The 72089-nt window shown below is 35.2% G+C and overlaps 2 protein-coding genes across 5 annotated transcripts; one reads left to right on the top strand and one right to left on the bottom strand.

Annotated features, from left to right (window-relative positions):
- The first annotated feature begins 14544 nt into the window (after positions 1-14544).
- GUF1 (GUF1 GTPase homolog (S. cerevisiae)) lies at positions 14545-37630 on the top strand. Of its 2 annotated transcripts, XM_011927350.1 has the most exons (18): positions 14545-14928; positions 16569-16680; positions 16817-16965; positions 17241-17321; positions 18459-18536; positions 19357-19440; positions 22082-22146; positions 22630-22833; positions 24131-24270; positions 25415-25538; positions 25976-26108; positions 26826-26969; positions 27791-27924; positions 31092-31193; positions 32301-32420; positions 34053-34089; positions 35224-35364; positions 35916-37630. In XM_011927350.1, exons 1-17 carry the CDS (start codon positions 14782-14784, stop codon positions 35359-35361), a joined length of 1992 nt encoding a protein of 663 aa, XP_011782740.1. In that variant the 5' UTR covers positions 14545-14781; the 3' UTR covers positions 35362-35364; positions 35916-37630. The 2 variants fall into 2 exon arrangements, with proteins under 2 accessions (XP_011782740.1, XP_011782739.1); XM_011927349.1 differs by having other exon boundaries at positions 35224-37389.
- A 1188-nt stretch (positions 37631-38818) lies between these two features.
- GNPDA2 (glucosamine-6-phosphate deaminase 2) lies at positions 38819-63509 on the bottom strand. Of its 3 annotated transcripts, XM_011927351.1 has the most exons (7): positions 63354-63509; positions 58932-59093; positions 55132-55233; positions 53932-54114; positions 47799-47983; positions 44459-44633; positions 38819-39801 (listed from the first exon to the last, which is right to left on the bottom strand). In XM_011927351.1, the coding sequence occupies exons 2-7, from the start codon at positions 59053-59055 to the stop codon at positions 39740-39742; spliced, it is 831 nt and encodes a 276-aa protein (XP_011782741.1). In that variant the 5' UTR covers positions 59056-59093; positions 63354-63509; the 3' UTR covers positions 38819-39739. The 3 variants fall into 3 exon arrangements, with proteins under 3 accessions (XP_011782741.1, XP_011782742.1, XP_011782743.1); XM_011927352.1 differs by lacking the exon at positions 55132-55233; XM_011927353.1 differs by lacking the exon at positions 58932-59093.
- Positions 63510-72089: the final 8580 nt, after the last annotated feature.

Below are 72089 nucleotides of genomic sequence, written 5' to 3'. Positions count from 1 at the left end.
TGGACTCGGAAAGCGGAACATCACACACCGGGGCCTATTATGTGGAGAGCGGAGGGGGGAGGGGGGAGGGATTGCATTGGGAGTTATACCTGATGTAAATGATGAGTTGATGGGTGCTGACAAGTTGATGTGTGCAGCACACCAACATGGCACAAGTATACGTATGTAACAAACCTGAACGTTATGCACATGTACCCTAGAACTTAAAGTATAATAATAATAAAAAAAAGAAATTTACATGAAATAGTCTAAAGTAAAAATTGTACAGAAAAAAATTAGGTACAGTAAGAGACTAATAATAAAACAGAACAATTATAACGATACACTGTAATAGCAGTTATGTAAATGTGGTCTCTCTTTCCCTCAAAATATCTTATTGTACTGTAATCAAATCTTTTAGTTGATTTGATAACCACGAAGGGTGCTTAAGTGACTAATGGGCAAAGAGCATACATGGTGTGGATACTTTGGACAAAGGGATGATTCATGTCCTGGGCAGAGTGGAGCAGAAGAAGGACAGAACAAGACAGGGCAAGATGTCATCATGCTACTCAGAATGACACTCAACTTACAACTTATGAATTGTTTATTTCTGTAATTTTCCATTTAATGCTTTTGGAACACAGTTGACCACAGGTAACTGAAACTGTATGCTTGCTATGGTTTGGATATTTGATCCCTCAAACCTTATTTGAAATGTGATCGCAATGTTGGAGGTGGGGCCTACTGGGAAGTGTTTGAGTTCTGGGGTGGATCTCTCATGAACTGCTTAGTGCTATCCTTACAGTAATAAGTTCTTAATCTATTAATTCCTGTGAGAACTGATTGTGAAAAAGAGCCTGGCACCTTCCTCCCCACTCTCTCTTGCTTCCTCTCTTGCCATATGATCTACACACACCAGTTCCTCTTTGCCTTCTGCCATGAACAAAAGCACCCTGAAGTTCTCATCTGACATACATGCTGGTGCTGTGCTACTTGCAGAGCATGCAGAACGGTGAGCCAAATAAAACTATTTTCTTTATAAATTACCCAACCTCAGCTATTCCTTCATAGAGACACAAATGGACTACAACACTTGGAAAGAGAAACCACGTGTAAGAGGGAACTACTATACGTTATTCTTTTTCCTTGAAGTGGTTTTGGATATTCTCGAACTCATCTCCTGTAGATTTTAGGTTTTAAGTGATTAATGTAGTTGCTCTAATTGCTAAAATTCACATGGGTGTTTTGGCATCTGATAATAAAGGAAAGACCAGAACCACTATTGTGACCATCAAAGTGAGCACAGAGTTTATTGATTTACCAGGCAAGAGAACACACACCAGAGAAGAAATTCGAGTAGTTTTCTGAGGGAAAAACTTTAGGGAGCACTATGCAATAGGGATGTGGTGAGAGTTTGTGATGGTTATGCTAATGAATACTTGATGTTTGTGTTCTGGATAGGACTGCCAGTCCATAAGTCCGCCCAAGGTTAGTTAAAACAAGCCCCGTTGTTCACCTGTTAAGAAAGAGTGAAGTTCACACTTTCATTGTAATTTTAGCATGTGAGGTTTTGTCTCTTTTTTGTTGTTACCTGTGTACAGAATCTATAATCTTTTTTTCTGTGTGTGTGTGTGTGTGTGTCTTTTTTCTCCTTGGCTAATTCTTGGTAGGAATCTTCCTGGAGGAAAAGCTGGGGCCAGTCATGGCAGGAGAGGTGTGGAATCTGCCATGTGAGGCCTGCTGTTTGCCTCCAACTTCCTTTTGCTTGCCCCTGTCCTCTGCCCCTTTGCCTGTCCTCAGGCCGCTAGAAGGACAGCTCATTCCTCATGGGCGATCACTCCGCACCTACAGGGTACAGCTTGAGGGAGATTTGAGGGTGGGCTGGGGACTCCTTGTCCTGGGTTCACAGCTGTCCCTACCCGGCCTCCCTCAACACCACCGCTGCCGCCTCCCACACAGGGCTGCTGCTTTCTGCGCAGCCACTGTGCCGCCTCCCACAAATTGTCATGGAAAGAGTGGAGAATGGAGGAGAACCTGTCCTTGGCAGCCCAGGAGGGCGACTGTGTAATGTCACCCACAAGTGAGGCTAGAGCAATGGAGCAGGCCACCAGTAGCAGCACCTGCTGCGTGAATGTGCAGCAAGAAACCCAGGCCAGGTTCCGGGGTTGGGGGAACCTGCTTGGAGCTGTCTGCCCCACACCTCGAGCTTCCGGCAAGGAGCAAGGCTTGCGAGAAATTCAGAAGGATTTGAACCGAGCAGCCAATCTTTTCAGCACCTAAACTCTGCCTGGAGATGCAGCGGGCTGTGTCATCCAGGGCCTCTGATTTGTTGTATTATAGTGTATTTCGCTGTGGAAAATGTCACTTTTACTCACCTTGATGCCCACTCACCTGGTCCTGTTGTTTTTACTCCATCTCCTCTCCCGTGCGCCCTTTGATTTCTCGTTTCTGAGAAGAGTACAACGTTCACTATTGTAGAGTAACCCCTGTGACTCAATATTACCACAGTGCGATGTCATTTTGTGCTGTTTTGAGCAATTAAAAGTTTTTGAAATTAAAAAAAAAAGAGTCTTCAATTGTGTTCAGTAATGGTCCAATATCCTGGAGTCACTCAAAGTTTACATTCATTTATTAGCCATGGTTTGTGAATGTTCAATGTTCATGATTGCTTAAAAGCTTCAGCTGGTTAGAACTAGTTGGAGTGAAACACACATCATATAGTCCAATTATATCATAGGCAATCACTGCTTTAAGTTGAAAATCTTTCTTTTAGATATCTCATTGTTGCCATAACTTACCATCTACTATAATTATATACAAGGCTTACATTCTATTCTGGTGATTCACTTCAGAGTTTAACTGCATTCATATATTCTTCATAGCAACTAGCACGGTTCCTGAGATGCAATAAATGTTCAATAAAGGTTTGGTGAATTAATGAATGCCCAAACGAGACTTTTTTTAACCTCACTTTTTTGTTACCTTAACAAAATTAATGTGTATCTATTTATAATAAAATCTCTGTGTAAGAGGTTTTCTTAATATTTTATCAGTGTAATATACTTGAAAGTATCACATAACATAGCAAAACCCCATCAATATGTTTGCTCTTTTCATAGTCATTTAGAACTAGCAGTTTATTAAAAATAAGATATACGTATAAATCTATTTCTCTTCTGATTAACGAATAAATTGATTAAATGATAAATGAAATATACAGTATGTTCACAGCAGACATTCGAAAAATGAGACTAATAAGACATATACTCTCAAACTCATGCGGCAGAATTGATTTTCAGGACTATTTTAAATATATTTATCAAATGATGTAAAATGTATCAAATGATGTAATGATCTTTATGACTTACATGAGCTTGTTTTAATTGGGTGTGTATACACACACACACACACATATACATATTGTGGAACTAAAAACAGTGATAAATCACAGCAATTAATAAAACTGATAAATTAAATTGCTTACTATATATTAAAGACAAATATTTGTATTAAAAACATGTATTTCAAATTATATTATTATGTATATATGTTTGATTGTTTTTGGCTGGGGAAATCAGAAGTTTTGGGTTACAAACAGTTTCTGGCATTGTTTTATTGCCTAAGTATGTTATGTAGCTTTAAATATACCAAAACTAGCTTAAAACATTTTTTTCTTTCTATTGCATCAATGTTTCCATATAAAAATCTATTTCTGAGCATGTTTTTAGGCTGTGGATATCGAACTGTGGTTTTCATAGAATAATATTAATAGTTTTACTGACAGTCCTTATTGGAAAGGTTGTTTTCTAACTGTGATAGGCAGCTTCTGATGTGGTCACCAATAATCCCAGCATCCTGATATTCACGCTCTTGTTTTATCCCCTCCCCTTGAGCATAGTCTTGATTACTTGATTCTAACCAATAAAATACGGAAAAGATAATGGAATGTCATTTCTGTGATTAAGTGAAAAATATTATGACTTCTATATTGCTAGCAGACTCTATTGCCTTTTTGGCTTGCAAACTTTGATGAGGCAAGCTAAAGTATGGGTGAGACCCAGGGGGCATGGAAATCAGGGAGGCCTCACTTTCTACCCATCCCATTTCTCATGGATGGGTAGAAAAAGAGGTCCTCAGTCCATCAGACCACAAGATCTGAATACAGCCCCAAATCACTGAATGAGCATGGAAAAGGATCCTTTCTCAGTTATGTCTTCATATGAGACTGTTGATCTTTGTATGATATCTCAATTGCAGCCTTGTGATAGGTTGCATAGCAGAGAACCCAGTTCAGCCATGCCCAGTTTCCTGACCCAAAGAAACTATAAGATAAAAAATGTGTGCTGTTCTGTAGTAGTAGATAACTAATACAATAACTTGTCAGTAAAACGACAAACTTAAATATGTCTTCACATCAAAATCTTTTAAAATACTAATTAAACATATAAGAACTTATCCTCACATATATCATTAATACGGTGCAATTTTCATTTTCTAAGAAAACTGGATAATTTACCTTACATGACAAACCTGTAGCCATTCTTACATCTTCTCTTGATGTATTATGCTCATGCTATTTCTCCCTAAATCATCTATTATGACAAAGAAGGTAAATGGGAGACATTACATTCGTAGAACAAAACTTAACATGGTACCAGAGGGCCTCCAGCTCATCTTTTTCCAAGGGGAAAACATCATCAAATTTTTCCCCTAAGAGAGCCATCAAGTTTTGTCACAGAGATTTCCCTAATAATAGCTTCCTGTAAACTTGTAGGCTAGCATGTATTTCTGTTACAACATAAGTTCTCTTCTTCCCGCTCTGTGACCTATGGCAATTTACTTAATTTCTCTGCATGTCAGTTTTCGAAGCATAAAATTATATTTCTGGACTATATGGTATATAAGGACACCCCCATACCTGCTGAAATATTTCAAATACTGTAAGTGTACCTAAAAATATTTATATTTTTAACATGGCCACAGCAGAAGCTTCTGATGGGGAAACATTATCTGTGTTGCAAAGCTGCTTGATATATTGCCTAAATGTGCCAAAAATTTCTGCTAAGACATTTTATTGCAAACTCGAATCTACTGGATTTCGTAGGGATTCTTTTGAATAAATCCTTTTAGGCCTAAAAAAGAGTTCTCTTTTTTTCATATTCCTAGTGCAAGATTAAAAGCGTTATTTCTCATATTCTTTAACATGTGACAATTCCCTTCTTTGTGAGCACAAATAAATATTAAATTCCACAACTGCCACAGAGAAACAAGCACAAAAGGAAATGATGTTTTTCTAAGATAATTCACTTTCAAATGAATGAATACTACTGTGAGGTGCTTAATAAATCTAAAACTAGTGACAAAATATGAGGAATTTTTAGAGAAAAAAATGATCAGTACTATGCAAAAAATGACTCACATAAGAATACAAAATGTCAGAGAAGAAAAAAATAACACAGGTAAGAAATAGACGCTAAAGTAATATTTTAAAAAGACAAAGTCACAGGAAAATTAATTTCCTTAAGGAATAAAGATCTATTTTCCTTGGCATTGTGCACTTAAAAATGTACTCTTCTGGGTTGCTTAAGAATCCTTTAATCCTTGTGATGGACATATATGGCTACTCAATATCCAATCCACTTTCTCATTTCCTGTCAGCACCCAGTTTTCCTTTTGGGGAACACCCTGCTGACATTGTATAAGAGTCGTGGGGCTCAGATCAGAATTTCTTCCATAGTGCTACTAATAGATCCAGATCAACACCTCAAAAAAGGATTATTTCACTAATTGTGAAAACTGGTGCTCTCTCCCTGTATCTGAATAAGCAAAAAACAGTGTTTCAATTGCTTCTGACTCATTTTTTAAGGATGTAAGACAAGAATAAACCAAATTATGGAGGAAGGCAGAACCAATAGACTATCAGAGAAACAGACCTGTGGTTCTGATAAATCCAACGCTAAAAGAGACTTGGCAGTGATAAAAGCCAATAGAACTTATTTAGACCAGGTTAAGCTGTGTAATTGCAACTTAAAGTTTACAATACACCTTCCTGTAAAAACATAGTTAACAACCAAAGCATCTTCCCCCGCCGCAAGAGATAAGAGTGTCTCACTCCATTGCCTAGGCTAGAGTGCAGTGCCACAGTCATAGTTCACTGCAGCTCTGAACTCCTGGTCTCCAGTGATCCTCTTGCCTCTGCCTTCCAAATCACTGGGATTACAGGCCTCATGAGCCACTGCACTCCCCAAACTCCAAAGTGCCTTTAATTGATGCCTTTTATTTAGCTATTGTTGTGTATGTTGGGTCGGGATATTTTTCAATTTAAACACTCCTAATCTTATCCTTCCTAGTATTTTAAGGGGATAAAAATCACACATTAACACTATATTTTATTTTTAACAGTGAAATCTATCAAAACTCTTAATAACGTGCTCCTAAACAAAATACCGTTGCTCCACGACGTAGGTTTCTGAAGAAGACATACCTTTGAAAGATGTATGTGTGAATATGTGTGTTCCCAAATATAGGACAGTACAAAGGCCGCGACCATTGCCTGGGGATTGCCTTGGAATTTGTGAAAGTTATCGGACTGGTGAAAAAACAGCCAAGCCTTTTCTGTGTATATACTTTGGTGCATGAGTAGCATATCATTTCTCCAGGTCAAAGACATTAAGCTAAGGCATCAAACAAGTTTCTGTGCACCCTAAAGAGCAAAAGGAAGGATGCCAGAGACAAGTCATTTTCAGTTATTACTAACTTCCAGAATCAATAAGATTCACTGAAGAATTGGAGAACAATAAACTTTGCTTTTGAGATTTTTGTTTTAGAATAATATAACAACAAGCTTAGAAAGTAGTTGAATTGGTCTTCATCTGACAAGAATGACACAAGTCTCTACAGTGCAAAACTAAACAAAATATTCCCTCTCCCTGCCCTGCTTAATTTTTTTAACCAATAGATGATAATGGAGGCATAATGGAAACCAGCAATCAGTTGATATACTTCAAGTGTGAAATGCAAAACTTTTCTTTACTCTGGATTTGTAATAGGCAATTGCTTCTTTCATATTCTATATTAAGGCAGGATAAATTTACCATCCAGTCAAACACATTTCTTCTCTAGTCACAGTATCATTGTCCCCATGTAGGTTGACATCATTTATATCTTGAAACTAATTTATTCCCTGCCTCCACGCAGCTGTCAAAATGACCTAAATGAGACATAAAATTGCCACGCTACTCCCCTGTGTAAAATCTTTCTAACCTTGCAGGGGCTACAATTACTAGCAACATAAAATCCAAGCTCCTCCTTCCCTGGTCTGGTTCCTAATTCCTTTTTCAACTTCACCTCTTGCCAAACTCTAAATTCCTGCAACATATAGAGGCATATATCATGCCTCTGTTCACGTAGGATCTTCCATCTGGAACCTCACACCTCACTTTCATCTCAGCCTGGTTGAATTTGACTTATCCTTTAGCCCCCAAGTTAGGGGCATAACTCTGTAGTCAAGGGAATAGCTTTCAAATCTGCCAGAGTGGTGTTTGAATGCCCCCTCACTACATATGATCCGTATGAACTCAGTCAAGTTATTCAACCGGCCCAAGCTCAACTGCCCTATCTGTAAAACAGGGGCAATAATACTTATTTATAAGGTTGCTTTGAAGATTAATTGAGATATTTACAAAGTGTGTAGAAGAGTACCTGACACACAGCAAGTTCATTATTAATGTGTATAACTAAGTATTATTGTCACCTGCCATGGAAAGACTTTCCTGATACCACCACTCTGGCTGTAGAAGAGATCTCTTCTCCATTCCTTTATAATATTTTATTGAAAATTATATCAAAGCAATTATAACATTGTAACATTATTATCTTTTATAAAATGGTTTTTTAAATTTATTGTAAATTTTCTCAGTAATACCACCACACTTATTTCATTTTTGCATGCCCATGGCTTAATACAGTGTCTGACACGTAGTAAACATCCAGCTAATATTTGTTCAGTGATTAATATATGATACGGTTTGGCTCTGTGTCCCCAGCCAAATCTCATCTTGCGGTGTAATTCCCATAATACCCATGTGTAAAGAGAGAGACCAGGTGGAGGTGACTGAATCATGGAGGCGGTTTCCCTGTGCCATTCTCATGATAGTGAGTGAGTTCTCACGAGATCTTATGGTTTTATAAGGGGCCCTTCCCCTTTCACTCTTTCACTCAGTACTTCTCCTTCCTTGTGAAGAAGGTGCTTTGCTTTTCCCTTTGCCTTCTTCCATGACTGTAAGTTGTCTGAGGTCTCCCCAGCCATGCTGAACTGTGAGTCAGTTAAATTTCTTTCCTTTATAAATTACCCAATCTCAGCAGTTCTTTATAGCAGTATGAAAATGGGCTAACATACTTATCAATGAATGCAGATTTCTCAGAATAAAATAAATATATGTACGTAAGTTGTTACAGATAGCCATTGCTACACACACCCACACACACACACAACACATCAAAATTTACTGAATTTAAGCAAGGAGACATTTATCTTTTTCAGGAACCTGCAATTTGGGCTATGCTGATGGGGAAAGCTCTTCCCTGCTCTCCTTGGCAAAATCTGTGGCAGCTCAGAAACTAAATGCTGGAATCATGCGAAGGCTTGCTGAGTCCATACGTCTGGTGGTTGTTGCAGGGTGTCACCTTAGCAAAATGCATATAATTAAGGTCACTTGTTAGTTGACTTTAAAATAGGGAGATGATATGAGTGCCTTAATCTAATCACATGAATCTTTTTAAAACAGAAAATTTTCTCTGGCTGGTGGCTGGCGGCAGAAGAAGAAGTGAGATATCTGAAGCTCAGTGGGGATTTGATGTACCATGGCTAGCTTTAAGACGGAGAGGGCCACATGCCAAAGAATGTGAGTAGCCGCCAGGAGAGCTGCCCCCTGATGACAGCCAACTAGGAAATGTGTATCTCAGTGCTACATGGAACTGAATTCTGCCAGCAGCCTGAATGAACTCAGAAGTAGATATTACCCTAGAGGTTCCATGTAAAAGTGCGGGCTGACTAGATCCCGGATTTCAGCCTTGTGAAATACTAAGCTGAACGATGCTGTACTTACGCCCTATATAACTGTGAACTAATGAATCTGTATTGCTTGAGGTGCTACATTTGTGGTAATTAGTTCCACAGCAATAGAAAACGAAAATAATAGAGTTTCTGGGGAAAGTATTCAGACAAGAAATACTGCTATGGCCATTTTAGAACTACCACGTAAGTATCTATTCAGAGTATTTGGGTTTGTAATGTTTCTGCTTGAAAATAAATACTTTAAAAGTTATTATCATTAAAAGAGTCTTTGAACTTAAGGCTAATTTTAACGTAATTTTTACAAATTACCATAAATTATGATACAAGAGTCTCAGTCTGATTCATTTTTGAGGCTCTGAAAGAGGAAGTTCATCCAGATTCTTAACTAGGATCAAGATTTAGACAGAAGGCTACCTCTGGGCCTGCCTGGAGGTCAGCTCTTAGATGCTGTTGTGGTTAAACTCTGTCCCCACAAGAAAGATATGCTGAAGTCTTAATGCCCAGTACCTCAGAATGTGACCTTATATGAAAATGGGGTCTTTACAGAGATAACCATATTAAAATGAGGTCATTAGGTTGGGCCCTCATTTAATATAAAAAGGTGTTTTATAAAAAGGGAAATTCCGAACACAGAGAGAGACAGGCACAGACAGAAGACTACATTAAGAGACACAGGGAGAACACCATATGGCAGAGATTGGTGTGATGCAGCTACAAGCCAAGAAGTGCCATAGACTGCCAGGAAACAAGCAGAAGCTAGTAGGGGGGAATAGAACAGATTCTCCATCTTGGTTCCCAGTAAAAATCAACTTTGCCAATTGAACTTCTAGCCTCCAGAACTGTAAGATAATGATTTCCATTGTTTAAGCCACTCAGTTTCCGGAAGCCCTAGAGAACTAATACAGATGGCAAAAGGGAGTGGGCTGCTTCAGCAAGAAATACCTAAAAAAGTATAAGTTGTTTTGAACTTAAGAAATGTGCAAAGACTGAGTTTTGAGGTAAATGGCAGAAAAAAACTAGATTGCCTTGAAGAGATTGTTGGCAAAAAGTATGGATGTTAAAGGAGAGTCTGTGGAGAGTTCATAAAGAGGAAAGCTGGAGAGAAAGCTTCTATCATCTTAGATCATACATCATCACGAACAATGTTGCTAGAAATATGAATGTTAAAGATGGTGGGGTATCAGACAAAAATGAGGATCATTTTATTGGAAACTGGAGAATAGGTGATCTATGTTAATGGAAACTGAAGAAAAGCTGACAGAGAATTTGGTTGAATTGTGTTCTGTAAAGTGGAAAGAACGTATCCATGATGAACTTTTTATATTTAGTTGAGGATAATTTTAAACAAAGTATCCAAGGTGCAGCCTGGTTTCTCCTTGTTGTTTACAGTAAAATACGAGAGGTAAAAGATAAACTGAAGAAGGAATCCTGCCTGAGTTTTCCTGCAGATTTTGAATTTCCCGCAGATTTTGGACTCAAGAGAACAATATCAACTCTTATCTGAATTTCTAGGCTGCCATCCTGGTCTACAAATTTCTTACTTGCTAGCTTCCACAATCGTGTGAGTCAACTATTTAAAATTTTAAATATGGTCTCTTTCTCTGTCTCCACATGCAAGTGCATGCCATGCATGGCTATAAATATATAGACATATATATATACATTGTGTGTGTGTGTGTGTGTGTGTATAGCCAGTATATATAACTAGCATGTCAGACAGTGTGTGAAGCACCTTGAAAAATAATGTGAGAAGCCATTGTATCCAATATTTCTAGCTCAGATAGATTGGAGAATAACATTGCTGTTAGAAGGTTTTTAATATTCAATATCTCATAGGTAGTTATAAGTGGAGTTTAGGGAAAATGATTCAGGTCTAGAGTTCTGGAAACCATCTGTAAACAATTTTTTTTTAAAACTGTGGTACTAGATAACTTTTTGAAGTCAGAGGGTAGGAAATAAAGTGGTTGAGAAAAGAAGAGAGAATAACTCAATACACTTGAGGGTACCCTTTTGTGAAACATGCCTTGAGGAAACAGAATAGCCTATAGCGATTTGTTCTCACATTTTTCAAAAATTACCTCTAAGCATCTGTATTAGTCAATGTTCTCCAGAAAAACAGATGACGACCCCAGTCTCTTTAAGTTTCAGTCTGGGAAAGCTCAAAGATGCCAAAAGAATCTGTTTGTTCCAGCCAACACCTTATTTTGGTGCTAATTTTTTACAATTCTTCCCTAATGCTGACTAATCTCCCTTTTAAATCAAAAGAAATCAAAGGCTAAATGAATCACATTTTTTATTCATTATGTTGATACTGTTAGTTTTTAACGGGTCATTATGCTGTTTCGATTTATATTAATCATATACAGTTTTCTATTTTAAAATTCATTTACATATAAAAGGTAGGTTAATTTTAAAAAAATTAAGTATATAAGAGAAACAGGAAGATTGATAAAATACTCTTCCTGACTAAACTATAGCCAGGTTCCTCTGATCCCTTTTACTGGCAAAGCCTCCACTTTGGCCTATAAAAACTACAGACTCTCAGCACAACTGATTTCATCCACATCCTCCCCTCTCTCACCCCTACACACATATCAAAAGACTTGAACAAACGCTAATATAGTTTCTAACAGCTCAAGGTTGCATTCTTAAGATGAAATTTGGAGTTATCCTGGACTTATCCCTCTCTCTACATCAAATTAATCTTGTTAATTTTGTCTCCAAAATGCCTACTAATTATCTCTTCATTCTCTGCCACTGATTCACCCAGGACTGTACTGTATCTTACCTAGATTATTAAAATAAAATACTCTCTTTTCCTTTTGGTTCTCATGACCTTACTTGATTTCTTTTCAATCCATTTTATACACCATTGTTAGAGAAAGCCCCCTAGAGCAAAAAACTCTGTTACTTCCTTCCTTACAATGGTTTCTACATAGATTAATGGTGAAATGCTAACTAGTAAGTCCCTGTTCAAAGCCCTTCACAAAGTGACACAAACTCTTCTTTCTGTGATTCCTCCTCTACCCCACACACTTTCTATTTTTGATATGAAAATATTTGTAAAGATCCAATTTTTATGCTCCAAATTTGAAAAAATATAAAAGTCTAAAAAACTCAGAATTTAAAAATGGCCTCAAAAATGAACTGAAAGATGTATTTTATACCGCAGACACACGGTGGCACCATTTTAGCAGCCTAACAGCAATACTAGAGAACCTTTGTTAATATTGTGTGATTATGCACTAAAATTGTGCAAGCGCTTTAAATGGCTAATGTGATACTACTTTAATCATTTATTAATGGTATTGTTAGTGCTAAAAATGCTCCACAATATCATTAACTTTGAAAAAGAATTTAGAGGTGATAGTTATTTATAGATTGTTTTTATTACTCCTTTGTTATGGGCTGAATTGTGTCAACACTTCCATGTTCATATGTTGATGTTCAAACCCCCAGTATCTCAGAATGTGACTGTATTTAAAGATAGGGTCTTTAATGAGAAAATTAATTTAAAATTATTAGGATTGGTCCAAATCAAAGACGACTCAAAAATGAAAGATGTAGTTTATACTGTAGACACATGGTGGCACCATTTCAGCAGCCTAACAGCAATACTAGAGAACCTTTTTAAATATTGTGTGATTATGCTCTAAAGAAAGTATATAATTTTCTAATAAGAAAAATATCAGAAATGTCAGCCTTATAAGATACTGCGGTTTTCTAAAGTGTAGGACAAACAGCTGTGGAGGCACCAAGATAGATTTAGGTGAGATATAGACATGGTATCAAGGACACTGTGTCATTCAGATAAAGCTTTTCTTTCACTTATTTCTGGTAAGAAAATTAGGAAACAGATATGTATAGAGGGAAGACCCTGTAAGAAAACAGAAGGTACTGATCTACAAGCCAAACAGAGAGGTCTCAGAAGAAACCAGCTGTGCTGATTGATCTCAAACTCTCAAGCCTCCAAAATTGTGAGAAAATAAATGTCTATTGTTTAAACCACCAAGTCAGTCTGTGGTATTTTGTCATGGAAGCCCTAGTAAACTCATATTCCCTTCAATATATTTACAAATATAGAAACCATATAACAGCTGTGGATTAATGTACTATATAGGAGTGCAATCTCCATATTATATATTTATTCTTACAGAGAAACTGAGTCTTGATTTATGAGTTTATAAATTATTTGAACTCTTCAGAAATCCTTGCCTCAAATAAAATGCCACTGTCCTGAATGTTGGCCGTGTTCTCTACTGACTATTAACCCAATATATTGTGTGTTTTTCCTCATTGGTATCCTTGCTCAGCTGAGCCGAGTTTAATGGAGTGGTTAAGGGTGCAGGCTCTAGAGACAGACTGTGTGGACTCACAGCCCCAGTCCATCACTAACTGTGACTCTAGGCAGTTATTTAAAAAGCGTGGGCCACATTTTTCTTGGAAATCTATAAAACAGATATTAAAAGTGCCAGCAATAGAGGGCTCTGTGAAGATCAAAAGAATTGACACAAAGTATGTAGAATAGTACTGGAAACTGAGAAAAATGTGTTATGCTGTTGATTATTCCTCTGCTTAAGTTTCATTCATCTCCTTGGGTAAAAACAAAAAACTGCCTATCCTTCAAAGCCCAGAAACGTTTCTTCTCAAGTTGAATAATAAACTTATGCTGTCAAAGATATTGCAAGACATGAGCTTTAGTTTCCAAAAAATTGGCTTCAAATAATTTTTGCATTGATCTATGATGTAATTTTAGACATTTTGCTTAATTTGTTTGAGTTTCCAGAGCTGGTATATAACCTGACACAGTGGAGCTCAGCATTTTTCCAATAAATATGTTTTTCCGTTTGGAGGTTGGGAAATACTATAATATCAGCCTTATAAGATACTGCGGTTTTCTGAAGTGTGGGACAAATACCTGTGGAGGCACCAAGATAGATTTAGGTGAGATATAGACATGGTATCAAGGACACTGTGTCATTCAGATGAAGTTTTTCTTTCACTATTACAATCAATGTTACCGCCCGTTTCCTTTCAGATGCACTTCAAGATTAGCTCAGTCACTGACAACATGGGGAATATATTTCAACCTCAGATTTTAAAAGTGCCATTATTATTTAGGCATTAGGTAGAAGGCTAAGTCTCAACGTTGTGCTAATAGTAGCATCGTTTATCCCTGGACTAAGACCTCCGCTCCTGGTAGGGGAATCAGACTACCTGGGCGGCACTCCAGGCTCCACAGCTCCCCACCTGTGAGCTCCTGGGCAAGTCACTTGGTCCGGATTTCCTGACGTAGTATGGGGGAACTGACAGTACACACAACACAGGGCATTAGTGAGAAACACACAATGCAAAGGAATTGGCACAGCACTCAACAGACAATATAAGCTAATATATACTCTGCCTACACACTGCGTTTTCGGGTTAATTGAAAGCCACCACTCACGTGACCACTCCCCTGCCCGGCGACAAGACGCGCTGATGTCACGACGTCGTGCGGCGTGCAGACGTCAGCAAGCCGCGCCGCGCCGCGCCGCGCCGCGCCTTCGGGTTGCTTTTGGAGCTGGTACTTGGGCAGAGCTATTCGGGATTTATTGTCTTCGCTTCACAGGGTCTGTTTGAGTCATGTCCACCGGACCCTACCCGGGGTATCTTTGAAAACAAACGGGCTATGTTGCTGTTGCTTGTCGGTACCCTCTCCTGACGCCTCCGTCGCCCGGGTCATGTGGACCCTCGTGGGTCGGGGCTGGGGGTGCGCACGCACTCTCGCGCGGTGGGCCACTGGGGCCGCGCTTGGGCCCGCGCCAACCTTTGGGGCTGCTCCAGAGTCCTGGCCTACCTGCAGGCTCTACGGCTCCGCGGAATTCAAGGTGACTGCCCCCTGGAATCTGATATAGCCACGTTTTAAAACATTGGAGTACCCCATGCGATCTTGGAAATGTGTAGGACTTTCTGGGACTAGCTCTGAATCCTTTTTACAGGGAGGCAGAGCAGAGTGTGAGCACTGCTCAGGTTCCCCACCCTCCACTGTTCGCTAATCTGACCTTGGGCAAGTCTCTACTTCGTAGGTTTTCTCATTTGCAATGTCAAATGTTGATTTGTTTACGCGAGCCACTGGTCGACGTGCTTGGCGGGTATTCATCTATTTAATTCTCCTAAAAAGTCTCCTGAGAAAGTTGCTAGTAAATATTAATATAACGTCCATTTTCCTGCAAATTAACTAGCTATGTGGCCTGGGCAAGTTACTTCTTTGTCACTGTCCTGCTTCATTTTTTGAATGCGGAACTAATCAAACATCCAGTGACTAATTGGTGAGATTTGTGTGATGTGAGGAGTGGACTTTTTTAGACTAATACCTAGAATGCAGGAAGTGCTCGATCTGTCTTTGTAGTTTTATTATTTCATTCTACCTCAGCCAGAGCAAACCTGGGTACTTTTCACTCTGGTGGGAGAGGGTGAGAGGTTCAACAACTCTGATAATTGTGAATGGATACAGTTTAGGCAGAAAAGTGAGGTGACTGAAGGCAGGCTATAAGTAGGCAGAAAGACGAAACCTTATAATTAATCAACTTTGGCCCTAATATGCCTGTGATTTCAAAAATGGATTTATATTGCAATTCACAGTTTTAAAGTTGGTGCAATTCTCTACCTTTTGAACTGAAGGGAAAGAAAATCTACAGGGCAGACATCAGAATTATTCTTTTTTTGGTGGGGGGGGCAGATTTCAGCTATAATTGTGCTTTTATTATCTGTCTTATATGGGGCTGTTATAAAAAAACTTAAAGCTCGTGAATTTTATATTTCATTTTAATTTTATGATTTTGATGATTGTGAAATATAGAGTTGATTGGAAAGAAATGTTTTGAGTACAAAAAACTGGTATATTTTGCTTGATAACAATCTCCAGCAGTTTGTGATGTGTTTTAGTAAAAACGTTAAAGATGTGTACATGTAAAACCAGGAGTTCCATTTAAAAATATTTTTAAGTTTTAAGTTGTTGGATGTCATCTATTTTTCTTTCTCACCAGAGAAGCTGCAAAGTAGCAAAGTGGTATCTAAAATAAAGTTTTGAGGCTCAGTTAGAAACACAGATGTTTAAATAAATCTGATTCCTGGTTAAATGTGTGATAGGAGCAGAAAATTTCTTTCAGCTTTTTTGTAGCTCCGTTGCCTCAAAAGTTACTGGACAAGGTACTCTCAGGTCTTTAAAAGTTCTAAGTATCTTAAGTTCATTCACGATAATAAATTCAGTTCCTGGTTGGCCCGAAAAATGATGTAGAAATGTTAAGGGATTATTATTTAGCTGTATAGTTACCTTTGACTATTAAACTGATGTTCCTTGTAATATGAACTTAACCGTATATGTCTTTATTCTTAGAAGAATAACATAAACAATATAAATGCTAGAAATGATATTGTTCAACGATTAAAAGAATATTCTTTGAATTGTTATACTTGTTTGATAGTATGCAAAATTTATACTCTTAAATGTGATATTTCCCCTTTCTAGGAAAAACTTGACATGTCTAGGTTTCCTGTTGAAAATATTAGAAATTTCAGTATCGTTGCACATGTGGATCATGGCAAAAGTACTTTAGCTGACAGGCTCCTAGAACTTACAGGTATTTCATTTATATTACATACTTAACTGATGGCTGCGAGTTATTGAGAATTACTTTTACTCTTAAATTTTAATTTTATACGTAATATTCTCTTTTTTTTAAAAGCCCAGAGAAATATCAGTGTTTCTGTTTATAGGGACAATTGATAAAACAAAGAATAATAAGCAGGTTCTTGATAAATTGCAAGTGGAACGAGAAAGAGGAATCACTGTTAAAGCACAGACAGCATCTCTTTTTCACAATTGTGAAGGAAGGCAGTACCTTTTAAATCTCATTGATACACCGGTAAGTTTAATATTAATTTTGCATGTATTATTAAAGTCAACATTGTGTCAGTAGTGCAGATAGATCCTTGTTTAATTTTTGAACTGAATATTAAACATCTGCCTTTGCTTTTTGTTTTCTCAGTGTTCTTGTGTTAGTGTCAGTTGTTTCAAAAGTGTAGGGTACAAAAAAGAAACAAGTATTTAACAACTTTTATCAAGTCAATAAATTTGACATAATGCCCTTTCCTAAAAAACTACCTCAGATTTACAGGTATCAATGTTTTTGTTTCTCAGGGCCATGTTGATTTTAGTTATGAAGTATCCAGGTCACTTTCTGCTTGCCAGGGTGTTTTACTTGTGGTTGATGCAAATGAGGTAGGCATTTTTCATTTTGTATGATGTGACATGTGATATGACATGACTATTTGGTTGTTTCAAGAGTTTTTCTTTAAAATGTGTTTTGGAAATAGAATTTTTGTGTTTGAAAAATAGATTTATTACTTATTGAAAATCATATGGTTTCGTCCTATTAACTTGAAATATTATTACACTAAAGCATTCTCTGGAATTAACTAGTTTTTAAATTGGAATTGTTCAAAAGATTGTTGTATTTTCTTTGAAGTGTGACATCATGTTATCAATGCATCTTACCAAAAAAACCCCACCAACTTTCGCATTTCTTAATCTGAGGTTTCTATATCCATTTTTTAGCAGATCTTGAGAATAAATCATTAGTTTCAGATCATTTTAGGTGATTTTAAGGCAATAATTTGGGAAGTATTAGGTTTTTAAAAAATCAGTAACATTACTAAGCTCTTTTGTGGTGTAAACCATAAAGACATTCAGCAGATGACCATATAAGAGCTGTGAATATACTACAGTAAGCTTTTGATACATGTTTCTCACAAACTCTTCATTCAAAACCCAGCTTTTTTTAGTGGTGGTGGTGGTGATGGTGTTAGTGTTAAGCCTTTCCTGATCCCATCAAGGAAAGTCAGTCTTGACCTTATATAGGCAGTACTGGGCTTTATAAACCGCTTTGATGACTGTATTCTTTACTAAGCTTTGAGGTCCTTGAGAGTCCATGTTACATCTTTTGTTTCTCCAATGCCTGATGTATTTCCTGGCACAGAAAAGGCCCTCCAATAAATGCTTTCTGAACTGAAAGGAATTATTACAGAGAATGATTCAGATGCATGGAAAAATAGCTATCATAGTTGATTTGCCCTGTACCTTTCCTTAAAGGCTTCTTGTCTTAAACTTAGTAGACTGTCTGTTGGCTCACTCTACTTGGTGTGGTTATTGCTTTACCATCAGCGATTTTCATTTTGATCCCAAAGACATAAGTTGGAGAGAAAAGTATGAACGGTAGCTACGTGGCATTTTGTTTAATTTTATTATTAGCATGATGCAAAATCTCTTGATGAAGATGTGTGGAATGGTCTTAAATTACAAGTTTTGTGATAGATAATAGAATGGTCATCTCAGTGTCTTGTGTCTTGATATTTTCAGGGTATTCAAGCCCAAACTGTAGCAAACTTCTTTCTTGCCTTTGAAGCACAGCTATCGGTAATTCCAGTTATAAATAAGGTAATTAGAATGAGACAACAGTGTTGTTATTTCACTTTCTAAAAGTACAATTAGTGTTTAAATGTCAGTTGTACTATTAATTATATGAGGGATCTCCAGCTATTTATTAAATATATTGGTGGGATTTATCTCTTTGAATTGTATGTAACAGATGTGCAACTTAAACTCACCCTTGCACAGAGTTGAGAAGATAGTTCCCCTGAATTATCTTGCAGTAACTGAGGGCCATTTCTGTAGGGATGGGATGCAGGGCAGATGAAACATGTTTGTCCGATTAAACCATACATAGGAAAAGAAGAGAAGTTTATAATCTAGGAAGAAACAGTACAGCACATGAAGCATGACAATTTAGTGCTAAACTGAGCTCTGTCTATAAACTTCCATTTCATATTTTAAAATTAATTTAGAATCTTAATTTTAAAACCTGCATTGCTTTAAATTATATTTATTGATAATGGAGTTAAGTTTAAAAGAAGGCCATAGGTAGGACAGCTTGTTGTCAGACTTAATGTTATATTTAACTTTTAAAATCAGTTCACATACTGCTTAATTGATAAATTACTACTGATCTCTTCTGCTGCCCTGGGTAGCTAACTGCTTAAGGTTTTTTTGCATGCTCTGCTACCTAACTTCTCTTTTTCAGTCATGGTTATTAAATTGTACTGCTAATATATAGATTATTTTACTGCTTTTGAAAAAATATCATAGAGGGGTCAGTTAGGTTGAAGTGAGTAAGCTTTTAACTACCTCCGAATACTGTTAATACGTAATACATGTTATCCTTATTATACTAACACATAATGGATTTTTTTTTTTAAAGATAGATCTGAAGAATGCTGATCCTGAAAGGGTTGAAAACCAAATTGAGAAAGTGTTTGATATTCCAAGTGATGAATGTATTAAGGTAAAATACTTTCCTAAAAAGCTTATACTTTGAAAAAAGTCGCAGGAAATTAGGCTAAGTGAAATTTCATGGTATTTGATAACCTGACATTATATGCTATTTGAGTTTTGCAAATTTCTTTTACTATTAATTTCCTTTGATCCTTACCAAAAGTCCCTTTTATATTGTTGGGACATACAGAAATTATTGTGATGCTGTAGTTAAAGGAACTGAGGCGCAAAGGTTTTAATCACTTTCCTAAGATCATGGGTTTAGTTAGCCAATGTGCCAGGACTAAAACACAGTCCTTCTGAAACTCCCTGCGGTATTTCTTATGTGTCATTTTGCCCAGTGGAAATACTGTCTTTTAAGAGCAGGTTCAAACTAATTTCAAGGCATTTGTGTGTATCATTCTTGGAACTGACAAAAACCTATTTTATAAAAAGCTATAGTAGTGCTAGGAAACAATGGATTTTATTTATATCAAAGTTGCTACCATTATAAATTTGAATTTTTGTTTACCTTTCAAATGATGATTTGCTTGTTAAACAGCCACTGCCAAACTGCTATGCGACATGGTAGTGTAAAGTATGTCAGCGCAGCACTGTAATGTTTTTCTTTCAACCTCATTTAATTTTCAAAAGAGCAAGTTATACATGGTTTTATATTTTAGATTGTGTTATATTGAAATGCAATTAACTATTCTGATTTTAATCTTAATAAAATTCATTCACATTCTTATTTGGTATATGCCAGCTAAGAGTATGGCAGTGAACAAGACAGACAAGACCCCTTCCTTTCTGCAGACAGTCAATAAATAAGTACAAAGAAGTAACCATAGGAATTATTGACTAGGATAGAGTTTGTCGAGGAAATTCATTTGACAAATTGTTATTATTCTAGGTGAAATACCATAATGAACAGTGAAAAGTCTTTTTTTTTAGAGAGATGTTATGACATGAAATAGCTTAGCAAAAGCGTCTCTGATAAACTGAAACATGGAGGAATGAATAATTTTCAGAAAAGCATTCCAAGAAGAGAAAAGAGCATGTGTAAAGGACTTAAATTAGAAAAGATTTGACATGTTTACTGATCAGAAAGGTAGATTGGATGAGACGGCTTTGTAGGGGTATACAGGAATCAAGTTGTGCTGGGACTCTTGTGCTAAAGAGTTGAAAATTATTCTGAGGCAATGGAAGGATTTTAAAGCAAGAGAAACAAATAAATTCAGGTAGCCTTACAGAGAATGGATCAAAGAGGTGTAAGAAGAGATACAGGGAATCCAGCTATGAATAGTAGCCCAGATGTGAAATTATTATATCTTAAGTATTAACTATCCATATGAAAAGAAAAGGAGATTATGATCTAGGAGGAAACAACATAACCCATAAAACATAACAGTTCATTGCTAAACTGAGCACTGTCTACAAACCTCCATTTTCATACTTTAAAATTAATAAATAACCTTAATTTTAAAATCTGCATTGCATTAAATGATGTTTCTTGATTTGGAGTTAAGTATATAAGAAGCACGGCTGCCCAGAGGCAAGATAGCTTGTTGTCAGATACAAGAAATGAACCATACCGTTCATTTGATTTCTTTTTTCCAGTAATGTTAAGCTGCTCTGTGTATGGGCATAGAAGAAACATAATTGGATGCAGTCAAGGTTGAGGTTTTGCCAGCTGCCTCTAATAAGGAGAGAATAGAAAGTGGTTGAACCAGAGTGATTGTAAATGATGGATCTTGGAGTCCCATCTGGGAAAGAATAGAAATGGAGTGGAGGGTGGAGCTGATGGACAGCATCAAATAGTATATTCAGTAGTTACAAGTTAAGGACTGTTGTAAAGAAAGTGCTACAGTCTAGAGCAGTAGTTGTCAGTGTTGGGTGGTTTTGCCCCTGGGCAAATATTTGGAGATATTTTTGGTTTTCACATCTTGGGAAGGATGCTACCAGCATCTTGTGGTTAAATGAGGTGCCCTGGTTGCTGCTGAACATCCTATAATGCACAGGACGGCCTCCCAAAACAAAGAATTATCTGGCACAAAATGTCAGTAGGGCTGAAACTGAAAATTCCTGGTCTGGAGTGAATGTGAAGGGTAAGAAGTTTGAAATCAGGATTTCAGAGATAGTCCATTTATTACTGGTGATAAAGGTCAGTTGTACCATGTGGTTTGAGTGTTGGCTTGCTTTTCTGGTGTGAGAACAGTAAAGTTAGTAGTAAGATGCCTTATGGTTTTATGCCATCCACATACATTGTTTATTCACACAACAACCTTGAGATTTAGGCAGAATATGAATAATCACTTCATTTTTTAGACAATGAAATTTATACTCAAGGAGATAGATACTGGTGAAATACATGTATTCAATGCAGAGACATGGTTGTTACCCAGATTTTGAACTCTTAGTCTATTCCTCTTTCAATGCCATAATCAGGACTCTCTTGTAATTCAATTCTAGAACTGTAGAACTACCCAATTATAATAGAAAAAGAGGTATTTGTCAATATACTGCTTGCTTTGTTCTTTTCCTTTTGCTATATTTCTCAAATTGATAACTATTGGAATTATTTCTTCCTTCTGATCATAAGTCACAGGTCATCAAGATAGAAAAGTATAGTCAACTTTAAATGCTTATATTTTTCACATGTATCTTTTTAGATTTCTGCTAAACTTGGAACAAATGTTGAGCGTGTTCTTCAGGCAGTTATTGAAAGAATCCCCCCGTGAGTATTTGGTGATTTTTGTACTAGTTGTCTCTATTTAATAGTTCAAAAACTGTCTATGCTTAATAGTTCAAAGATTTTATCAGCTTGAACTGTTATTTTAGCTTAACGGATGTGGCAAATATTCTTGCAGGGAGTGAGAATAAATTTATTTGCTTTTAGTAAAATATAGAAGGCAAGTACAGTAAAGTAAAGAAAAAGCAAAGATGATTGATGGAGGTCTTTTCATGACAATCATTATAAAATATACCTCAGTACATTGGCAGTTATTTTCCTTTGCTTTAAGCTGAATATATTTATAAATAATTTGTTAAAACTGGAGGTTATTAAATCTAATATATTTTATAAAAAGCTCTTTTTATTTAGGCTGTTGTGTATCAAACTTTCTCAAGAACTCAAGTACAATATCTAAGTTGAAAACAGGAATTTTATTAAGATTTTAATTTAGTATATATATATTTACTTTTTACTTATATTTACTAGTCCTAAAGTGCATCGCAAAAATCCCCTGAGAGCTTTGGTATTTGACTCCACCTTTGACCAGTATAGAGGTGTGATAGCCAATGTAGCATTATTTGACGGAGTGGTTTCCAAAGGAGATAAAATTGTATCTGCACATACTCAAAAGACATACGAAGTTAATGAAGTAGGAGTTTTGAATCCTAATGAACAACCAACTCATAAATTGTAAGTAATCTGCATTAGTAATTAAAATACATTTGTATGTGGTTCTATTTCTGCATTTTTCTCAGCTTGGTATGCTTAGAATGATCCTCATTTGATAACTTAAAAAAAACTATTTAATGCAACAATACAGTAAATGCTCTGTCAGAAGGAATCTTGGGTGAAGGACAATAGAAATGTCAGTTGATACTTTTTTTATTCGAAATGACTAATTATAACTAGGTTTATGATCAAGGGTAGATTGGATCCTATATTGATATATTTGATGAGACAATGAAAGAGTTAGTTCCCTCCACCCATATCCATGTTGGGTATCATTTTTGACATTTCTTCATAACTAGATTTTCCATTGTAAAGGTGGTATAATAGAAACCTTAACAAATCTTTAGTGTAGAATTCATGGTAAAACCTTGATTAAAATTCTTGGGGAGTGGGATTAGCAAGGGTAGTGTGCATTAGAAAAACACATCTGAATTGACTTGTAAAAGAACTATTTATTAAGTGCCTATTCCATATCAGGTACTGATGAGACATGACCTTGGATACATAATTTGAGCTTTGTAAGGTCCCGTTTCCTCATCTGTAGAAATTACTGAACCAGATGACTATCAGATCACATTTGAGTGTTTAGTGTTGTATGTCTAAAAACAGCACTAGATTGAGTCAAAGTCTATTTTTATTTTACTGAAATATTTTAACATCTACTTATATTCTGCCATATATACTGAACATTATCACATCTTCATTTAAGGTTCTTAAAGCTCATTCTAAGTGTAAATTATTTTAACTTTGTAGGAATTTTTTTTTTTTTAAACTAAGCTTCAACTGAACTCGGGATTTGTTCTTTTGCTAAAGGAGGAACATCAGATGTCCAGTTTGTTGAGAGTTCACATTTTTCTTGGATAAAAATTTACCGTTTTTTCCTTTGTTAAAGCATTTGCAACACAATTCATTAATAAAAGACATCACAAATAGTGTACTTATTGTAATGCTTTTGTACTTACTAGTTTCACTGTATTTACAATATACTTTAGAAACTGCTGTTTAAATTGCAAAGGTTGGCAGAATCATGAAAAAGGTGATAAGTTTATAAGTAGAGAGGTCTAATGGATTGTAAGACCTAGTGTGTTCATTTGCTGGCAAGCTTCAGAGTTTGATAATTGATATGTAGCACTTATTTTCAAAGTGTATGGAAAGTTTGGAAAGTGTATGATAGTTTCCTGGGAAGGCAGAACTAATTGTGAGTTATGTGCTTGAAACATTAAAGAAGTAAATATTTGCATATAATAATTTTATTTAGATATGCAGGACAGGTGGGCTATCTGATTGCTGGGATGAAAAATGTCACTGAAGCGCAAATAGGAGATACATTATATTTACATAAGCAACCAGTGGAGCCCTTGCCTGGGTTTAAATCAGCGAAACCAATGGTATTTGCAGGTGAGGAGCTCACAAATTCAAAGGTTGAGGGCCATGATATTTTTAAACTAAAAGTTTGTCTCAGTGGTTAAGGAAAAAATACACATTCTGATTATGTTAAATAACCATTAATTCTAGCATATTGTTTCACTTAATTCTTTGTGCTGTTTATCAGTTTATAATTTCGTATGTATGATGAAATTATATGTGGGAGATCATTTAGGATGTGTTAAGAAATAAGCTCTTAAGGAAGAAGCTGTGATGTATAGAATACAGTAATATAAATTTCTTATTTTTCTAGGGAGTTCATTATTATATTTGAAACATTTTTCTAATTAGGATGTTCTTATTACTGATTATCGTTAGACACTGACTACCTTCATCTTCGATAGAGTTTCTTTAATATTGTATTGTACTCATGTAGACATGACAGAGAATGGTGTTGCCTCAAGTATGTATAATTTCAGAATCTGTTACTTCCTTTACTTTGAAGAAAGGAAGACCTGATTGAAGGTCATCAGGTTACTCTGTGCTGAGCATCTAACCCTTGATTTTCACCCTACAGTCTCTCTCACTGGGAATTAGGAACTTTGTTTACTCCTACCTTTAGGCAAAGTCAGTCATCTGTATTTTAGAGGACTTCAGAGTTGTCAGATGAAAGAGAATCAGTAGTGATTCCCATAGTTTTTGTAAGTAAATACCAAAAAGCAAAATTTAACTATGGTTTTAAGTAGATAATCTGCCTTAGAGAATTGAGAGTGGAGTATAGTTTTCATTTCTACTCCTATTTTTATCTAATAATAAACTTTCATTTGGGTTGTGGGATGTCTTGTGCTTTTGTTTTTGCAATTACAATGTGTTTTCTTAATAGGCCTAATTCCCATGTTTTTTTTTTTTTTTCTTTTCCCTGTAGTTTTTCAAAAACATTAAAAACATTATTTGGCATGCCAATCTAGTTATATATTCTTTAAGACTAATGACTTGTAAGAGACTTTGAAACCAAATTATCATAAATTTTTAGCAAACCAGTATTTTGGTCCATAAAATACAAGAAAGTAATTTAAAAGGTAAATGACTAATTTGGAACTTGGCAGCACTACACATGTGGTTTGATTGGTCTGGAGGCAGCTTATCACGTGATAATTAGAAATCATTGTATCCCCAGGAATGTATCCTGTAGACCAGTCTGAATATAACAACCTGAAGAGTGCTATAGAAAAACTAACTTTAAATGATTCCAGTGTGACAGTTCATCGGGATAGTAGCCTTGCTCTGGGTGCTGGCTGGAGGTAAGATTCATTCACTGTTTTTATAGGAAAGAAAGGTATAAATGGTATATTTTAAAAATATTTTTATAAGAAAGGGAGGTTTTTTTAAAGTATCAAGTACGGGAGGTATAAAATGGTGCATTGTTCTGGAACATTTACTGAAAATAAGTTTATATTAGTGTAAAGTGAACAAAAACAATTTTTATCTGCCTGTTTCACGTTGTGGATTGACATTTTATGGGTAAGTTTTATAGTGATTTAAAATTCTATAAATTTTAGATTCCCAATGGAAGATTTTAATCTTATTTAATGAAATTATGCTAGCATTTAATTATATTGTGAATTCTTTGACTCAATTCCATCCCTCCCTTAAGGTAACAATATGTTCATTAAAAAAAAAAAAAAAAATGAAGCCCATGGGACATAAACATTTTGAAGTTTATCTTTTCCTCCCCCAGGCTAGGATTTCTTGGACTTTTGCACATGGAAGTTTTCAACCAGCGACTGGAGCTAGAATATAATGCTTCTGTTATTTTAACAACCCCTACTGTTCCATATAAAGCTGTACTTTCATCATCAAAATTGATAAAGGTACTTGGTATTTACTACTGTTTTGCATTAGTCTCTTGGAAAAAATAAATGTGTATATATACAATGCAGGAGAAGCTTTTTACTATACCAGTAGCTGATTAAGTATTAAATATTTATTGATTAGTAGTAATAAACATTGAATTACTCTATGCCTAATGAAGAACTTTTTTGAAAACTAATTTATGCAGTATTTTTCTTAACCTGACATAATCTCCACATTATCAAAACTAGTCTATTGCTGATAATAAAAAGTAAAATTAGTAGTGAAAACAATGTTCTGATTCTAGCACAAAGATGAAAAATGTAATTTTGGTCATAAGTAATTTCTCTCATAAAAAGTGAAGCATTCATTCCAGTGACTGAGAAATTCTAAATTTCAAATCAGTGATGAAGACAATATTGTATTCCATGTAGGTGGCAATCTGTTCATTTTAAGCAAATAATAATTTTGGCAATCTAAATATTTTCCAACAAAATTAACTATTAAACTATAATGTTTTATAAATGTCAGGTTAAAATGTATTTTTTGTCATACTTTTTCTAAATGGTCCGTGAAATATGTTTAGTAAATATCAATAATTGGAATATATTGTTTACTAATACTTATTAATACTAAATGATTTCAGCGGGAGAGATTTTAAAATATAAAGCAAACAAGAAAAATGATCATTATATTAAGATTTCTTTTTAAGTATTGCTGATTTTTCTAATTTTTAGGAATATAGAGAAAAAGAAATTACAATTATCAATCCTGCACAATTCCCCGATAAATCAAAAGTAACAGAATATTTGGAGCCAGTTGTTTTGGGCACTATTATCACACCAGATGAATACACTGGAAAAATAATGATGCTTTGCGAGGTATAACTGTAATACAATTTAATACAAAATTAGGTTTTAGTCCTCTGAAATAGTCATTTCCAACTTGTTTTAAAAGATTTCTTTCTGCTGAGCATACTGAATTTAATGAGATTTTCATATATATATATATATATATATCTGTATCTGTACACATAGATATAGATATGTATACTTTTAAAATTATTTTGATTTCAAATAAAAATATTTCTGATAATTTGTGTAATTTACTGATTTGATATTTTAGCCCATAGGAAAGAAATTTGATAATTAGCTAAATGTATAATTTCTTTTCACCTTTTGAGTAGTTTGAAAGATGATTATAGTACTTCAAGGACCATAAATTTGAAGGTACTCCCATTTTGCTTTAGTTCTCACCACATTGTAATAAATGATTTAATCCACAAATGGTATGTAATTATATTCTTTAAAAATACTTATCTGAAATACTCAGATACATATTGGAAAGTGTGAAATGGTGACTTGAGTTTTAATTAGGTTAAAAACTAGATTGTAATCTTGGTCTTACACTTTTAATTTCTCTGGACCTAATTATTTATAAAACAAGAAATTAGGATTTTTGACTTTATATGTAGTGACATTTGATTTACTGTCAAATGAAATAGTGTTTATTTTAAAAGATAAAATTGTTAGATAAAGATTAAAAGCTTTGGTAGCAAGCCTAAGGTAATTGAAATATAAAATGTTTCTCCCTGGATTATAAATACTGCCTATAAGTTTTTACTAGACCATTAGAGAAATACATTATTCCTCAATATTTGAGTAGGTTATCATTAAACCCATTTTTTTCCTTCCCTTTTTAGGCTCGAAGAGCAGTTCAGAAGAATATGATATTTATTGATCAAAATAGAGTTATGCTTAAATATCTCTTTCCTTTGAATGAAATTGTGGTAGATTTTTATGACTCTTTGAAATCCCTATCTTCTGGATATGCTAGGTAAAAAATTAATGAGAACTTAAGATGCCTGACCAACGTTTTTGAAATACTGATGAGCAAGAGTACACTAATTCTTTAGTAATTTCAGCTTTCTTGAAGATAGTTGAGAATCATACGCTAAGGTTAGAATGACTTGGAACAACCTTATAGGTGTTACAGACTACTTATGATTTGCTTATAGGAGAAAAATTTCCTTTGATTTATTTTCTAACTTTTATTTCTCTTAAGAAAAAAGTTACTCCCCTTTTCATGAAGAGTTGTATTCCTTGTCTGTTAAGAATTAGACCTAATTTCAAAAATTTACTGTAACCTCAGTGGCACTTTTAAAATATATTTGTATGTTATGCAATCTCAAGAGCATCTATTTACATTTGAAAAATAAAAGTGCATATTCAGTCTGTAAAAAATGTTAAGCGTGCCCCTCCATTAGTGAACACTTTAATAATTTAGTCTTTCCAGGAACAGGTTGTCCACATCATGAAAACCATTGTGTATCTCATAGGAGTACATGGAGAAAAGCCAGATAGAAATGAAAGAAGAGTTACTATTAAATAACAAATAAGGAACTCAGAGCATGGCATTCTGAGAGGCTGTGTTTTTGTTGTTGTTGTTGTTGGGGCATATCACTCTAGATACCCTCACTATGCCCTAAAATCTTATGTTACAGGATAGTATATAGTAGAAAATAGATATGAAACATGGGGAAGCAGAAGGGGAAAAATGAACATTGACATCTATAGAACTCCCACACAGTGCATGAATATTAATGTTAACGTGCAGAGACAAATTTCAGTGTTTAACGAACATGCTACAGTGACTTGGAATTTTAACTTTATTTAATCATCTTGTCAGTGAAGAGAGTTAGCATGTATAATTCTTCTTACCAAGGAATCTTCATGTTCCTTTGTATTGAGAATTTTTTTCTACTTTGTCACCCAGTTTTGTTTTTTTTTTTCTTTTATGTCTTCTTTCAGACAAGACCTTGAGCAAGTAAGTGGCTATGGAATTTAAAGTAAAATGAATTGGGGGGCATATTAAAATTACTAGAGTTGAAAGGAAGATTACTAGGTTTAATGTTTATAAATATTTTTAACAGAAGTCTGTCAATTTTAGTTTGCATTTGGGTACTACTTTCTGAATTGTAAGTGGTCTTAAAAACCCTTTTCATTTGGAAACTTAAATACATTTTGAATTTAATGAGAGAACATGATTTTTGAACTACATAAAAATAAAATATTCCAGCTTCCAGCATTAAGGTAATTGTTATGTTCAAGATGGATGTTTTACATATGCAGTCAATTCCACACTTAACAGAAAGTCATCATAGGCCATGAATTAAGATCAGGGAAAAATTTATTTCATACCAGGAGGCAAAAATCAACTGCAACTAGGTTAGATGAGCAGGGAGTCCTGTGTTATACAAGAACTGTAGTGGTGTCTAATCAAACAGGCATTTGCCCTCAACCCATAACCCCAGTAGCTTTTTGGAATTGCAGATGTGTTTCCTGCATTCTAAAGGAACACTAGAATACCTGTGTTTTCTTTTTTTTTATTATTATTACTATACTTTAAGTTCTAGGGTACATGTGCATAACGTGCAGGTTTGTTACATATGTATACTTGTGCCATGTTGGTGTGCTGCACCCATCAACTCGTCATTTACATCAGGTATAACTCCCAATGCAATCCCTCCCCCACCGCCTATGATAGGCCCCGGTGTGTGATGTTCCCCTTCACAAGTCCAAGTGATCTCATTGTTCAGTTCCCACCTATGAGTGAGAACATGCGGTGTTTGGTTTTCTGTTCTTGTGATAGTTTGCTAAGAATGATGGTTTCCAGCTGCATCCATGTCCCTACAAAGGACACAAACTCATCCTTTTTTATGGCTGCATAGTATTCCATGGTGTATATGTGCCACATTTTCTTAATCCAGTCTGTCACTGATGGACATTTGGGTTGATTCCAAGTCTTTGCTATTGTGAATAGTGCCGCAATAAATAGTGTTTTCAATAGAGGTTAGGAATTGATTGGGCTCCTTGGAAAAAGAAAACACAATTTTTATAATGATTTCTTTTGAAAAAATGAGTTAAGAAATTTTCAAGATTTTTAATATTTTGGACCACAACATAGCTGGAGCTGTAACAACTCCAAAGTTAAGGACCACATCTGTTTTATTCTCTTCCTATTTGCTTTGTATTCTGTAGGATACTTAACATGGTATCTTTCATACAGTAAATGTTTAATAAGTGATGCTTTCTGAAGAAAGGATTTTAACAGTACTTCTGAAAAGAATCTGTTAATAGAGTGTATTATTGTCATTTTATGACCGTTCTGCTGAAAATCTTGAGAAACCAAACATAATTTTGCAAGTCCGGGCACCAGTTGTTTTAAAATTAAGACAGTAGGAGTATACATGTTCTTGTCTGTGATTGGGACAACTTGTAAGCCTAATTGAAATTTTCTTGTTAGACTTCAGTTTTATAAGTTAAACATTTAAATACCTGTTTTGACTAACATTGCAAGCTTTGACCACATTGTTAAAAGTAACAGCTGAAACTAAGTGCTTGTTTGCATGCTCAACTAGGCTCTGTTTGGCTCTGTTTAAACACGTATTATGCACTAGGCATTGCTCTAAGTGCTTTACATGTATTAACTCATTTAATCCTCACAAAAGCCCTCTGAAGGGAGGTGCAAACTGAAGAGCCAAATAGGAAATTCAAAGGTCTCATTTATTAATGGCATTTTATGAGTGTCATAGCATTTATTTAAACATAGAGTTGTCATTGGTAATAGAAAGTTAAACAGAAACCCAACTCGTAAATCTGAAAATGATCCATTAATATGTAGTATTGTCTGAAGCCTGCCAGCTGCTGGGAACATAGGAAGGCATGATATTTGTCTTCAATAAACCCTTTTCTTTGTCAGGTTCACCAATTTATTTCCCTTTCTCCTATAAACATATTCCCCTTGTTTTTGCCCTTGATTTAATAAACATAAAAAGATAACATTTAGATCCATTCACAAGAAATTGTATGTGTAATATTTTGATGGAAAGTTAGATCTCTTTGGGGAGTGTAATGTGGTAGAAAGTAGACATTCTGTAAAGAGTAAAAAAGATAATCTCTTCGGAAGTGTAATATTTATCACTTGGACTTTTTTCCTTTTAGTTTTGATTACGAAGATGCAGGCTACCAGACGGCAGAACTTGTGAAAATGGATATTCTACTGAATGGAAATAATGTAGAGGAGCTAGTAACTGTTGTACACAAGTAAGTTGAATAGAAACTAATCATGGAATGTGAAAATACTCACTTTTGATATGTTTTTCACTTATTTTTGTTTGAGCAGCTGCATTTAAAAAAACTTTTAAAGGTAATTAAAATAGAGTTCACCCTACTCACTTTGCTTTCTCTTCTTTTTCCACACTTCTCTCTGGACTGCTAAAAATAGAGCTATAATAATAATAGTCAAAAAGAATAGTGTAATAGAAATGTTTCCCCTTACCTCGTAAAAAAAAAAAATGTTTTAAAAATTTTATAATGATGGATTTAGAATTGGGAACAAGTTTTTTTGTTTTGTTTTGTTTTGTTTTGTTTTTTTAGATGGGAATCTCATTCTGTCGCCAGGCTGGAGTGCAGTGGCGCAATTTCTGCTCACTGCAATCTCCGCCTCCCGGGTTCAAACGATTCTCCTGTCTTAGCCTCCTGAGTAGCTGGAACTACAAGTGCGTGCCACCATGCCCAGCTAATTTTTGTATTTTTAGTAGAGACGAGGTTTCACCATATTGGCCAGGATGGCCTTGATCTCTTGACCTCTGATCTGCCTGCCTCAGCCTCCCAAAGTGCTGGAATTATAGGCGTGAGCCACTGCACCCTTTTATATTTGTAAAAAAATTATAAAAAGGAAAAAACCCACGTGTTCAAGAAACAGCAGATTGGTTAAAATGAATTACAAAGCACCCATATTGTTATTTTCAGCCATTAAAACTTGTGGAGTAGTATTTAGTGACAAAAATGTCTATTAAATAAGGGGGTAGAATATATCATAAATACTGATCATAACAAAAATATGCAAAAAAATGACTAGAAAGATATATGTTTAAAATAAACATTCCAAAATGTTTACCATTTTCAGTGGCTAAGGAAAGAGAATCAAGAATGAATTTCTGTTCTCTAATGTTGTATTTCTAAATTTTCTGTAATCATACATTGCTTTCTTAGAGAAGTTCATGATTCAGAGAGGAAGAGATATTTATGATAAGTTCCATTTGAACTTCCTTAAGGGATCACCTTTACATTGATTATGCAACTGGCCTAGAAAAATACTTGAAATATTCTTATTTAGGATATATAAACAATTGTATTTTTCTGTCTCAGAGACAAAGCACACTCAATTGGCAAAGCCATATGTGAACGGCTGAAGGATTCTCTTCCTAGGCAACTGTTTGAGATAGCAATTCAAGCTGCTATTGGAAGTAAAATCATTGCAAGAGAAACGTGAGTTGAAATTGATTTTTGTTCTTGAGCCAGTTTCAGAAATGATATACCTAAAAAGTGAAAGAATATTGAACATTTTAACCTTGGCCTAAGCTTTATTCTTACTTGTAGAAACAGTATGATAGTGCTCTCCATTTTTCTGATTTAAGTAATGACTGTTAGGTTGAATTACTTGTATAACACCATTGGGTGATGTGATTTGCAGTTAGTATAATGTATATGGGTTTGAGGAACTGTTTTAATTTCCACTCATATGAATGTCTATAACTGAATTTCCCAGGTAAGGAATTTCTTTATGGTTTTATCCCTTTAGGTAGATTATAAATTAATAGAAACTGAAACTAAAAGGTTTTATCTTCCAAATGACAAAATTACAATTTTTTTTAACCCGAAGTATTTAATACCACTTCTCCACTTCCCCAGAGCTAGGGAGGTTATAAACCAAGGAATGCCAATACCATATTAGGATTTGCATTCTAGATTAGGGACCTCACATGAATTATAGTAGACATGGAAGATAGGCTAATTTCTGTAGGACACGGAAATGTAATACATAAATCAGAACACTGGCTGGGTGTGGTGGCTCACAGTCTGTGATCCCAACTACTTGGGAGGCTGGGGCAGGAGAATTGCTTTGAGACTAGTCTGGGAAACATAGACCCTGTTTCTTAACAAAAAAACAAAAATAGCAATGAAGAACACTGAATAAGCTGCTCAGCTTGTAACAGCAGATGCAGGGTGTGTCTTGTAGCACTTCCCATTTCCTTTCCTTAATGATACTAAGACTTCTGGGAAACAGGAAGTATCTCCTCAGTTATGAAAAGTTGAAAATTGCTATTAAAGTCTACCTTTACTCAAACCTAATGGGGAAATACAACTCTCATGTTAATATAGACTTGAGGTTAATTTTAGGCCCACTGTTTGAAATACATTTCATTTCCTAACACAATTTTGCTTCGGTTATTCTGTGTTTCATAAATACTGAGATCAGGCAGAGTGGAGATGATAACCAGGGAACATCCTGGAAAGTGCAACTTAAGACAGTTAGCAAATGCTCATTCTAACATAAGTGTGTTGAGAGAATACCTTAAAAAAACAGGTTTTTCTCTCTAAAGGAATACATAAAGATGGAGCTATTTTCAAAATTAGAGTGATCTAGAAATTTCTCAAACATTAAAGAAATAGATTAGTTTATAACTGGTGGGGCAGATATATTAATCTTCCTAGCCACTCCATCCACATTCAGTAGAGGCAATAAGATAATAAACGTTTTGTTTTTCTGAAGTAGTAGTGGTAACAGTATTTTTCGATTGAGTAAAAAATAACGGAATATTTCTTGTAATCAAGGTCACATCATGCTTGAATTTGGCCTAATCAAGCCTACCACAAGCCTTGACCTTTTTTTCTTAATGTGTGTTGACAAACATGTTGAATTTGTTCTTTTATGCCAAGTACGTGAAAATAAATACAAGAGCATTTGAAGTATCTAATTAATATGCTTATGGAAATTTTACATAGGTAATGATACTGTCATTAAAATTTTCTAGCAAAGGGGAGATTGTTTTTGGTAAGAAAGTGCTTTTAAACAGTATAATGGAATTATGTACTTAAACAAAATTTTCTCTTTTACAGTGTGAAAGCCTATAGGAAAAATGTTTTGGCAAAATGTGTATGTATCTAGTTGTATTTATTCTACTTTATAACTTTTATGGGTTTTAAATCAAAGGGGGCATAAACTTACTGATTTCCATTGTTGGTTTTTATACATTATTTCCAAGTTTTCTTTTTGAATAGGTACATTTCAGCTTGACCATGGCAACCGGTTCATTTTGCCCATATCCTTAAATATTTTTTCATCTTATTTATAAAATAAAAATTTACAAAAGAATTATGAAAATTGTTCTTATATGTAATACTAAGGAAGATTCTTATAACAGTTATTTCTATGATCTGGGTAACATGTTTTCTTGATCTAACATATAATGAAAGATTTTGAAAACAATGGCTTTATTTTACAGTTGAAATGTCTCTCTCCTGACATATGCTTTGCCAGTTTGCTGTTATTCAGCTGTTAAAAAATGATTCTTGCCTGAGCTTGGTGGCTCACACCTGTAATCCCAGCACTTTGGGAGGCCAAGATGGGCAGATTACTTGAGGCCAGGAGTTCGAGACCAGGCCTGGCCAACATGGAAAACCCCCATCTCTACTAAAAATACAAAAATTAGCCAGGCCTGGTGGTGCATGCCTGTGATCTCAGTTACTCGGGAGGGTGCAGCACGAGAATTGCTTGAGCCCAGGAGGCGGAGGTTGCAGTGAGCAGAGATCATGCCACTGTACTCCAGCCTGGGTGAAAGGGAAACTCTATCTCAAAAATTAAGAAAAATTATTCTTAAATATAGTGAGAATTGAATGATAATTCTTTCTCCAAATGCTCAGCATAGTTTTTGGCACATTTATTCCTATGTGATTAAGAGTTTCCTATATTAGACTGTGGCTTTATAGTCAAAATTCCAAGCCTAGAATCAGCAATGAGATTGATAATTCTTCCTTGACATGCATATTATAATACTTGGTTTCCTTGGGGATCTTCACCTCCCCAAATTAAGGCTTCACTTAATCCAAATTAAAGCCTTTATCATTCTTTGACAGTAAAATTAGGATCTGCTAGGAAGATTAGAGAGATGTCTGCCTTACAGATAATAATTTGGTATGGTTATTAAGATTGTACTGATGCCTCTGTACTCATATGATTATTTTCTCTTTAGAGTGACTCAGACTTCCAATTTTTAAAAATATTTTTCAGTATGGTGGTGATATTACCCGAAAAATGAAGCTTTTGAAGAGACAAGCAGAAGGGAAAAAAAAGCTGAGGAAAATTGGCAACGTTGAAGTTCCAAAAGATGCTTTTATAAAAGTGCTGAAAACACAATCTTCTAAATAATTGGTGGGAAAACAAAGAATTTTCATAAATTAAAAACTATCTGCTTTTCATTTCAATTTGTAATATGCTGACAACAGAATGATAATTATAAAATATGCTTGTTACTTTCAGGGTATTCAGGTTCAAATAACCTAAGCCTTTCGTTGAAAGGGAGTAATGAGTGGGTAGGTTAAGAGCTTAGATTTTGAAGCCATGTTGCCTGTTCTCAAATACCTGTTCCAACCACTCACTAGTAAGGTGACCTTTGCCAAATTAACCTTTGTTTCCTCTTGAGTAAAACAGAGATTATATACTACCTACATAAGTTGTTGTGAAGATTAAAAGAGGTAATACATTAAATATTCAGAGGTGTAGGCACTCAGTTGTTAAGTCCTTAATGCAATTACGTCCTTAAATGCATTGTAAGGTCCTTAGAAACTGACTTTAAGCAAAATGTCATGTAGCAGGTCCTTGAATGATGACATTTCCTTCTAAGTGGTTTATAACATTGATGAGGAAAAAAAATTGGTTTATGATCATTTCATTATTATTTATTTATTTATTTTTTGAGACAGAGTCTTGCCCTGTCACCCAGGCTGGAGTGTAGTGGCACAATCTCGGCTCACTGCAACCTCTACCTCCCAGGTTCAAGAGATTCTCCTGCGTCAGCCTCCATTACAGGTGCGCGCCACCATGCTTGGTTAATTTTTTGTATCTTTAGTAGAGATGGAGTTTCACCATGTTGACCAGGGTGGTCTCGAATTCCTGACCTTGCGATCCACCCGCCGTGGCCTTCCAAAGTGCTGAGATTACAGGCGTGAGTCACCATGCCCAGCCGTGTCATTTCATTTAAAGTCACAATTTCCATGAATCTCAACAAGTGAGGACCTGCTATATTTTGTTGCGTGCAGTTTTTCCTTACTGACACTAAAAGGCTGCATACTTAAGATTCCATCTACTTTAAGTTAAAGGATTTTCAGAATCACCTTAAGTGTCAAATTTGTTAGCAGGATTAATTTATCTGATATTAATTCATTTATTAAACAGAACTCAAATAACATACTAACTAGACATCTGCTCTAGTTCATGATAAAATGTTTATAGATTTTATCAGGTTGTTTGAAACTAAATGGTTTACATCTAAATTAAGGGCAGGAGCTCTCTTTCAGACATTCAAAACACATTTGTGTAAAATGACAGGTGTTTGGTGTTACCAGGAACTCTTAATGACATTTTAATAATTATTGTCTAAATTTCATAATTGAAGCGATTTTAGAGTAGTTAACTTGAGATTTCAGAGCCACTAAATGGCTGTATTTCTCCAAAGCTCTCAGCTGCCATGTTTATTCAGCCAATGAACAAACCAGACTGCAGACTATATTATAGCAAGATAACATTATTTAGCCATTGATTTTTATCTTCTACCTTGCTTGAATGAGCTGAATGAAGAAAAATGCCTTTTAGGGATAAACACTGTCAAGGATGAATTTTATACTAAGGTTATGTGAAAGAAAAAAATCTCTAAACCACTAAGCCAGAGGGAAGTCAAGCTGGGAACTGATTGAGGCAAACCTGCCTCCCATTTTATTCCTAAATGAAGACAGTCACAAAGATAAAATTTGCTGAAAAGGAAATTCCTTATGGACAAAGACAGAACTCAAAGTCTTCCTTCTGCTCACATGAAACAAATGCATACATGGTTGCTTCCTGTGCCCCGTGTTTCACTAAGCCAGATTAAGGTATAAGTATTCCCCTACCCTCCTCTCACATGTAAATTATATATTCAGTGAAAGGCTAATCAGAAACTCAGAAGAATGCAGCTCTTTCTCTCTTACCTGCCTATGCTTGAAGCCCCCGCCCCTCTTCGAGTTGTCCTTCTTTTCAGGACCAATGTGCACCTTACACATACTGATTGATGTCTCATGTCTGTCTAAAAATGTGTAAAACCAAGCTGTGCCCCAAATACCTTGGGCACATGTGGCGAGGACCTCCTGAGGCTGTGTCACGGGCACATGCTTAACCCTGGGAAAATAAACTTTCTAAACTGACGAGAGCTGTCTCAGATATTTTCAGCTCCCAGTTATTGTGAAATCATCTTAATTATAAATTAAGTAGAGATTTACTAAAAATCACGTGTAGAAGTAGCCTGAGATGTAGTCCTAGATACATATATTATCATCTTATGTATCTTCCCTCTGCCTTCCACTTTCTGATAAAACAGATGAAATATGAAAGACCATGACAGCAGTATTTTGAAAGTGACAGTATTTGAAACTAAAAAATTGTAAAACAGAGTGTTCTATCACTGCCAAGGGATAAGTTACAAATTGGTTCTTGCAACATAATATGTACGATGTGCTTGCTATTTAATAATTTACCAATATTAGCCTTTTTTAGTCAGACTAATTTTTTTTTAACCTATGACTCTTTAGGAAATAGTTTTAGTTATAATAGTACAAAAAAGCATTTTCCGTAAGCTTAATTTCTTTCCCCGTCCCACTTTCTCAGTCAGATGACTTTAGTGACTTGGAGTTGTGTGCTGTATAAGTGTATTCCTCAGAGGACCTAACATTATTAAGATTTTAGCAATCATTAAAATATGTTTAAACACTGTTGTCAATATTAAAATTACACCATTTATTGAATTTAATATGTGACGACCACTATGCTGACCTATGTATGCTTCCCTCATTCAATCTATTTAAAAATTTTGGGGAAGAAGCAGAGTTTATTTTCCAAAGTCACCATTGTTGACAGAGCTGGGATTCAATGGTTTCCTTCCTCAAAAAGCTAAGTTCTTTGCCTAACAGCAGCTTAGTTCCTGAGTTAGGGAATGAAAGCAGGAATGAAAGTGGCCAGAGTTTCCGCTACTCAGCTTGTGGAGGAGCTTGAGTACATCAATCTCAAGTAAGCCCCTAACATCAAAGTCAGGAAAGGAGAATTTTTAGACCTTTAAAGCACAGAAATAACTGGTGAATCATGTACCACAACAGATACCTTTAGCTTTTTCACTGTGATGCTGTATGACTTTCTAAGGTAGTCAGCATAGTTTGTAGTAAATGATTCTTATTACTGGAAGTGTATGTGGAATGTTACTGACTCATTAGTTACTTAAAAAACATAAGGCTATTAAAACATCTGGAATTAGAGCAGCAAATTTACCCCATTCCCCACTTTTAACCATAAAATCCTATTACCAATTTTATTTCATTAATTTATTTGCTCTTTTAATATTTTAAGAAGCTAAATACATTTTAATCACATAGACAAGCACGTAAGTAAGGCTTCTTCTACCAGGCGGGCTTATGAAATGCAAAATAAGCAAAAGGAGCATTTTTTTTGCTCCCCACAGAGGCAGAGACGTCTTTTAACCTAACTCCTGATGCATGATGGCAACAAACGCAAAATAAATGCACGTTCACATGTACTATAATTGTTGAGAGTTGAATGCATGTATTCAGTTTCACTTCTGGAAATAAAATTTAGATAACTTATTTATTACACGCTTTATTTGAGTTAAAGATAGAAAACAATATACTTTTATGTAAATTGCTATGCCAATGTAGTTTACAGTAATTCTTTTTATATATACTTCATATTATTATTTTAGACATAAGGAATAAAGCTAGTCGTATATTAAGTTTAACAATAATCAGAAAATATTCTCCAAAAGAATTTCCTGAAGTGGATTGCTAGGTATAAAGCTCATAATTGTCAAGATACTTATATTAAGGACATGAACCCAAGTCATTAAAAATAAGATATTTGTAAAAAAGTGCTATAGAAGAAGGTGCACAAAAAACATGCACTTACACATACTTTCCGAAAGGATGTAAACTACTTTTAGGCACTGTCATCTCTTCAGATTTCCTTTACCAACGATATATAGCACAATTTTTGATGTCTAGATGGTGCTGTAGGAAGATGACTAAGGCAACCACATGCAGAAAAGCATGTGTGTGATGCACAGAAAATACAAAGATCGCATTCCAAAAGTGAAGGTCTGCAATGACAGTTTGATCTGAAAGGTTTGGAGTGTCATGTCATTAAAAAATGAAACATATGCCACTGGAGTCATATCACAAATGGCACCTGATGTGTACACTCTAACTTTAAAATGACTTTAAACGGGCAGACATTTCTATGCTGTTTTATAGGTGGCTATGTGACTTCAGTACTTTATAATAGCCAGTCAATCTTGAGAGCCAGCTACTTCTCTTAAGCCCCAAGTACAAGATATAAATATTCAAATTATGGAATGTTTAACATAGATACTCAAATGAAAAAATGACAGTCTTCAAAATTCCCCGTGTTTTGTCATATTGCATAGCTGAAAATTCATCTACTACTTAGTAAAAAGTGCTCTGTTCATTCAAGCAGAATTTTGCTCCAATCTCCTTCAATTTCCATTTTTCATACTGAATAGTGGATCCACAAGTTTATTGTGCACATGCATTAGACCTTAAAGAAAAAAAGCACAGTTCTAGTTGTTTTGTTAATTTTGAACTATTTCATTTACTTCAGACAACAAAGTATTTTTTATAAGACACAGTAAGCTGTTTAGTTCCCATCTTGATAGTCAAGTTTATTAGAAAAGTACAAATAGAAATGTTTCAGAATGTCTTTTACCTACCTAGCAAATACGAATTTATAATTACGTAACAGTCAGATCTAGAATGTGTACAGGTATTTTGGGAGTAAACAGAAGAGCAGTTCTTGTCTTCAAAGAGATTCAGCATGACAAATTTGAATACTGACTTAGATAATATGTTTTAATTACATCTAAAAGTCTATGTTGATCTTGATCTTCTGGCACTTCCTCTACTAGACTGCAGCCAGGGGCTCAGAACTGCTGTCTCACTCTTAATGTATTACCCTATCCATTCATCTGGCAAATTATTTTCTAATAGTTTGGCATGTGTATTTATGACAAAGTTTGATTATAAATTCTACACTGAGGGAGGGTTACTAAAACAATACAGAAAACAACCTGTACTAAATAATTTAATTCAGAATAGAAATTTAGATTTTAAATCAGGTAGATTATAACTTACATTTTGTAACTGGTACATATACTTGCAGACCGTTCTTAGCTATGAAAGCTGCTTGGGAAATAGCTGATCTTCCAGTTACTCCTGTTTTAATGCCTCAGTACTATACTACTTTGGGGAGAAAAAAGTTCTAAAAAGACTGTCTTTGACCCAATTAGTGAACCAGAGATTTTATATTTTGGAGGGTAAAGAAATGAGTTACATTTCCCAGGTTATTAAGAACATGGAGGGCTGGGGAAGGCACTTACAATGCGGTTTTGCAGGAAATGGAATTACTGGATTGGAGAGACAGGCTGCTTGTTAGTGAACAGATGTTCCTTGTCAGAAAGGCTGCAAAAAGGACTCTAAAATCCCAACTTTGAGAAAGACCCACTTTTAAGGGACGAGCAAAGAGCACTGGGAAGTGTTTGTGTAGTAGGAGAAATTCTAACCATAAGAACAGGACTCTAAAGGAGGGAAGGGGGAAGCATTCCATTCACTAGTGCTGCAACTGAAAGTGAGAGAATGCTTCTCAACAGCCTACTTGAAGGTCATATTAGCACCGGAAACTTCACGTCCAGTAGGAGAGGGGACAACAAAGATAAGGGTAATATCAGCTGTATGATTTAGAAGATGTAACATTTTCCAGAGTATCAGTTTGTAGAGAATCATTTTTTTTTACTTAAATAGTATTCATCTGTCATTTGCTAACAACTTTCTGATTATGGAAAGAATACACAGCTTTAAAAATACATGCAACTTAAAATATCAGGAAAAACATTAAAAATTCAACTCCTTTATAAAGTTTTTTCCTTTACTATACATTGGATATATCTTTTATACATCAAGTAGGACTGCTTCCAAACTAGAAATAATTATTTTGAAAATTCTATTAATTGCTTTTTAGGTATTAAGTCAAATATTTACTGTGACTTGAGGTAAAAATTGACAACTTTCTACATATGAATTTTATATAAATAAATAATTGCTACTTAAGTCAAACAAATAATTCTTCTGATAAAAATGCACCAGACTTCCTGAAACCTTACCAGAAGAAAGGTTAAATGTCACAGATTCTAACCAATGTCTATACAAAGTAACTTTTATGGTTTTGACTCAAAATGAACTCATTCTACCTTTGTCAAACTACTGAGGTGGAGCCTAAATACAAAGTAAGAGAAAAAAATTCATATGATGTCATGAAAATATACTAAAATCAAAGATAAAGCTGTTCTATTTAAAAAGCAAAAATGAAAAGCGAGAATGAATAAAACAAATACTCAGGTATTAAACTTGTTGTCTTGTGATTAACTTGTATCTTTCAAAAGGTATATACTACTATATAGGTGTATACTGAAATAAACTTGCATTTACTGACAGTTTCTATTGTTTTGGATCTAGTTAACCTAGATCTAGACACTAAATAGAACCCTTTAAGATTCTGGTTGGCACTTTTTAGTAATGACAGAAGAAAGGCTAGTGATATGAATGGAATTTGAAGAGTTATGGATGACAATTTTAGGAATTTACATACTCCAGTATTTTGATATACTAGTAACTCAATGGAGGTATGAAAAGTATAAAAACTACATTTGAAATGTGTTTATTTAAGAATATTCAATTTCTCTACCCTTTACTAAAATACTATAAAATGAGGCCCATATGTAGCCCAGAATATCTAAATTCTGTCTTCATATTGAAGGAGGTATCCTAACAGAGGCTGATATCCTGAAACCTCTTCAGAAATACAGACAGCTCCAAAGTGAAAAATATTGTGTCCTCATTAGGTAATGCAGCTATCCTCTCTTGAATGGTCTGTTTCAAAATTTTTCATAAGAGCTTACAATTAGATGAACTAAAAGAACTAAATACATATAAACTTCTACCACCCTTCTATTTTAAATTCTCAAACATATGTCTATATACCTTTTTTGGAAGCAGTGGTTATGATATGGGGAAAAAAGCAGATGGAAGTATGATTTTGATGTAGATGGTATCATACCTAGAGTTTATTCTGGGAGGCAGTATAACAGAATAGACAAAAGCCTATATACTCCAGAGATCAGCCTGATTTTGATTTCTATTACCCAGCTCTGCCCAAATATGTGCTGTATGACTTTGGGTAAGTAGCTTAACATCTCTGTCTGTTAAGCCTATTAATTCATTTAAAAATGGGACCATGAGTACCCATTTCATAACATTTTTGTGATAAGTAAATCAAAAAGTAAAATGCATCTAGAATAGTGCCTGGTCATAGAGATATTGGCTATTATTAAATATCTTACTAAATATTCACCAAAATGTAAAACTCTGATAAAAACTAAATTGTGACAAAATCAGATTAGTACAGGCATTTATCTGGGACTTAACTAGGACTAGAAAACAGCCATGTTAAACGAATCTCCTTAAAACTGGAATTAAAATTTGTAGATAGTAAGGATTCCTTGTAGTCAAGGAATCTATTATTTGAGATGAAATCTGAAGGATTACATGGGAAAATAGAGTTAAAACTCCATCAGATACTCTGTTTTATTCACAAATCACAAATTTTTCAGTTTTTCAATTTTTCAGTTTAATCTGATATATTTGTGGCTTGGTAAATTAATAATTTAAATGCTAAAAATATAAATGACTAGAAATAATCTTTAAGTGTTAAACAATAAGGAAATGTTTAAATAAATTATGATTTATGTACTTGACTATCCATTAAAATGCTTCCAAATATTTAGAAGAGGCAAATAAATGCTCATGAAACATAAATACAAATACAAAACTATATACAAAGCACGATCAGTATTTTCTTTAAAAATAGACTATTTTATGCTTGCCAAATGTCAGTTGTGTAACACCTTCAAGATATTTGCCATATTCACACATTTACATGAAATATGAGTTACTGGTTTTGTTTGCATTGAATTAAAATTTAAGATTATATACTTTATTTCTGAATATGAGATGCTATAGACTGTAAGACACATCATTTTATGTACCACTGAGAAAAAAATGCTACCCGGTAAGCTATGATCTGACACCAATTTTAAGACACAGTCCAACATCAGCAAGATCAATGTATATGAGAGCCAGTCAAATATGGTAGCTTTTTTGGACCCTGTCTTAAGTAATAATATCCAAAAACTACAGCTTTCATTTATTCAGTGTATTTTCCAATAGTCATTAAAATAAATACCTAGTTACTAGAGTAAAAAAGATTAAAAAGTATAATCATGTAGCAAAAGTAGCATACCTACTACATACTTAATCACTGACCTATCTATAGGATCAACTATATAACTTTTAATATCAGCTATGTAAATACAGGTGCTTTATGAAAATTACCTGTTTGTACACTTGCTTACATATGTGTAGTATGTGGAGCTGACTCTTGGAGAATGGGTTCTACATTGGGTATATGCAAAATGTCCCTTGAAAATCTCTTAAAACCATTACATCAAGCATATGTGTTTTGTAATACACAGCTTGGTACAGTAAGGTTTCTGAATTACTGAACTAGACTACAGGAAAAAGCAAAAAGGAAAATCAACATGAAGTCCGGGCAATCAAATTCCTGCTTACTTGCAGAGTTTATTCCATACTGTTTTAACATTTAGCCATTATAACTTTAATATATGGGAATAAATTGGCTTAAAATTGTAAAGATTAAATTAGATAGTGGGAGATCTCTATTATCCACTGATTAGGTTCTAAATTTAGGTTAGAGGGGAGTGAGGGAGAGGGATTGAGGTGGGACTGGTAAACATGAAAAGAAATCCAGAATGAACAAAGATACATTTTCTTTTGGGTTATTTGGTCTTATATATTCAATATGAAAGTAAATTATTAAACCTTGGATTTCAAGAAAAAATGTTTACTGAAAATAGAGACTGAAGAGATTCTTCATGGAAAAAAAAAAAAAAGGTACTACTTTGAAGACACTATTATCTGAGAACTTTCCATTCCTTGAAAGAACCAGCTGTGTGTTGCCACTTTTCAACACTTCACAGTGTGAGATTTAACTCCACAGTCACAGTAAGTTTCAGTTTTCATCCACAACAGAATATCTCAGTCGGCTTTTGAAATTCAGTGCTCACCTTTAAAGTATTTCACAGTTTTAACTCTTAATTCTAAAGTAGCATCTTCATCACATACAAAAATAGTTCGGGGATGCTGCTGGAAAGCCGAAACAGTCCACATGTGATTGACTCCTTCTTCTATTGCTTTGTACAGGGCAAATGCCTTGTGTGCCCCTGTTATGAGGATCATTACCTGAAAAATTATGAACACCAATTGGTAAAACTTGTTCCAAATGAGTAATGAGCTCTATTTTTTTTTTAAAAACAAGGACTTCAGCACCAATATTTTTTCTGAAAGAAAAATACATAGCTCCACATCATAGTTCAAGGTATTTATTTTTACTTTTTAAGGTAACAAGCACAAAATGTTGCTTCTAGTTTAACAAAGCAAAACAATACCTTCTTATGGGGTATTAGTGCAAACATTGTAATACCTGTAATTATTAACACAGTAAATGATGTATAAAAGAAACCTGGGACGATAAAGAAAAAGGACTGTCTTGCAAAAGCAGACTTACAAATCTATGAATAATTTATACAATGTAGAATGATAACAGCAAATTGCTGTAGTCTAGATAAGCAATAGATATTATGTCAGAAAAGCAAAGACTCTAAAACAATAGATAATATGAAGAGTTACCAAGAAATGCCTGAAGAGCATTTCACTGAACATGTGCTATTCAAAGTTGACTCAGAATAAAAACTGGATTTAAAGAAGGATTAGGGATCTATTTAAACACAGGAACTGTCTTATAAGCATATATGACTGATATTACCCTTATAAGCTACAGAAAATCCAAGATCTTGGTCCCCAGTCCCTAACTGTCAATGAAATAATGCAATGACATGTTGCAAATGTGAATGTATGTGTCAGAATCTTGTCTTTATAACCTTTCAGCTGGAAACTGATCCCATTTAACACCTCATCTACACACACATTTTTGTAATGTAATCTTTAAACATTTTTTTCATTACAATTGTTTTAACAAAGAATGTTAAAACTGATGTAGTTCTAAAATATTTATAACAAACTTTGTATTAAATATTTTGTAACTAGACCTAAAATGGGAGGAAATACTCTGCACTCTCCTTGAATTACATCAACTCCTCAAAACACCAACATGAGAGAAATACTATTCTTAATGATATTTTAAAGATAAGGAAACTGAGGCATATTCTGTAACTTGCCCAAGGTTTTGGTAAGATACAAACAAGCAGTTTTATTCTACAGCCCAGATTCTTAGCGATTAACAATTACATTGCCTCTTGTAAAAGTTCTAACAATTAGACAATATGAGCTAAGAGTCTTTTTATTATTGAAGCACACTCTATAAAAAGGTAATGAGACAGGTGGCAAGAAATCTCAACGTCAAGTATATATACTGAGAAAAAAAAAGACAACCAAACTTTTATTGGCGAGAAAAGGTAAGTACATACCTACCATTAACGTTATGAAGGGAGTGGAGTTTCGAGGAAAGGCTGCTGGAAGCTTAGTATAGGATGAAGAATTCATTATTGGTGTTTATGGCTAACGTGTAGATAAAACAAATTGCTCTCTAAATAGACTTGATCTGTGATTAGTTATATCTGTTCTACTCTCAAGGAGATTATTTCTCATATTATGGGAAAGGACAAACTATATGGAATAATTTGGTATGCTTGTTCAAACTGCAGAATCCCTGAATTTAAATAATCAATCTAGGTGTGGATACCAGGTGATCCTTATGTACACTAATGTTTGAGAACCAGTGCTCAGGCAGATGTTGCACTGATACAGCTTTATGCTACTTAAGTGTAGCAGTAACACTATTTTAAAAGGTTATGAAAAAGCTAATTTAAATAATGATCAACATCTAATCATCCCATAAACTGATATAAATGATTTATAAAAATTTATAACCTCATATTAAATCCTCCATATCCCTTCTTGGTTGGAATTTTTAAGTCAAATGTAATTTTTAATAAATGAGGAAATTAGCCTGGGCAGCATAGTGAGACCTTGTCACTTCCAAAAAAAAAAATTGAAAAATCAGCCAGGCATGGTAGTGTGCGCCTGAAGTCCCAGCTACTTAGGAGGCTGGGGTGGGAAGATCTCTTGAGTCCAGGAGGTTGAGGCTGCTGTGAGCTGTAATCACACCACTGCACTCCTGTCTGGGCAAAAACTGACCCAAAGAAAAAAAAACTCAGTATTTGAGTAATTCTGTTTGTTCTAAAAAACAGCATAAAAAACTGTATTAAAACTTACATCTTGTTAAATGTAATGTATTACATAACTCAGTTTCATATTTTAGAAATAAGATTGCTCTAAAATCCTTTTCTCAACTTATTGACTATGAAATTTCAATCCTTGAAAGGTCTTTTTTCATATACCTATGACTTTTAGGTTTCTCATACATTTTGATTGGCAGTTTGTATCTATTTGTATGTTCAAGTTTAATTATATCAAGATAAGTTACTTATTCATCATACCTTGTCTATACTTTTTTCCTCTGAACCTGTCCAATCTGGCTACCAGAAAGGAACAGAGTTCTGGGTTTCCATATAATTTAACTACATATTACCATGAACTGACTACAATTTGTTCTGTATTATCAAGGAAGAAAAGATAAGTTAATCTTTTCTGTATTCTTAAGGAAGAAAAGAAAAAAGATAAGTTACTTATTCATCATACCTTGTCTATACATTTTTCCTCTGAACCTGTCCGATCTGGCTACCAGGAAGGAACAGAGTTCTGGGTTTCCACATAATTTAACCACATACAACCATGAACTGACTACAATTTGTTCTGTATTCTCAAGGAAGAAAATGACAGCCCAATTTAAAAAAAAAAAAAAAAAACTTAAATTACACAGAGTTGGCTGTTCAGAGCTCTTCCATGCTTAAATATACCAAATGTAGAATAGTTGCAGCCCCAGCTGAGTTCCTTTTCTCCTGAAAACCAACAGGGCTCTATCATCCTACATAACATACAGTCAAAAAGCATTTAAATCATCCTGAGAGCTCCAAAAAAGATACTGTGTAACTAGCAATGCATCATTGTCCCAACAGTCCTTTCATGAGACACTTACAATAAAAAACAAACCATGTGATCAGTTAAGATTTTAGGACCTCAAACTGGAGCAGGAACAGGCAAGTAGCACCTCAAAAGTGGTGGTGCTTAATTCTTAGTTTACAGCTTCAAAAGACTTAATTGATCCCTAAACATATCAATGAGACTGACAAAAGTTAGCTACTGAAAACTAGAAAACAATTTATACTGCAAACAGAATGCAATCAAAATATCACTTATTCAGCATCATAACCCCTGCAAAATAATATATTGACATCAAAGGAAAAACAAAGAACATTTAATGCTTACTTCTCTAGCATCCATCACTGTCCCCACACCAACAGTTAGAGCCATAGTTGGCACTTTTGATAAATCTCCATCAAAATATTTGGCATTGGCCAAGATGGTATCCATTGCTAGAGTCTTTAATCTTGTCCTTGATACTAAACTGGATCCAGGCTCATTGAAAGCGATATGACCATCTGGACCAATTCCTTTCAAAAGAAATATACATACATATACACATGATGTAAATAGGTTTCACAAAGTTCAATGTGCGTTAAAGAACAACAACAACAAAACACTTACCTTGTTTGATTTTATACTTGAATTCCTATTACTGCATTAAAATATTTGTTTCTGTATTGATTCAACAAATGTTTCAACGTTTTCTACATGCTTAGCAATGAGCTGACATGATTCTAATAGTAAAATTAAGTATCACCTTATATTATAACATTTGATAATTTATAAAGCCTGTTCACATGCATCAGCACAACAGATTATTAAATATTATTTAATAATCTTATGAGATGGTCAAATTAGCCATATCTGTTTCCCTCATTTCCTCCACCTTTTTCTACATACAAAAGGAAATTTTGATGCTCAAGAAAAATAAGTGACTTGTTCAACGTCACAACTGGGTAAACACTGAGACAGGACTCAGATCTGTCTTCTGATTCCTACTTGGACATCTTTATCAGTCACACTTTAATTTACTTGGTTGTAGTCCAGATACGGCAATTAACTAGACCTTTCTGTAGGATAGTTTCCTCACTTATAGAAATGTGTGGATTGGACAAGATAATGTCTAGGTGAATAGTTTTTTTTTTTCTTTTTCAGACTTCTGACTGTAATCCTTGTAAGAAATAACATTTGATGTTGCAATCTAGTATATATATACACATATACAACACCAACATATAAAATATAATTAAGACAAGAATTGCATGAAATCATACTTACCCTTACTAGGAACCATACAAGCTGTTTTCTATTACATTGCATTTCATTAACAAAAGGAAAATGTTGCATGTAACTGGCTATATTGATTTGATGATATAATAATGGGTGACAACCAGTTTTAAAAACACTGCTTTAAAGAGACCTAGTGCCAACTCTAATATTCTAGGATTACCTCTAAAATATAGACAGGAATATGACATTCTTATTTGAAGGAAATGGAAGGTAATTCTTTTCACAAACTTAAGAATCTTTCCATGACATACATAAATTGAGTTTTATTTATAAGTACCCTAGTAGCTAGTCACATTTCTGGCAACCTCAGATAAAAAATAAATCCGCTAATTCCGTGAGTACTTAAAATATCTTTTACATTTATATTCTGTGTATTTACTTTAATGATATCTGTATTTTACTGACAGCACACAATTTTAAAAAAAAATTATATAAAATATGACAGAGTAACCCAGTTTTGAAAAATGAAGAAATGAATATTCTTTTGAAGCAGGTACAGATGCCAAAGTACAACAATTTATGAATTTCTAATAAGGAGACATAAGACCAGACCTACATGTGGTTAATATGCATTGACTGTTTCTACTATTAAGTATGTATCTGCTTATAAACATATATTAATTATAGGCATTAAATTCTCTAGATTTGTAAAAGTGTTCTGTTTCTCCTCTTAGGTATACATATCCCTAACATATTTCTCTACATATGTGTAAAGAGGGAAGGATGGGATCAGGAAAATACAAGCTTCAGGAAAAAATATGAAGTTTACTAAGATCTACTACTAGTGACCTCACTGATGATTTGGGCCTTACAGAAGTGTACAGCTAGTACAGCTAAGCTGAAATTATGAGCAAAGGTTAATAATAGAGCTGGGTCAAGACATTTGCTTGTTGGTTGTAACTGTCAAAAATTGAGGTTCCTGAAATAATTTTATTTTTTTAAATGTGGCTAATTCTTATTCAGCCTTTAAGTCTAAATTAAGATACCAGCACCTCTATGAAACATCTCTAAAACTCATTGTCTGGAGTAAATGTCATTCCTGTGTTCCTACAGTTCTAACGGTAGTGTACATGTACTCTTCATGAAAGTACGGGCTTTATCTTCATCACTATATTCTTACCATTTAGAACAACAAGTGACACACAGGACGCACTTACTAAATAATGGCTGGATAAATGAATGCATGGTTGCTATTCTTTGGTCAGCTCAGTATAGTTTCTTCCACCTCCTACCTTGTTCTCTTCTGCCTTGCTCCCCTCACCAGAGGGGCTGGAACAATTTTAATTTCCTATATCCCTCTTAGGTAAAGTTACTGTGGTCTAGAGACAAGCACTTGTCTCAGGCTAACCAATCAGAATCTCTGTGTGGATCTGAATCTTGACCAGGGATACAGTAAGGAAGAAGGCATGGCGAACTGAAGTACTGGATGATAGCACTGCAGGGAGAAGATTGATGAGTTTCTACTTCTGAGATCTGAGGTTCTCTGGTTGTTTTTCCAAAGACTTGGTTGTTTCAACTTTTCCTTCAGTTGGTGAGTTAACCTAGAATCATTCCAGTTAATTTACTTTTGATCCCATTATTTCCTTTTTCTAGCAAAGCAAAGAATCCAAGCATGCAACCAAATGAGAATGTTAACATTTTCCCCACTGTCTTATTTTTACCTTTTAAAAACACTATCACCTAGGCCAAGTGCAGTGACTCACACCTGTAATCCTAGCACTTTGGGAGGCCAAGGCAGGTGGATCACCAGAGGTCAGGAGTTCGAGATCAGCCTGGCCAACATAGCAAAATCCCATCTCCACTAAAGATACAAAAGTTAGCTGGGCATGGAGGCAGGTGCCTGTAGTCCTAGCTACTCAGGAGGCTGAGGCAGGAGGATTGCTTGAGCCTGGGAGGTGGAGGTTGTAGTGAGCCAAGATCAAGCCACTGTACTCCAGCCCAGGCGACAGAACGAGACTCCATCTCAACAACAACAAAAAACCCAAGACACTATTGCCTTAAGATATTTTAAAAGTTTATATATTTAAGATTTTATTGTAAAACTAGATTTTTAAAATTATTTACTTATTTATTCATGTTGAGATGGAGTTTCACTCTTGTTGCCCAGGCTGGAGTGCAATGGCATGATATCAGCTCACCACAACCTCCACCTCCGAGTTCAAGCGATTTTCCTGCCTCAGCCTCCCGAGTAGCTGGGATTACAGGCATGTGCCACCACGTCCAACTAATTTTGTATTTTTTTAGTAGAGATGGGGTTTCTCCATGTTGGTCAGTCTCGTCTCGAACTCCCGACCTCAGGTGATATGCCCACCTCGGCCTCCCAAAGTGCTGGGATTATAGGTGTGAGCCACTGGGACCAGCCCTAGATTTTATTTTTAAAAATCCATGTTTGTGTATCTTATTGCTGGGGTTAAGTCAGGAATTGCATGATACACCTTTACCCTTTCTCTCAACACGTTTGCCATCAAGAGGAAGAATGAGAACGTTTAAGTATGTATTTCCTTCTTTTTCTTTTCCTCTTCCCTCTAGGATAGGGAACTCTGCTCTAATTCCCTGGAATGAGCAATAGCAGATTAACATTTTTGAGCTCTTCTCATTCTACTGTTTCAATTCAAAGGGTAGGAGTGAAAAACCCCATTCTGGCTTCAAGCCCAAACTGCAATCTCTATTTCAACTTTACCTTTAATAAAGCTGATATTTTGATCCCATTTGGCACAGTTCTTAGAGTTTTTATTAACCAAACCCTGGAACAAAAGAAGGGTAGTCGTAAGACCCAGATGCCAATCCTCATCTAAAAATCCAATGATGATAAACCTAGATCAACAAATGAGATTCTTTCATGAATGCATATCCAATAATAGGGCATCCCAAATAAGGAAAAGTTCAAAGAAAATACAATAATCCTTCTCTCTCTATGCACAAGTATGTCCTTTAGATGGTACATATAAAATTTCAGGCATTGGATCATCCATGACTACCGTAAAGATGTTAATGTAAGAGGCACGGGAACTCTCTTAAAATATATTTGGGAGTGGGGAGGAGCGGAGAAAGAACTACAGGAAGCTTAAGACAAATTGGTTAAAAAACCAAATCAAATTCTTTTTAGTGGTGTCAGTGATCAACATAATTACAACTTATGCAACATATATTTCAAAAGGAGAACTGAGGTGGTTTATACTGAAGAAACATAACCCCCCCAAAAAAAATGAGCTAAAAAGAAGTACTAAATGATTTAAAGTTATAAGGAAAGAGGAAAGTTCTACCAGACATCTTGAATAAGAGTTACAGGCTTAAACATTATTTTATGCTATGAATGCTTTCTGGAAGGCACGCAAAGGAACAAAATCAAGTGTTCTTATCAGTGTTATTCCCCATAGTAAAATCGATTTCCTATCTTTGAGTCTACAAGAGGTTTGTCATATGCATACTTATGTAAGGTCAATAAATTAACAAGGGGAAAAGAAAGTCCACAAATGAAGACATTTTCAAGCAGTCACTTAATAATGAACCTCCAACAACTAAAAGCCTTTTTTTTCTTATAGTAAATGAGTGAAAACTTTTTTTTATATAAGCAGTTGCAGTATGTTGTACTCCAGTAATTCTACTAGATTCTGGTGTGGAGTTTAGAAAATCTAAAGATTAGATGGTCTATGCACCCCTCAGATACTCTCAAATATCTACTGTCTTAGCCTGAATATTGGAAGATACAAATGGTTAATTATCCCCAAATTGAGCCATACGTACAAAGCAGGAGTATGCATATTTTCTAGGATTACAGAAGTAGTATTAGTAAATTTTATTTAAAACAGATAACCTTCTAATTTGAAAAGTAATAGTCTAACTTCGTTTCTTGCTCCAATAAACAACCCTTCTATCAAGAAAGTAAATGTTACTGACTCTGCTAGGTAGAAATAAAAACTGTCTTACAGAGAAGATTTCAATCCAGCTGGATGTCCTAAGAGGGAATTCGGTAAAAATCCCAAGGAATTCAGTAATTCTAAGGGACAATTATTTCAGCATTTATAGTTGAGAGAGAAAGAGAAGACTGAAGTAGCACTTATGGAGTACCAACTACACACCAAGCACCGTGTAAGGCATTTTATACATGTTACAACATGATTAATTCTCACAAATTTTGGAATGGTTAATATTAATCCTCTTTTACAAACGATGTACTTATACTGAACTTCAATAAACTTTCCAAGGTCACACAGATACTAAGTGGCTAAAACAGGATACAATTTTACATCTGACTTTAAAACCAAATTTCCTCCAAAGATAATCAACTATCTAAACCATACTTGGCCACTTCAAGTATAAATTAACCTCAGTACAGCTCTATTGAAGATCAAATTCATGTAATTTTGATCAGTGTTCTATTAAGTTAATAATAAGTTATATACAGATAATTTACAGCATTAGTATTTTTAGTTGAATATTAAAGAATATGGCAAAAAAATTTGATTTTAGTTTAGTTGATGTTGTATTATTCTTATAGCAATTAGCTAGCTGACTGCGATAGTTTATACTAACAGAAAACCATATTGTCATTATAAAGGAAAGAACTTCCTATTTTTAACTGTAGATTATGTATACACACACACATATAAAAATTACAAGTGGAATTTGGCAAATTAAACATTAATTTTGGAATTTATGACAGTTATACAGCTTAACTCATATTAAGGCTGATAAGTAAAAAGTTTTACATCATTCTTAACTGATTACTCAGTAAGATGAAACAATTAAAGTGATCTACTAAAATCCACCTGTTCCTCATGCAATCGTTTAAACTCTGGAATTTGATAAGTAGGTTGGCTAGAGTTTTAAAGAAATAGTAAAAAGAAGCTATCATTTAGGTAAAGAAACATATTACTCATTTTGAAAGATGTGGTAAACTGTCAACTTTAAAGAGGTAGTTGTAAGAGTTTAACATGGATTGGGATGTACCTCTCAAGGCATAATGTAAATAATTCCAGCTGTCAATTTGAAGATTAAGATGGGAATTCTAAGATTATTTTCTGAAGAAAATGAAGTAAAACAGGAATCAGTAGCAGAATTAATGGGTATTATGGACAGCCACAGGTGCTCTTCACATTACACAATGGGAAGATTTCTTTTATAAATTTAAAAATCCCTAATTCAAACACTAACAAACAGTTAATGACAAAAGGTTTTTACATACCTCCAACAAAAAGATCTATTCCTCCAGCTTCCTTTATTTTCTTTTCAAAAGCATCACATTCTGCTTGTAAATCTGCAGCATTCCCATCAAGGATATGTGCATTATTAGGATCTATATCAATATGCTTAAAAAAGTTATTCCACATGTAAGAATGGTAGCTTTCAGGATGATTTCTCGGAAGTCCTAAAGATGAAGTTAATAAAAATATAAGTATTCCCAGAAATAAATCTAAAGTTTATTTTTCTGTTTAAGTCATAAGTGTTATTTAATATATGTAACTTCTCTATACCATATTCAATTTAAAAGCATTTTTATGTGGAATATATGATTATATGCCCAGTATTAATCACCTTAAACGTATGCATTAATTCATAAAACATTTATGGAATATTATTATCTCATTTTATAGGTGAACAATTGAAACATAGGGATCTTTCCCAAAGGTACCATCGTTCACAAAGGAGATAGGATTCAAACACAGAAAGTCTAGTTCATGTGCACTTCATCACTATACTCTTCTCAAACACACACAATTTTAATCAATGAAACTGACTTTCATGTTAAGTTCAAAATAATCAGCCATTCAAGTGAAATGATAGTCATGTTCCTCCTCTATTCATACTATATGTGTGCAGATTATGTGGAATCACAGCACTTCTTTGGCTATCATTTATGCTACCATTAAATATGTATTGCTATATTTAAATTTCAACAGAGTTTCTATACATCATAGATTTCAGGCAGGCAAGTTAACACTCAATGAATTATAAAAGTTTCAGGGCTACCAATATAGCTTTTGATTTGAAAAACTACTTAACTAATTACCTTTACATATACATTAGATTATCCTGACAACACTGATTTTAACTCTGCTTTAAGAAAAAAGAGAATGAGAAATGTGAGTAGACTGTCTTAAAGTTACATCACTGGTGAGTTGCAGAGCCCCGGATGAATGCAGATCTTCTGATTTCCAGTCCTTCATTCCTTCCACTATTCTGTGCTACTATCACAAAAATACAGGTTTTTATATAAACTCCCAATCTCATCTCAAAGCAGTACATTACATTTTAGAAATATATTCATACATTAATATTATATTCAAAACATAAATTCAAATATACTAATATTCTAAAACTACATTCATTTTATTCAAAATGTAACATACCCAAATAATAGTCAATATCTTTAAGTATAGCTTACCTACATATTCATCCATATTAAAGGTCTTCACATATTTAAAAGAAAGGTGTCCATTCTTATGATATTCTATTAGTTTTTTATAGCATCCTAAAGGTGTACTCCCTAAAAGACATAAAAATTCCATTTTCTAACATGACTTAATAATCTATTAAAAAAACTTTTTATTAACTTTACCTATGCTTTTCTTAATAATATTCTGTCGTTCTGATTAATTAGGCAATTATTAACTTAAATACATAATCAATTAACAAGTATTTAAACATTTTGGTAAACTAGAATTTACTGAATAAAGCTGGAAATCTGTCAATAAAAACTGAAGTTTGGAAAATTATCCTTGAGTTGTTGGGTACTGGGATATATTATTACAAATTCTAAGATTAGAAGTTTCTAGAGTATATACCTGAATTTTTAAAAATCTCCCTTTCTGAAAACAAAATCTTGAGTTCTTGCACAAATGATATATAAATAGGTCAAGTGTTGACCATTTACTGAAATCAAAAGGGAAAACAGAGCTAAATTTAAATATTGCCCCTACTTTCAAAATAGAATCTCAAACTGGCAAACACTGAGTAGGGACTTTAGTCTTACAGCTTTCTAAATGAAACGCCTGTTTCTCATCTTTTGATAACTTCAGCATGTATCAGCTAAAATGTGTAAAGTGAGAAAAAGAAGTTATTTTTGCTTAGGACAGAATTTATAGGAAAGAGGATCTTCTAATATTTCATCTGAGTTCTTGATTCTATTGTTTTATAAAATTACAGTTTGATATGTGAAAAGATGGTGCTTCATGGTACGACAGAATAAAAATAAATTAATTTAGTCACTTGATGGCCTTCATCTTTGCTTTCTAAATGGTTTTTTTTTTTTTTTCTTTTTTCATTTTAACTTCAAACTGAAAGGCCAGATTGCATTCTTATAACAAGTTATCTGGCCCTCCCAATCCTAGTTGGAGTACTGATTCCTAGTTAACCCAACATCACAAAACAAAACAGTGCAAAACAAAAGGCTGCACAAAAAATTCGAACCCAAGTATCATACAGAAATCTGATAAAACTAAACTGTCTCTGACAAAAACAAATACAAAGGAAATTCAAAAATAGTAAAAAGACTGCCTTTCATTTGAGATGACAGAATAGACAAGGCTATAAATAAATACCACACAGGTTCACAGAACAGAAGAATAAAAGATTTTCTAAAAGCTTAGCACATATGTTGTTTTATATTACAATTATTAATTTAAAAAGTATGTAGTAAAATTTTATATTTCTTTCTCAACAAGCTATAGCCCACTAACATGAAACCTGCCTAAAAGATGGATAAATATGCTTTCCCTCTTCCTTTCTGGAAGGATAAATGAATCTCTTCTCTCTTTTAGTGTCAAGAGACGAGTTATAGGATTCTCTCAATTTAAGGATATATGAATAAAAAGGTGATCTGTCACAACTGAGGTGACAAATTCATTTTCTATTTTGTAATCAACGTGGCTAAAAGACTGAAGAAAAAAGAACTGGTTAAAGAAACTTAATTTTAATATTTGCTTTGTAATAGTCATTACTAACACAATTTAGCAACTACCTACTATGATTTATATAAAACAAAGATTAAGACATTTTCTTTCCTGTAAGAACTCACAATATAAGGATAAGCAAGTACAAAATAGTAGTAACACAGGAAAAACGCTATAATCTAAAAGAAGTTTGAGTGTTGCAGAATATCAAATAAAAAAGACTACAATCTTGCTAGTTGGAAGAACAATAAAAGAAAATGGCATTTCAATTCAGTCTTGATGAAGGGATACAATTTCGACAAAGAGGAAACTAACTCAGAGCAGAGCAAAGATGGAGCCGGAGAGTCAATGATGACATCTGTCTACCATGTGGCTAGATGCTGTGCTGATGTTTTTATATATTACCTCACATAAAGCTCACAACCTTGAGAAACTGGCATTATCTTTCCCATTTTGAAGATAGAATAACTGGGTCAAAAAGATTAAGGAATTTGCCAAATATCATATGGCTGTGAAACCAGGGATTCAAATCTAGATACGTCTGGTGCCAGAGCTCATACAGATTCCATTAAATAACATGCGAGGAATATGAGTGAAAGCAAAGCAAAGCAGCCAGCAAGTTCAAGCCTATTCTTGAACTGCAAGCAGTCAAATCTGCCTAGCCCAGTTCTGGGTAAGGAAATGGTGGGAATAAGTTTTGGGAAGCAGATCAGGCTCACAGCATACAGGCTTTAAATGTCACCCTCATTAAGCTCATGTGAGTAAATATAAAATTGAACAGATATTGCCCAGAAATTGAGCTTGATGGGGAGATGATTACAATACAGCCTGGTACTAGCAATTACCGACATGTATGTTCAAGTCTCAAAAGCAGTGGTGGAAGGGGACATAATTAACCTTGTCAATGGTCAATGAAGGAGAGTAATGGAAAATTTCAACAAGGTTTTCCAGAGATACTCCCTTGGCAGGTATATTACTAGCAGTTATGCTACCCAAAATAAAGCAAAGCTGTAGATCTAAATACACAAAAAGATGTTTAGCACTGCTGACATTTAAGACTCTCTAAGTCTTTTTGTCCCCATTCAAATTACTGTTTTTTCTGCATCATAATTAACACAACGTCATTAACAGAGGTAGGCGGAGTGCAACTAAGGATAACAGCATAGAAACTATACAGAAACCACATTCAACCCCAAGGGCTCACATATCAGAACTGAGGGTGCTGGGGGTGTAGTACTGGTGTGTCCAGTGAAAAAAGTCACCTTTTGCCATTCTCACCAAGATCTACTGCCCTGGACCAAAAGAGAAAAAGCAAAACAAAACAATCAGCTTGAAGAGTACCATTCATGGAAATTACTCAAGTGGGAAAAAATTACAATTGTAGTTTTTATGTAATTAGCATGTATGAGGGGAGGAGTTGGAGAAAATAGTCTGTTTAAATAAAATACTTACAGAAACTATAAATTTATAGACTATTTACAGTATACAAGGGACTTACACATACACTATCTTAGCTGACTCTCAAAACAGTATCTTAAGTTATTATCTATATCTTTCTTATAGGTAAGGAAACCAAGGCTCAGGGGTATAGAACAAATGCCTTGTAGTCAATAAGGAGCAACTTTAGTTCCAGGTCTAATACTCTGTGAAAATCATGGGTCAAATAAAGTGCAGTAAGATCAAATGACACGACCTGGTTGTTTTTTAAGAGCATGCTTAATGGAAAACTTAATTCAATAAAATATGTAATTAATGCTTCTCCTTAAACTGTGATGAAGACATATTTTTCACTTGTAATATATCTATAATAGAAGCAACATAAATAGTAAAAGGCTAATAAGCATTACATAATATATAACTTCTATATTAATAAGGATTTATAAGGCAGGTGAAGTTAAATTAAAAGGCAACAGTACATAACTTAGGTACCTCTTAATGATTAATAAGAAAGCCAATCAATTAAAAACTTGAATGAATGATAAAAGCAATGCTCCCCAAAACAAAGGACTACTAGAAAAATGTACAAAAAATATGAACAACACTTAAGTTACAATATATCCTATTGCATTTTGGAGTGATAGGTGAGACTAAACTTTGGCACAAGACCTAGTAACACACTATAGATAGTAGATTTTATATACATGCATTTTTCTGGCCTTTTATACTACGATGTTCAATTAGTGATATGGCAAAAATGAATGGGGAAAGTATCTTACTAAGAGAAACCCTTCAATTCCACCAGAATTAAATTTGGGTAACATCAGAATATAAAATGGAAAAAGTAGTTAATTACCTGTTGGTAAACCCAGTGTAAAATATCTGTCCTGTCCAGGTTTGAACTGAATGATGCGATTACAGATGTACTTGGCTGCCCATTCACTAGCCAAGTCATAGTTATCAAGAATTACAAGCCTCATTATGGCGACGCAGAGCTTCCAGAACAAGAAGTTCAAACCTGAGAAAAGTCCGTTTTAGAACACTTTACATAATAAATAGATAATTTAAATTTAATAACTTTTTAAAAGATGTAAATAATAAATAGAGCACTGAAATAGCAGAATATAGTGATGATTTTTAAAAGTACATTACTGAAGAAGGACATGCACATATACAATTCGAATTTTAAAAATAGTAATAATAGCTGTTCTCTTTTGAGCAGACACGGAGTTTAAGGCAGTGGGCTAGGTCATTTAAAAGTATAGTTAGCCTTCTGTGGATTCCATATTCGAGGACTCAACCAACCAAGAACTGAAAATATTCAGGGGAAAAAGATGTTTGCATCTGTATTAAACAGGTACAGACTTTTTTTTTTTTTTTTTTGGTCATTATTCCCTAAACAATACAGTATAACAACTATTTACATAGCATTTACATTGTATTAGGTATTACAAGTAATCTAGAGATAAAGTATATGGGAGTAGGTGTGCAGGTGATATGCAAGTGCTATGCCATATAATTTCAGGGACTTCATCATCTGTGGATTTTGGTATCTGAAGGGGGATCCTAGAATCAATCCCTAACAGATACCAACAGACACCACCCACAGATACCAGGGACAAGTGTACATATTTTAATCCTTACAGCCATCTTGTGAAGTAAATAAAATGCCCAGTTGTAGATGAGGAAATGGACTCACATGATTTGACTAAGGTCACACAGGTAGTTAAGCAACAAGGTCAGAATTCAAATTGTAACAATGGGATCACACTAGACATGTTATTTTTAATAAGAGAATTCAACAGAAGAAAAAGAAAACAAAGTGAACTAAATAAACTGATCTCTGGAGGAGAAATTTCTTCACAAAAAGCAATTTTAGTTCCTCAAAAATTGTTCTAAAGTTAAGAAAATTATACATATATTAAGAGATCAGTCACTTAAAAGCTACATAATTCCATTTTACACAATGTAGGTTAATACCATGAAAGATGTGGAAATCAGCATTCTTACAGTAACTCACAGCTTCTGATATCTGTAAGACGTATTGTTTTCCTTTTTTAAAAAAAATGGCATAAATTTAACGGGTACAAATGCAATTTCGTTACACGGATATATTGTTTAGTGACTAGGTCTGGGGTTTTCGTGTATCTATCACCTGAATAATGTACATTGATCCTAGCAATTTCTCATCATCTACCCACTCCTACTCCCCAACCCTTCTGAGCCTCCAATATCTATCAGTCTGCTTTCCATCAACCATGTGTACACATTATTTAACTCCCACTTATAAATGAGAATATGTGGTATTTTTCTTTCTGTTTTGGAGTTGTTAATGGCCTCCAGTTCCACTCATGTTACTGCAAAGGACACAATTTCATTTTCAACGGCTGAATTTCGCGGTGTATATATACCACATTTTCTTTATCCAATCATTCATTGATCGACACTCAGGTTGATTTCTTATCTTTGCTAATGTTGTTAATGGAAGGAAGGCCATAAGTGTGAGGTGTCCAACTCCTTGGCATTTTGAACAAAGAACTGCACAAAAAGAAGGAAACACAGGAATGAAGCAGCGAAAGCAGGGATACTGAAGCAAGAAAAGCATTCCATGGGGTGGGAGTGGGCCCAAGCAAGCAGCTCAAGGGTCCGGTTACAAAGTTTTCTGGCTTTTAAGTATTCCTTTTGAGGTCCCTTAACAGTTACGCCTTATCTGCATGAAGGATTTGGTCCGTGGCTAATTAAAGGCTGAGGTGAATTGGCTCCCTATGCAGATGAAGGGATGGCCCATGCTCAGTCCACCGCCAATCCAAGGCACATTCCCCTTCCACCTGAGAGGTGGCGGAAGGTAGTCGATTGTAGGGAGAGTAGCCTTTGGTCCTTTGCTACTTGGGTATGGGGAGATGGTTTTTTTCCTTTTGGTTCAGCTTTAGGAAGTTTCCGTTAATTGGTTAACTGGCTTTAGGTTCCCCACCCCCAGACGCAGGTGTTTTCTCTTTCAGGAAGTCAGCACAAATTGGCCTTAGATTTCCTGCCCCCAGACCTTGGTGTTTTCCCTTGATTCAGCTTTAGGAAGTCAGCACGAATTGGCCTTAAGTTCCCCGCCTCCAGACCCTATTCTACTGCCTCGCTGTCAATAGTGCTGAGATAAAAATGAGTGCGGCTTTTTGATATAATGAATTATTTTCCTTTAGGCAGATACCCAGTAGTGAGATTGCCAAATGGTAGTTCTATTTTTAGTTCTTTGAGAAATCTTCATACACTCTTTTCTACAGAAGTTGAACTTACATTACCACCAATAGTTTATAAACGTCTCCTTATAACATTTACTCAACATTCTATAACAATTCCCATAATCCTTAGATTTTTAATTCTTAGTTTCATATTTAAATGCATCAGTCACCAATACGAAGCTTTTTATAACATGGTTTCAGCATTCCTGACTTTTGTACCCACACACTTTACATACAGTAATAAGTCAAATTTTCTAAATTAATGAGATTAAAGGTCTTATTAAAATAAATGTATGAAATCTAAATGTCTCTAAGAAGATAACAGTTTCGAATTCTGACACACAACAAAATATTATGGTCACCATGATCTAGAATTCTGGCCCAATAACAATTATTTATTTACAGAAAATAAATTACATAGTAAGTCATAAATTCAGTCCAACAAATGGACTCAGCCTCCACTTAAATATATCCATCATCTAATGTCAAAAACAATTTTAGACTTTAAGCAAAGAATCAGAAGCAATTATTGGCTGTCATGACCATGAAAAGATACATTTACTTCTAACAAGAATATATGGCAAGCTGATTGTTAATAAAATGGAGGAAGAAAAGGTAAGGAGGACGAGAAGCATTAGAGCTTTTCAATGTCTTCTGCGTCCTGGGCATGTTATTTTTCTCATTTCAACACACATTTGAAGACCTATTATATACTAACCACTGCTAGGTTCTGTAGACACAAAAATGATTAAGAACTCTATTGTCAAAGTGCTTAGAATCACTTAATTGTCTCTGAGATTGAAATTATTATTCTCACTCTTCAGATACAGAAAACTGCAACTACAAGAAGTTTATTGCTGACGTTAAAAAGTGGCCCAGGGAGCTGACGTTAAAACTAAGTGTATTTGACTCAAAGACCCATATGCCAAAGATGTCTTATCAGTTGAGAATCACTTAGGATGCTAGTTAAAAATATAGATTAGCAGGTCCCTCTCCCTAGACACAGTGTTTCAAAGATTTGAAGTCCAAGGAATCTCTGCGTTTGCAAATTATCACAGGTGATATTCATAATCAGGTGAAATTTGTTAAGAACACCACACAACTCACTTGAAACTAAGTTCAATCAAGTCTCTCAGACCAAGGTACAGGCAACTTTTTGTTTTATTGAACTCTCTGGAGGGCGCAGAGTCATCTCCAAAAGTCCCAAATGAATCCCTTCACCCAGAAGAAAGAAGAATTTCTTCACACTTAATTTAAGTTTTTAAGATTTGACTTTTCCAGTTTTTGCCAATCCTCAGAGACCCAAATTACTATGGCCTTATGCAATTCCCTGGCATCACGACAAGACAGCATCAAAAAACAACAGAGCACCACCCTTTCCCTCGTCTTCCTTCAGGTGCTGATTCATTTTGGATGTGCATCGCTAGGAAAAGGGGCTGCTGAATATAAATCGCAAAACTTCAAAGCTGGATGGCAACTTCCACATGCGTGAAGTTACACAACTAGTTAATGGCGGGGCCAGGACCAGAATCTACACTTGCAGAACCTGTGCTCCGAGCTTTTCCTTACTCAACCTGACCTGACCTCAACGGGTAAGGGTGGCCTGGCCGTGCGTGTGGGACCGACCAGAGGAGGGACGAGAGACAGTAGAGAAGGCTGTGGGTCCAGCCCGGGAGGCGGGGACTGTAAATACCCTCAGCGGCGCTTTTGCCTGGCCCTCACTTGGCAAACGACAGCGAATGCAAATGAGGATGACTGTTAGGAATTTTTAACTAGTATAGGGAAAGGTGTCAGGAGGAAGCCGCGAGAGAGGAGAGGACAGGGACGCCTCCTCCCGTAGGCACAAATCCTGAGAGGACAATCAGGTCCACGACGGGCAGGACGGGAGACCCCACGCGCCCCCAGCCTTGAGGTTCCTGAGCCCCCATTCCGCCCCGGCCCAGCGTCCCCATCTCGGCACAAAGCCCGCACAGGGCGAAGTCGCCGTTGGGTCGCCTGGCCCGAGTCCCCTTCTAGGCGCTCCCCCCGTCCCCCGCCTCTAAACTTACCGGCAGACCCAATGACTCTTCCGACGCTGGAACAGCGGGAACAAGCAACACCCAACCACCCGCGACCGACCCCGGCAGACCAGTGAAGCGCGAATCCCACGGACCCGGATGCAGATAAAGGCGCCGGAAGGAACCGCAGCGCGGCCGGCAGACGCTGCGCATGCGCGCTGTCTTTTGGGCGCCTGAGCTGAGACGCTAGGAGGTCTGTCCGAGTGAGGTGCAGCAGGGCGCGCTTCCTGCTTGGAAGACCGCAGTTTCTAGGGCATCAGTTTACCGCTACTTTCCCCCCGCCATCTTTCAGAGAGGGATTTGCAGTAGATTCTTTAGGCTTATGAGATTTCATGTGTAGTACCGTAGTGCTCATACATACTTTGTTGCTTATGTCGCTGTTTGGCAACATGAATACATTTGCCGTTTATGAATACATTTCTCTCTCTATTCCAAGTTATTGAATGCATATTTGCAAATGCAATGACAGATAAGCGTCTTGTGTCAAAAAATTCATCAAAGTCAAGTTTGCAAAAGGGCAAACAGTACCATGGGAAATCGGGAGCGTCTCAGTAAGAAAACAGAGACTATAATAGGGTACCGGCTTTTGCTGAATGAGTCTAAGAAAGGGATAGAGGAAGCTGGAATCAGCTTTGAGCTGGGTATCACAGATGTTTATACAGGAGTGGGAAGGAAGTAGCGCTTGGAAATTATTATAAAGAAAGCAGGCCGGGCGCGGTGGCTCAAGCCTGTAATCCCAGCACTTTGGGAGGCCGAGACGGGTGGATCACGAGGTCAGGAGATCGAGACCATCCTGGCCAACACCGTGAAACCCTGTCTCTACTAAAAAATACAAAAAACTAGCCGGGCGAGGTGGCGGATGCCTGTAGTCCCAGCTACTCGGGAGGCTGAGGCAGGAGAATGGTGTAAACCCGGGAGAGGGAGCTTGCAGTGAGCTGAGATCCGGCCACTGCACTCCAGCCTGGGCGATAGAGTGAGACTCCGTCTCAAAAAAAAAAAAAAAAAGAAAGAAAGCAGCAATCATTCAAAAGGAGAAAAGGTTGTTGTATCTTCACCATATTCCACCAGGAACACTGTTCCATTAAGAACACTGTTTAGAGTTCTGTTAGGAACAATACAATCTTGACTCCTAGCCGACTTAAGGTTCTATTTCCGTGGAAACTACAAGTTAAAAAATTGTAAAACGCTGTGTCCTCAAACTCGTTATATGAAGTTCTTCACCTGGATTGCAAATCCAGCCTGCTTCTTTGGATGAAATGACTCCTCGTGCATCCTTTAGTCAAGAGCAGGATGTTACATTCTCGTTGATTTAGCTTTAAACAGCAACATTGCTCACATACTGATAATAGACAGCTTTGTTAGTACTATAGCCTTGAGTAAGTTTGCAAAAGCGATTTTTGGACAGGTTTGGTGGCTCACATCTGTAATCCCAGTACTTTTAGAGGCCATGGCGGGTGGATGGATTGAGCCCAGAAGTTGGAGACCAGTCTGGGCAACATAGCCAGACACTGTCTCTACAAAAAAGATTGAGGTAAAATGATGAAGTAGTTTGTAGCCTGTGTGTAGAATTTAGGCTTTGTGTTGTAGGCAATAGGGAGTCACTTAAGCTTTATGAATTAGAGATAAGAGACTAGAACATACGTGTTTTAGAAAGAATGCTGTAGAAATGTGGAGATTGAATTACGGATATGTACCACATAAGGAAGTTTAGGTAAGGAATGGACTGGATATTTGGCAATATATATAACGAAACTGAAAACCTAGGGACATTGTAGTAAATGTAAAGCTGTAGAGTAACATCACTCATGTTTGTGGCTACATGGGTGTAAACCTACTGTGCTTCCAGTCTCGTAAAAGTCTAGTACATACAATTATGTACAGGATACTTCATAATAAATGACTATGTTACTAGTATATGTATTTGCTATATTATACTCTTTATCATTATTTTAGAGTGTATTCATTCATTATTTATTTATTTATTTATTTTGAGACAGAGTCTTGCACTGTCGCCCAGGCTGGAGTGCAATGGCACAATCTCAGCTCACTGCAACCTCCTCCTCCTGAGTTCAAGTAATTCTCCTGCCTCAGCCTCCCGAGTAACTGGGATGACAGGCGGCTGCCACCAAGCCCCTCTCATTTTTTTTAGTTTTAGTAGAGACGGGGTTTCATTTGTTGGCCATGCTGGTCTCGAACTCCTGACCTGGTGATCTGCCTGCCTCAGCCTTCCAAAGTGCTGGGATTATAGGCATGAACCCCCGCGCCCAGCCCTATATATAACATTTTTAATCTACTTTTTTTTTTTTTTTTTTTTTTTGAGACGGAGTCTTGCTCTGTCGCCCGGGCTGGAGTGCGGTGGCCGGATCTCAGCTCACTACAAGCTCCGCCTCCCGCGTTTACGCCATTCTCCTGCCTCAGCCTCCCGAGTTCAGGAGGTATTCCAGAAGAAGGCATTGTTATTATAGATGACAGCTACGTGTGTATTATTGCCCCGATGAACTTCCAGTGGGATAAGATGTGAAAGTGAAAGACAGGGATATTGATAATCCTGACCTTGTGTAGGCCTAGGCTAATGTGTGTGTTTGTGTCTTCATTTTAACAAAAAAATTTTAACAGGAAAAAAAAATTAAAAATAGATTTTAAAATAAAAAAAACTTATAGAATAAGGATATAAAGAAAGAAAATATTTTGGACAGCTCTCCAATGTGTGTTTTAATCTTAATGTTATTACTAGAGTCAAAAAGTTTTTTTGTCTGAGATGGAGTCTCACTCTGTTGTCCAGGCTGGAGTGCAGTGTCACAATCTTGACTCACTGCAAACTCTGCCTCCCGGATTCAAGCAATTCTCCTGCCTTGGCCTCCCGAGTAGCTGAGACTACAGGCGCATGCCACCACACCCGGCAAATTTTTTGTATTTTCAGTCGAGACGGGGTTTCACCATGTTAGCCAGGATGGTCTTGATCTCCTGACGCCGTGGTCCCCACTCCTCAGCCTCCCAAAGTGCTGGGATTACAGACGTGAGCCACCACTCCTGGCCAAAAAGATTTTTAAAAATTTAAATATAAAGTAAGAAAGCTACAGGAAACTAAGGTAAATTTATTATTGAAGAAAAAAACCATTGTTTTACAAATTTAGTGTAGCCTAACTGTACATTGTCTATAAAATCTACAGTAGTATACGGTAATGTCTGAGGTCTTCGCGTTCACTCACCACTCATTCACTGACCTACCCAGAGCAACCTCCAGTCCTGCAAGCTCCCTTCATGGTAAATGTCCTATATAGGTGTAGTTAATATTTTTTAATTTTTATACTTTTTTTACTGTACCTTTTATTTGTTTAGATATGCAAATATATGCCATTGTGTTATAATTGTTTACCGTATTCAGTAATATGCTGTACAGGTTTGTAGTCTAGGAGCAATAGGCTATACCACATATGTGTAGTTTGTGTACATATACTAGGTTTGTGTGCATATACTGTATAACATTCACACTATAATGAAATCACCTGAAGATGCGTTTCTCAGAATGTATCCCCATCATTAAGTGATGCGTGACCGTATGGTAGGAAGACTCCAACACAGAACTACTCTGAGTGTACCTTGTATTTTTCCTGCCCAGCCTTGGTATCAGGCATTTCACTAATAGCTGATAGTTGTTTTATTAATCAACCATGGATGTTAAATATTGTCAAGCACTTTCTATGTATCTATTGAAATGGTTGTATGGTTTTCCATTTTAATATGTTGGTGAATTCAATGATGAGTACACTTTTATTGCTGGGGAAAATTCGATTTGGTCATCGTTTTTCTTGGTCAGGGTCTTTCTTATACATTTATTGTTGGGTTCAATTTTCTAAAATTTTGTTTAAAAATTTTACACCTATATGTATGAGGGATATCAGTCCATAGGTTTTTTTGTTTGATAGTTTTTATTTGTGTGTGAAGTCTTTGTCTAGTTTTAGTATCATAGTAATAACAAACTCATAAATTGAGTGGGAAAATTTCCCTCTTCATTGTTTTGGAAGAATTTGTGTTGAATTGTAATAATATAATTTACTCTTTAAATACTTGATAGAATTCACTAGAGAAGCCATATGTACATAGAGTTTTCTTTTTTGAAAAATTTTAACTACAAATCCAATTTCCTGAATAAATACAGGATTATTCAGGTTATCTATTACATAATTTTAATTGAGATGATATTCACATACTATAAACTCAGGCTTTTAAAGTATACAATTCAGTGACTTTCAGTATATTCACAATGATGTGTAACCATCACCACTATCTAATTGTATTTTTCTATTTCTGTCCCCCACCCCCACATCAAAAGAGACCTCATCACCTGTTAGCAGTCCCATCCAGTTCTCCCTCCCCTACCTCATTTGCTGGCAACCACTAGTATACTTCCTTTCTCCGTGGATTTGTCTATTCTGGATATTTCATATAAATGGAATCAACATGTGGCCTTTTGTGTCTTGTTTCTTTCACTTTGCACTATATTTTCAAGCTCCATCTATGTTGTACTTCATCACATTTTATTGCAGAGTAATATTCCATTGTGTTGATATACCACATTTTGTTTATCTGCTTGCTAGTTAATAGACATTGGATTGTTTCCTGCTGCGATGAGCATTTAAACAAAAGTTTTTGTGTGAACATTTATTTTCAGTTCTCTTGGATATATACCTGGAAGTGGAATTCCTCGGCCATATGGTAACTACATGATTAACTTTTTGAAGAGCTGCCAAAATGTTTTCACAGCAACTGTACCATTTCATATTCCACCAAAAATGCATGAGGGTTAAAAATTTCTCACATCCTTGCCAACACTTGTTATTTTCTATCTTTTTTATTATAGTGATTCTAGTGGGTATGAAATTATTTGAATATGCATTTCTCTAAAGACTTATGATGTTGAGCATCTTTTCATATGATTATTGCACTTTTGATATCTTATTTGGAGAACTGTCTATTCAAATCATTTCTTGATTTTTAAATTGGGCTATTTGGTTTTTTATTGTTGAATTATAGGAGGTTTTCATATATTCTCAATAGTAGACCCTTATCAGATATATGATTTAGAAATATTTCCCCATTTTATGATTTATCTTTTCACTTTCTTGATACTGTCCTTGGAAGGAAAAACATTTTTTAATTTGATGAAGTTCAGTTCATCTACTTTTTCTTCAGAAGTCATGATTTTGATGTGCTAGCTATGTAACTAGAAAAATTTGGGCTTGTATTTTGTGTTGTTTTTCCTTTTATTTTTCCAGTTATTCATTTTTATTGTATTTTACCAAAGCACTGGTTTGTGACAAATTGAAAAATAAAAAAAAAATTTCCTTCACCACAGATAGCTTGATAAGTGCTGTTTTTGAGACCTATCCTGTTTACACTAGATAATATTTAGGGTATGTTTGTGGCCCTACACAGTTGCCAAAACACGGTGCCGAGGGAACGGGGATGGAAGGGATGAGTCAGGGAATAGGTCATGAGCAACTGCTGTGGGAGTTGTTCCCTTAACCGAGGAGGAAAGGGAAGAGGTGACTTCAAATCTTCCGATGTTCAGGGTCAAGAAGATTCACACCTATGATCTATTATAAAAATTTTATAATTTTATCTTTTACATTTAAGTCTTTGAGTTAATTTTTATGTATCGTATATGGTAGAGGTCCAACTTCATTCTTTTACAGATAAATATTCAATTGTAAAAGCGTCATAGGTAAAAAAGACTGTTCTTTCCCCCCTTGAATGGTCTTCACAAACTTGTTGACCACAGAAACATGGGCTGTCAGTTCTATTCCATTGAGCTACATGTCTATCTTTATGCCAGTACCACACTATTTTGATTGAGATCAATTTATAGTAAAGCTCGAAATCAGAAATGTGAGTCCTCCATGTCTTTCTTTTAGACTGTTTTGGCTATTCTGGATATCTTGTATTTCCATTTGAATTTTAGGATCAGCTTGACCATTTCTGGGGGGGGGGGAAAGGCCATTGGAATTTTGTATTAATTATCCTGAATATATTGATCAATTGGTGAGTATTACCTTCTCAACTATATTAAGTCGATCAGCCCGTGAACACAGGATGTCTTTCCACTTATTTGGCTCTTAATTTCTTTCAGCAACATTTTGTAGTTTTCAGCATATGAGTCTTGAGCCTTTTTGGTTACATTTATTCCTATCTTTTTGATGCTATTGTAAAGGGAATTGTTTTCTTAATTTCATATTTGCATTGTTCTTTGCTAATGTATAAGAACTCAACTGATTTTGCAAAACCACAATGAGGTACCATCTCACACCAGTCAGAATGGCTATTATTAAAAATTTTTAAAAATAACAGATGCTGGTAAGGCTATGGAGAAAAGGGAACATTGATACACTGTTGGTGGGAATTTAAATTAGTTCAGCCAGTATGGAAAGCAGTTTGAAGATTTCTCAAAGAACTTAAAACAGAACTGCTGTTCAACCCAGCATTCCCTTTACTTGCGTATATACTGAAAGGAAATTAAATTTTTCTACCAAAAAAGACACATGCACTTGTACATTCACCACAGCACTAGTCAAAATGGCAAAGACATGGAATCAACCTAGGTGCTCATCAATGGTGTATTGGATAAATAAAATGTGGTACATACACACCACGCATACAAGGCATCCATAATAAAGAATGAAATCACATTCTTTGCAGCAACGTGGATGCAGCTGGAGGCCTTTATCCTAAGCAAATTAATGCAGAAACAGAAAACCAAATACCATATGTTCTCACTTATCAGTGGGAGCTAAACATTTGAGTGCACATGGACAAAAAGGTGGGAAAAATAAACACTGGGTTCTATTAGTGGGGAGAGAGAGGGGTGAAAACTACCTATTAAGCTCTATGCTTACTGGGTAATGGGATCATTCAGACCCCAAACTTCAGTGTCACTCAACATACCCAAATAACAAACCTGCAGATGTACCCCTTAATCTAATAAAAAAGTAAAATTATTTTAAAAACAACAAAATACAAAAAGAAAAGGAAAGCAAAACAAAATGAAAATACTCATATATCAAAGATCATGGTGCCTAAAACAATCCATAAAGCTAGTACTTCTAGATTTGCAAATAATTCCTTTCTCAATTAAACTGTGTTTAAAAAATAAAAATAAAGCCAAGACTGGGTTAATAAGCAAAATAAAGACAAAAAACAATTGATTCTTAAATGTCAGTCTTGTATTCTGCAACTTTGCTGTACTAGCTTATTAGCTATAATGGTTGTGTGTGTGTGTGTCTGTGTGTGTGTAAGGATTTTCTATATGTAAGATTATATATAGTTTTACTTCCTTTCCAATTTGAGTGACATTTATTCCTTTTTCATGCTATTTGCTCTGGCTAGAACCTCCACAACAATATTTAATACAAGACATCCTTATCTTGTTCCTAATTTTGGAGAAGAGCTTTCAGTCTTTCACCATTAAGCATGAGGTTTGTGTGTTATTAATGGATGCCATTTATCAGTTTAAGGGAGTCCCCTTCTATTTTTAGTTTGCTGAGTGCTTTTGTAAAGAAAAGTGTATTGAATTCTGTTACTTGTCTGTGTTTGTTGAGATAACTATTGGGATTTTTGTTTTAGTCTATTAAATAGTGTTTATGCTGATATTCCTATATTGAACTAACTTTACATACCTGGGCTAAATCTCACTTGGTAACGTACAATTCTTTTTAGATGTTGCTGGATTTGGTTAGTGTTTTGTTGAAGATTTTAACATCTATCTTCATAATGCTACTAATCTGTAGTTTTTTCTTTTGATGTCTTTGTCTGGCTTTGGTATCAGAGTAATATGGGTTAGAAAGTTTATTCTCCTCTTCTTATTGAGAAAAACTGGTGTTAGAAAGTTTATTCTCCTCTTCTTATTGAGAAAAACTGGTGTTAATTCCTAGAATTTACCAGTGAAATTGTCTGTTCCTGGGCTTTTTATCTGTCAGAAGTTGTTTGATGGCTAATTGAGTCTCTTTACTTACTATTGATCTATTTGCATTTTCTTTCTTGAGTCTGTTTTGGTAGTTTGTGCATTTCTAGGAATTTGTCTCATCTAGATTACCTAGTTTGTTGGCATATAATCATTCAGTGTACTTCTTTCTAATCCTTTTAGTTTTTGTGAGGTTGGTAGAAATATCCTCTCTTTCATTCTTGATTTTAGTTATTGGAATAAATTTTTTTCCCTAAAAGTTTATCAGTTTTGTTGATCTGAATCAAAAAAACCAACTTTTGATTTTGCTGATTCTTCTGCATTATTTTTTTATTTCCTATTTCTTTTATTTCTACTCTCCTCTTTGTTATTCCCTTCCTTCTGCTTGCTTCGGCTTTAGGTTTCTCTTCTTTTACTAGTTTCCACACGAAGTTTTTTGTTGCTGTTTGTGGTTATTGTTTGTTTGTTTGTTTAGAGACTTTTCTGCACAAAAGTCACAAGTAAATTCTTTCATGTGTGTGGCCACTGAATTCTCTGTTCTGTTAACCTAATGATCAGATAATGATTACACAGAGATTCCCTTAAATGTCTGAATAATTCCACAGTCCTTGCTGAGTGATTTTGTGTGTGTGTGTGTGTGTGTGTGTGTGTGTGTGTGTGTGTGTGTGTGTTGGGACACACCTGCAACACAGGCAGTTTACAACTCTGCTTTAGCCTTTACTTCCTCCTTGAACAGAGCCTATAGGTTAGCCATGGGTGAGAGCTTGGGG

Source organism: Colobus angolensis, unplaced genomic scaffold (assembly GCF_000951035.1).
Source record: "Colobus angolensis palliatus isolate OR3802 unplaced genomic scaffold, Cang.pa_1.0 Scaffold71, whole genome shotgun sequence".
Lineage (NCBI taxonomy): Eukaryota > Metazoa > Chordata > Mammalia > Primates > Cercopithecidae > Colobus > Colobus angolensis.
The sequence above is the reverse complement of the archived record's forward strand: the minus strand, read 5'-3'. Positions and strand labels throughout refer to the sequence as shown.

Excerpts from the sequence above, each read along its gene's own strand:
- GUF1 (XM_011927350.1), top strand. The coding sequence starts at position 14,782 with ATGTGGACCCTCGTGGGTCGGGGCTGGGGGTGCGCACGCACTCTCGCG. Across the intron at positions 19,441-22,081 it reads CAAGTGATGAATGTATTAAG|ATTTCTGCTAAACTTGGAAC; the intron begins GTAAAATACTTT and ends GTATCTTTTTAG. Across the intron at positions 24,271-25,414 it reads GAAACCAATGGTATTTGCAG|GAATGTATCCTGTAGACCAG; the intron begins GTGAGGAGCTCA and ends TTGTATCCCCAG.
- GNPDA2 (XM_011927351.1), bottom strand. The coding sequence starts at position 59,055 with ATGAGGCTTGTAATTCTTGATAACTATGACTTGGCTAGTGAATGGGCA. Across the intron at positions 55,234-58,931 it reads TACACTGGGTTTACCAACAG|GGAGTACACCTTTAGGATGC; the intron begins GTAATTAACTAC and ends TATGTCTTTTAG. Across the intron at positions 44,634-47,798 it reads CAGTGATGGATGCTAGAGAA|GTAATGATCCTCATAACAGG; the intron begins GTAAGCATTAAA and ends ATAATTTTTCAG.